Genomic DNA, 72089 nt, shown 5'->3' on the forward strand with positions numbered 1-72089 from the left:
CAACTAAAATGAATCAAAGGGAGTATCACATAAACTGAAATTGAGGATGTACCTTTTTTCCTCATTTACAACTTAACAATTACCAAAAAGATATGTCAAAGACGACTTCGTAGTCAAATTCGGATCTGGTCTTAATTCTGTTGTTCTTTCATTTGGTTTATTGCACGTCATCATCTCGACAAATTAGAACACAGTACGTAGAAAATTTAAGCGAAAACACGGAGAACTTTCGAAGTTAATTACACGGTGCATGTATGGTAATTTCATTGCGTAAGTCTGTAAATAAATAAGTTCACACGTAAACGTGGTATATAGAACCTATATATACATAATTAAGTTGCAAGTACGTCTAAATACAGGTAACAGATTCGTAATTCCATAAACGAACCTAGTACATAATCAAAGTCATGACATGACTTAAATTTATTATTTACCATGTTAAAACTAGTCCACACGTCCGTGGAAATAATAAGATATAAGTTTCCTTCTTCGTGGAATTCAGGCTGCCTTGTTGTGGAACATTCAAAGAGCTCTTTTACTTTTTGCCCGTCTCCATCTCCATGGGACCGCCTGCTTAATGCTATCGTAAATTCCTCCCTGTAATTTACAATTAAAATGCAATAATACATTATAAACAGAATATTTGCCATTTATTATAAAAAAAAGTTCAGTGTCAATCTGAAGCAATTTTTATATTCAGTGTGTTTTACTAAATTTTTTATTGTTCGATTTTAGTGTTGACTTACCAAAAAAGTATAATCGTCTTTTGTTGGACCATTGAATTTGTATCTTGTTAGAAAACATGGATCAACTATGAAAGTTATCGCTAATTTATCACTAAACCTCATATGCATAACAATTTTTTTTAATAATCCATCATTAATCCGGCCTTAAATAGGGTAGGTGACAATTTTTTGTTGTTTAACGACAAAAAACAACAAAAATATCCGTTACTAATTCTTATTTTTCTTTAGTAAAGATGAAAATGTTCTTCCATTACAACAAGAATACAATATCTTTCTTAAAACTAATACTCACATATCTTTTAGGCTAATATTAGGAAATGATATTAAAAGACACTTACCAAGAGGTTAGAATTGTTACGAGAGAAACTGAAGAAGCTCCCTTTCCTTGTAAACCTTAGGACCTTCCTTTGATGTGTATCAAAATCATAAGTACTTGAAGCAGTACTACTGAGTGGACAGGAAAAGTCAAAACTACCCTTGACAGCAACTCCTCTATTATTCTCCTTGAAGCTTTCCCATCTACATGATCTCATCAACATGTCCTTATTATTACCACTGATATCTTTCTTCTCAAGTGCTGCTTCATTAATCGAAGAAAAAGACCGGCCCACATAAGGCCCGTTCAACACCGTCGTTGGCGAGGGCGTATTAGTAATTTTCATAGCTTCACTCAACAACAACCTTGGTGGCAAGTCTAGACACCTTGCTACTTTGGACTTGGTAGGTGATTTTGGTTTTCCAGGTGCTTCTTCCCATTGAAATGGGATTGAAACTAATGGATGAAGTGGTGGAGTAGTATATGCAGCTAGATGATGATTATTATTTCTAATTGGCTTGTTTGGAAGTTTAGATAAAGAAAGCTTTGGAGTAGAATAAGAATTAGTACATGTCTCAAAATCTTCATGATTATGAGAGGCCATTTTCTCATTTTACAACTTCTTCACAATTCCAATCCCCTCACTCACTTCATATATATTTATTTGTAGAAGATATATAAATGGGATAGCATGAAAAATGAGGTGTTAAAACGCTCCTCTGGCGCTTCTTATTCACGAGTTACGTATTGGAATAACGGATGTATATGTTCGTTGAAGAGTCTTTAGGGTTAACACTACTAATAGGACAAGGGTGTGGGGGGCCTTTGATTAATTATTTTAAGTAGCGGTAGGACCCAATCTTAAGATGTTGAATTAGTCATAAGCACACATGTAAAGGATAACGACCTTCAACAGTCACTCAATGATTTAATCATCAGTGGGTTTATGGTCTAATGGAGATCAACCGTCCGGTTTTATATAATTTAAACAAGAGAAGATAAATAAAGGGTTAAGTTGTATGCACTCACGTAAAAAATATTTAGACAATTCAATCATTTATATGGTATAATCAATAATCAATTCTCTTTAATTATTAATCTGATAAAGTTATTACTCCCTCTGTTTTAATTTACTATATTTGACAAGACAAAAAATTTAATAAGAAAATGATTTTTTTTGAAATCTGTTGTCCAAATATGCCATAAAATTTGTGTGACTACTAAACTTTTGAAATTTATGATCTAGAATACATCATAATATTTATATGACTATAAAAAAGTCATTCAGAAAATATAGAAATCTGTCGACAAAGCGAGAAGGAGAGAATAATAGCTAACATGTTATCAAAAGTTATAATTCAAAACCTTTTTTTACGGTAACAACATGTATAACGTAAATCCGACAAATAATACCCCTAATAGGAGGTCATAGAAAAGGTCGTGGAGATAAGGTTAGTGTAACGGCGAAAGAAACATCCAAATGGCATTGAATTTTTAGCCGGCCAGGCCCTACAAATACGAAACTGTCAGACGAGTTAAATTTTTATCAGTTCAGAAAAGTATTTTTTACATAATTCAATACTCTGTCCATTCCAAAATAAGTGTCATTTTAGCTCATTAAAAATAATAATAAATATATGATATAGTTTACTAAGTTATCATTATGTGTTAGTAGACATTTTTTAGAATTGAGCATTATTAAAAAGAAGAAGTTCTTTAATATAAGTATAGTTGAGAACAATTACTCCTATTTTTTATTTTGAATTCTAAAGCGACACTTTAAATAATTTTTTCTCTAAAGTGACACTTATTTCGGGACGGAGGAAGTAACTATCAACGATAGGCATATATAGGTGATGAATAACATTTTTGTTTTAAAAAAAGGCAACATATAACATGGTAAAACAAAAATATGCTTTTTAGAAATATTTAGATGGGATGATCAACGCATTTTATATTCACCAAAACTAGGAATAGACCATTTGCGTTCAGTATCCTTTCTGTCCCACATTGTAATCGGTTCCCATTTGCTTTCACTCCCTTCTTGTATTCTTTTGGTAGTTTGGTTGAAAATTTTAGTATTCATAAGTTTTAACGTAGATGTGAGGTACGATTACACTATTTCTTTATATTCTTCTGTGTCTTTTACGTGTCTTAGTTTGGTTGGGGCCATAGTTTAAAAAAATATATATGAAAAAAAAAAAACTTTTTAATATTGTGATCTTAAACTAAGATGTGTATAATGTACTAAAATGTTCTTAAATCTTGTAGGCTTAAACATATCATGAGAATGTTAGAGCTAATAGTTTCTATTTATAGAAAATGACATTCTTTTTTAAACAAGTTAAAAAAGGAAATACGGCATAAATTGAAACAATAGGGAGCAATAACTACTAGCTAGTAGAGTCAGAGCTCTCTATAACGACATTTTACTATAACGACCAAGTTTTCTTTGGATTCACTTTTCATGTTACATTATATATATTACACGTTCTCTACAATAGCCTCTTGCTATAACAACCAAAAATCAGATTTAGTTGAAATGAAATCTTTATGATAAATCCATGCAATTAATTAAGAGGAATCATGAGAGATTGAGAGTACATCAATTCAAATCCTGGACTATAAACTGCACGATAAAAGAAAGATATACCAATTCTAAGGATTCATATGATTAATTGTGAATCCAAGCAACAATAGAAAGATTTCTGTCTTAGATTTGATAACACTTGTGTTAAGCAAGCGGAGTAATCAAATCAGAGAGGGGAAAAAAGTCTCCCCCGCATGATCGCACCGATATCACAATAAATTACGCAGTTATAAAGAGATAATTTGATTGTAATATACTTTTAGAAAAGATAATCACTTGACGGTGCTTAATTTAATTGGTTAGCACTTGATCGGTAATTTAATAGAATGCAGGACTCCGGATTTGCCTTTGATTGCTAGGTCAATATTTCAAGCTGACAGGAGTTTACCTCACCCACTCCGAATTCGTTCATTCTGGTAAGACTATTTTTCATTTGCCTTAATTCACCTTTTTGATGTAAGAAAAGCGCATAATTTGTTAATTATCTTCTTCCTATGGCAGATGGTTTCTATGATATTAACTTACCTAAGCTCTCCATTGGTGGAACTAGGTGTTTTCTATCCACCTATAGAGATGCTTGTTGAACACAAGGATGCCCATAATAAAATTTCTATTTTTTATAACAGTTGCTAGCTGAACTTGTTCACATCGCCGGTCTAAAATAGAGTACGAAAAAAGCATAGAATTATGGTACGTTCGTGATAAGTGGTGAAATTTTTAAATAAAAAAATATAATCAGTGAGTATTTATATAGATAACCAGCCATACTTATTTGAGATTGAGAAGTAGTTGATAAGGCTAAGTCAAAATACTAAATCAACTCCCACTAACTTTTATTTGTACTGCTGGTGCTTACGTAGTAGAGAGCTAATTCCATTTCTATGCTATTAATTTCCATCTTTCTTAGGTTTATCATGCACAAGCATGTCACGGCATTTTTATTTTCCCTATAAGAACTTTCCAATGATTTGAGAAATGAATCAAAGCTAAGAGCTAATAAAAGATGTTGCAAAAAGAGGGGACACAAGAAGATGCCTTAAGCCATTAGCCATACAGGGCATTCGTTTCCACAGGGAATGACCAGAAATCTCTTTCTTTTCCCAGCCTTAATAATACTTTATCCATCTACCTTCTACCCTCACTCACATACATCACTGATGTTGTTTGGTCACATCTTAGTTAATTTCTGCTGCCACAATGAAATCGCTGTACCATTTATTTCTCATCCAAAAATTTACAACTAATCAGAAATGAAAAACGTAAGGCTTGATTTCCAGAAAAAGAAATTACAGAGGCTCCAAGCGGGGGCGGAAGGTAGTTCTTCTGAACCCCTTAACCAAACAATCACACGGTATACACAACTCACAAGGTCAAATTTCTTTTATGTATATACCCTGGGAAAATCTTGTCCTGCCACAACAAATTAAGCAATTAAATGCATCTTACTTTTTGGCCGATCTGCATTTACTCTACTCGACCAGAAGAAGAAAATACTGGTCACAACAGGTACCTAGATGCAGGCTAGACATATGGTCCAAGGCCATTAAGTCTCCAAGACAATATGACCAAACGGAGAAAAACTCACTTGCATTTAGTGTAAAAATTTATTAATACTAGTCATTTGTCATGTATAAACTTTTGTTAGTTAACCTTGGTTAGACGATATGGTAAAATGTTTGATTTGATGTACATTTAGTGCGAATAAGTATTTTCCATGACCAAACCTTTCCCTATTGTTTTATTATGCTCATTTTTTTGTCATTTACAAAATCTACGTCTTATGAGAGTCATAGGAATCTAATTGTTCGGCTAAATAAGGAAACGTGTTAAAGACTTAACTGCACTGCTAATCAAATTCATGTAGAGTCGTAGTTAAACCTAAAATTTAGTTGCATCTTTAGGATATGAAAGACAACCAAATGAAACTAATTTGACGGCTATTAACATAAAAATCCAGCATCTATCTCATGAGCCAATAGGATTTTCCTTTTCTTTTGACTTCTTGAAGCACATTTTCGTATTTGCAGTGATAGCACATACGACGACTAACAATTTTATAGATGTAAGAGTTAAAGTGTATCATTCAATGTAATAGTCGAAAAATACTGCACAACCACTCCACAAGATTTTAGTAAGTCTCCCCCCCCCCCCCCCCCCCCCCCCCCCCCCCCCCCCAGCTTATGGCCTCTGGTACAATGTCAAATCGTCAATAATGTTTTCTTAAAATAGTTTCATATGTGAAAAAGCAATGGAGAAATGAATATTGACAAAGACCAGTAATCTTGTAGGATCAAGATCTAATGCCTCATCTAGTCGATAAATAAGGCAAAAACAGGCTCAAATTCGATCCAGATTTGAATGATTCACCTATATATGCACATTACTGATTACAGAACTAAAAAAGTATACGAATAGTTAGTTTTCGTGCAGCAATTTCGTAAGCTTTCTATTATAAGGGTCGCTTCGCCTCTAGTTGTCCTCGTTGAAATGAATGTATTAACTTGTCATTTGAAGACAGATTAATGTTTAATTCCTCATGTTATATATTATGATCTTATACAGTTGTACATAAGTAAAGCGCAAGAGATCCATGCACAAGTTGTACCCCTCTAGGCGGTATTCATTTATTTAGAAAACTATGGATAGCAAAATTAACAATAGCTGAACAGCTGATACACTGATAAAGCTACAGATGATGCAGCTAATCTATATACGAGAATTATTGGAATTTATACTTGCAGGATATTTACATGTATATCTGGGACTGGATTAATGATTTGGTTCCAAAAACTGAAGACATTCTTTGAATAAGCTGCAATAGATATTTGGCTGCACCTGGAAACTAAGGCTAAAGGGCAACAAGATTCTGCCTCTGCGAGCACTATCTCTTGAAATATGTGATGCCATCACAGGCCAAAGTTCCCTCAAGATCACCGATAATTCGAGATATACGAACTTCAAGGCCTCTCTGTACTTCCCTAAAAAGAGTTCTAATACCATCAGCAAACCGCTTGACATCAAAGCTTGCAGGTGTATCAAGTTCTTCTGCAGCTCCAACAAATCCAGAAGCAATCTTTGTTTGGACTTCCATCAATTTCTGTCCCGTTGCAACTATGTATCTTTGCAACTGAAATGTTTCTTCAAGAAACTGCTCTAGCATCTTTGTTTCCTCCTTTGTTTTTCGTATAACTGAACCTTCACAACTTACATTCAGGTCATTCTCATGCTGCATATCACACAAAAAGAGGTCATTAGCATTTATGTTTCAATCAACAAATTAGGTCATTTTTCAAGTCAAGAATTATAGGGACATACCATACGCTTGCATAGATCATCAATTTTCCCCTGAAGGGACTCGTAACGAGCAACTTGTTTATTCAGTAAAGACAACAATGCATGAAATCCTCTCGTACTAGATCGTCCATTGTCATTGTTTTCACTATTTCCAGAAAGTTCTAGCTTTCCTGTCAACCTCTCGAGCATGACGAATTGCTGGTTCAGCCTCTTGATTTTGTAAGAAACTCCAAGAGCATGTAGATCCATCTTCCACACAGATTTCTTTTTCTGAGTTTTGCTATCATGTTCTGAAGTTGATTTTTCAGCATTCTGAGCATCCTCTGTGCTGAAATATTCCGCCCTAGAAGCATTCAGATCTTTCCCCTCACCAATCTCCTTTGTAGGAGGCTGTAAAGTCAAAATTATGTCTTTATTTGTGTCATTTGTTCTGGTCTCAACTTTTCTTCCATTTTTAACCTTTTGTGAGGTTTCCTTAGGACGGTTCTTTGTTTCTTGCTCTTTCTCTCCTAGTTTTGTCTTTATAAGTGTCACCTTAGACCAAACTGTGTGATTGGCTTTGTCCTGGTCTTTTGGACAAACATTTGCATTGGATTTATGGGAATCGGGAAGGTGAAAATATTCTGCAAGTTGCTGCTTGAGGGATTGTAATTCTACTTCTCGATTCAATACCAATGCATCCAATTTCGTATTATCTTGCCTGAGCTGAGCTAGATCATGGTCCAGCACTTCAATATGTGACTGCAACCTCTTTGACTCAAGTTCCATACTGAGCAGGCGCCATCGGAAAGCTTCTAACCTCTCATCTTTGAGTCTCAGTTGTTCTGCAAAAGCATCCAGCTCCAGATGATGCCTCTGCTCAACTGCAACACTGTATTTTTCAGCTTCTGACCGAACCCACTTCTCCAAGTGCTCATCATCATCTGTGAGTACTGCAGAACTGATTGAAGTGAATAACAAAAACAACACAAAATAAACAGAATGACAACTCCATATATTGAAATATATATGCAGTATACATATCGTATATACAAATATACATTTTATATACATAATCAGTATAGTTTTCTATAATCCGGCTAGCGCCCATAATTATGTCGGCCGACGGACACAAATGAAAAAATCCCAACATATTATCGCTAATCAAGATTGATGAATAGCTATGAATAAAACATGTGTATAGTGAATATGCTCTTACTTTCTTCTTCTGCATCCTCAGTCAAGAATCTATCAGAAACATGAGAAAATAGTTCTGGCTCTTTCGTACCCTCAGGCAGCTCGTCGAGAAGATAATCAGTCTTCTGTGATCTGCTCTTTCCAGTTGGTAGCATCCCTTTCACACTTCCAAAAGCCTCCAACTTCGGATTCATACGTTTGTAAAGCATATTTCTCAATGAATGTCTCTCATACCTGGACTCCGAAACTGTCTTCCATCTCACGGTCTCTAGCTCAGCCTGCTTTCTCTTGGCTTTTGATAATTTGATCTCTTTCAAAAGCATTTGCTTCTCTGCTGTATCCAATTTGGATTTCCTCAGCATAGCTGACAAAATCTGCTCTTTCTGTTCCAAATCCTTGCGCATTTTAACTAGCTCCATCGATAGTTTTTGAGTCATCAAGATAGACTGCTCCTTTTGCTCCAGCGCCAAATTAACCTCTTGCTTCGCTGCTTCAGCTTGTCTGAGGGCCCGGCCCATTTCCGCTTCAAGCTGCCGCTGATTAGACACCAATTCAATAAATGCAGTCTTATGTTTTGAGATCTCATTAGAGTGCCTCTGAGCTTCAAATTTTGCAGCGTTTCTCAATTCTTCTGCTATAGCTTCAGCCTTTTTCAGCTTTTCTTCAAGATCATGACGCTTTTGCCCTTCATCCTCAATGATTTTATCTTTTGACAGCAACATTACTTTGCTCTCCTCCAACTTGCTATTCAAATCAGCAATAACAGTGTCCTTTTTCTTCTCAAGAACTCTCAATTCATTCATAAGACCACCAATTTGCTGCCTAAGTTTCTTCCTTTCATTGAACCAGCACTGCTCTTGTGCTGCATATATGCTAACAACTTTCTCATTAGCTTTAGCATCTTCCCTCCTTAAGCTCTTCAGTTCTTCGATTTTTTTCTCTGCATTCGCTAACTTATTATTGGCTTCTTCCCTCTGAACTCTCCAGACAAGCAACCCCAAGAGCTGAGCACTTCCTTGAAGCATCTTATTTCTCACTTCTAACAAATTCTCATCACATTTTTCGTGCTCCGGCAAGAGCCCAAGTGCAACAAATGCACAAGAAACCCCAAAGATAATTGGACATAAGCTCTCCTTTCTCCCTTCTGATATAATCAAACAGGAACTTGAGACACCCTTTTCATCCATTACTCAATTTATGTTCTCTCCCTTGAGAAAAAAAAAGTGACAGAAACAAGAAACTCATCAGGGCTGTTTTTAAGTTTGAAACTTAAGCCACTCCTTAATTATCCATTTCAAAAGTTGCTTCTCACTTGAAATTTAGGGGAATAGGGAAATTGAGCAAAAATAAAGATAAGAGAAAAAAGATCCAAAATTGCAATTTAGTTCAAGAGGTAGAAGAACATATAAGACATGATAAAGTGAAAGAGGCAAGAACTTCTAGTGGTCCAGCTAAATACTGGAAAGTTAAAAAAAAAAAAAAAAAAAAAAAAAAAAAAAGCAAAACAATAATCTTATCATCTTGTATCAAGAATCTGAAATGACATTCTTAAAAAGCTAGCACTAACAGTTATCAGTACGGAAAGTTCACCACTATAACATCAAGATTCATAAAAAACAGAAAACTTACAAAGTGGGAGCTCAAGAAGACTTCTTCAGCTGGAAAACAACAAGAACCCCACAATTCTGAGATAACATTAATGGGCTTATAGGACAAGAAACTACAGTTATTGTAACTGCAGAATTGGTACCATCTCTGTTATCCAAATATAAGTTGGACAGAAAATGCCAAAGGCATGAGCTTTAACACTTGTTATGACTGCAAAATTAGTTAAAAAGTTCTGCCAGCATAACTGAGAAAAAGGAAATAAATCAAGAATTCTGTTCCCTGGTTTTCAGTGAAAAAAATAAAAATGCTGACCCAATAAAAGCCCCACTTTTGCTACTCCTTTTGCTCACCCAACTTTATACTCCCACCAATCCGGTAAAAAATAATTGAAATTTTAGACTTGGGCACATGAATTAAGGAATTTACTTATTCTTAAAAATTAAGAGGTGTATTGACTAAAATATCTTTAATTAAGAGGGACTTTGAAACTATAACTAGCATTAAATTTATTCACTGAATTAGAATGTGTCAAGGATAAATTTAGAAAAGCAATAAAATATTCGCTTGATAAATTAAAATCTCAATTATTTTGGATCAACTTTAAAGGCTAAATCCTTAATTATTTTGGACCGCAGGGAGTACTATTTTTTTCCCCCCTTATTTTCTTCTTCCGTTATGGGTTATGAAATGGAGGAAGCAAAAGAGCTAGATTCCTGGGGAACTTGTCACCATTAATATTTAATATTACTAAGAAATTAGAATGTCAAATTAAAATGCATAAAACTACATCTCTATCTAGCTTTGCAGGCCCACGAAATATTGCACATTGCCAGGGTGTCTTGGCTGTACATACATGTATGCTCACATTTGCATTTTTTGAATCCTTTTTTATATCTATTCCTTGACCCTTTATATTTTTGAATCTCTAAAATATGTTTTAATATATATCGCTAGGATATTTCAAAAATATCACTGGATGTTATTGGATCCTTAAAAAAGTAGTGCAACTTCTAAGGATCTGACATGGGTGCAATAGCATTTATTGAGAGTCCAAATAACATAGGCATTAACACTAAAATCAGAGGTCTCGCTTGAGAATGGAAAAACTCCTTGTAGAAAATGTTTCCCTTAGAGGGCTTTATCCGTGTTGTTCAAAATGTAATATATATGTATACCAAGTAATTTTTTGTTACATACTTGCGAATAATGTTTACGTATATAAAGTGTAATTTTTCTGAGAAGAGTGTTCAACTGACAACCATTTACTGTATGTGACTACATCACTGGGCCTTACGCAACGCAAATCCAAATTAATCAGATTAATAGCTTTTGAATACCGGATGCATATATAAAGTAGTCAAAAAAATGAAAGGAAAAGGAACACTCATGAAGACATTTTCCTTGATTTCGACTAATCAAGTAGGTATGTTTGAGAGGCCTGACTTGTATATGTCACCCACTCTAATAGTATAAGTTGTCTGTTACTTCTACTAATAATTTATGCACCACATAAAGCTTAGAGAAATTAAGGTAGACCAAGGAAATCAGGGTCTTTTTCTTTCCTTTCTTCTACACTAATTAGACTGCTCATTAATTATTGTAGGCAAAAAATCCAAAGAGTGCCGACTGAGGGACCCAATCAGAAATTCTCTGTAAATGAATATTGAGTTTTGCAAAACTAAAAACAGAAAAATCAAAGCCGTTCATGATCTTCATATTGAAGAGTGACAATGATGTGTGTGGAGTAAAAGTATGCGAACATAAAATGAGAATGATGAGTTTCGTTTGTTCACTAAATGTGCATGTACTAGTGACTGTCCAATGATGTTGAATCTCTGAGGGGCAATAGAGATACCAAAATATGCAAATTAAACCTATTGTTTTCAGTCCAGCATCGAATTCATGATGAAGCCACACAAAAAGACTAGGTCCTCATGGGTCCAGCCAACTCTACAAACGTAACCAAAAAAAAAAAAAAAGAGACTTTTAGAGACAAGAAAATTCACAAAAAAACTAAAATGTCATGGTCGAGAGTCAAGCTCATGACCTAAAATCTATATTGTTCGTGTTCTTCAAAATTGTTGTTATGACCGGGTCGGATCATCAAAAAATACACTACTTTTGGAGGATTGGACGTGTCTCTGTGACATTTTTGGAGAGTTCAAGTAACATAGCCTAAACTAAATTTAATTTTTAACTCCCTTAGCCACTACACTGGATTCTTTCATTGTATTAAAGATTTTCAAAGGCCACTATATGCACATTAAGATATGTACTTATGCACAGTGTAAATCTTTTATCAAAAGGAATTCAGTTAATCACCCTTAATTTTATGTGGTGCCACATTGGGTTTAACTAGTTTATTACGGAGTGGTGGGTTTTCACTTGTGCAACTTGGCAGAGACCTGTAAAGAAGGAAATTGTTGAAGAAAAGCTGTGCAGATCTTGTTAATTATTGGGAAATGTAGAGTTGGAAGAAAGAAAAGCTAATGATCGTACATTTTTATATTTGTTTTTCTAATCTGTAATCATGCTTTTCCCCTTGGAACATGGGCTTTTTAGATACACTAATGCTGTACTTGCCATCTAACCAAGTAATGAGATTTTGAGTACAACTTTTCAAGTACTACCAATTAGTATTACATTTAGTTTTTTGGATGCAGTATAGTAACATTATAATTAAAACACATAACCAGTAAGAAGTCCTATAACATTTCCTAATATGAACTTTTCGGCAAGAATCTGAATTTAGTCGAGCCCCAATACGGATATTAAATTCTAGGTGACGGCTGGGAACCCAAAGAAAAAAATCCTACAACATTTTAGTCATTAGAAAGAAAAAAAAACTTGGGAGTTTGATTGATTAAGATTGGTATGTTGAGATGGAAGTCCGGTTAAGAAATCCGGCAGGGAGTGCTTTGCGTTTTGATGGACCTTACACAATATAAATTTGAATTATTCGAATTAATAAATACCTAATGAATCATATAATTACAGTCAGGCCTCCCTATAACGGCACACGCATATAACAATTCTCTATAACAGTCAAGTTTTTTCGAAACCGATTTTTATGTTATATTCTACTTCTCTATAACAGCATTTTCACCTATTACAGCAATATTCAACTTTATAACAGTACGCTCTTTGTAAAATTACCCCCATATAACAGCTATCTTCTTTTTTTGGTAATATAATACTTAACCATCTTTACAAAAATAGAATATATATGATTACCAATAATACATGTAGAGATTTTGACCCAATATTTGATCATTTAATATACTATTTATGACAAAAAATATCATATGAATAATATATATTATCATCATTAAACGGTTTTTCTTCGTTATACAAAGTGTGATTAAGCTTAAAATTGAGCAATTGATAAATGAAAATTAGATTTTATGCATCTTTTTTGCCTATAACAGCAAAGTATTATTTAAATATCAATGCTGTTATACATGTCATTATAGGTGTGTATGCAGTTCATTCTCTATAATAAATTTGAAAAATTTAATCCAACGATCTTTTGTTATAGAGAGGTTTGACTATATACGAAAGAAAAAAGAAGTCCGATAGATTAGAGTAACTATAGATTAGTGTAACTATTGCAACAGAATGCAACTTGCAAGGTATAACAAAACTTGTATCATCTTCGATTGGCTACACCTACTAATACGAGATTGGAATATAATAATAATAATAATAATAATAATAATAATAATAATAATAATAATAATAATAATAATAATAATAGAATGTAGAAGACACCAAATTGCCCAAAACCTCAAAACCCTGTGGTAGGAGACCGACAAGAATATGTGCAAAGGTCTAGGGGTGTTGGAGGTTGGGGAAAACAAGGGGATATGGTATATGACTTTAGACAAGGGGTAAGGGGTGAGAGTAGTTGTGAAGTATCAGTTAAATTGGAAAACAATATCTTTATTTATTTGATATTCAAAATTAAGCAGGCATAAGAAAATATCTATATTTAAAATATTTAACAAGTAAAAGTGAATGGTGGGAGTAACTGATTTTTTCCACTTTTATTTTGTTTCTTTTCTCCTAATATCTATTTTTGTTACCAAAATATTGTTTTGTTTCTTGTTATCAATCTGAACAATACCTATATGTTTGTTCGTTTCTTTTCATCCTTCTTTTAGGCCTCATTTGTTTTCATTAAGATTAAGACGTCTGAATCTGAATACACATCCGAATGATTAAGATGTTATCTCTAAGTCCTTGTTTTTCAACATCTGAATGTGCATAATTTATTCATTTAAACATAACGAATATACAATTCAAATAAAAAACAACTAAATACCAAAAAATAAATACAATAAAATAAATAATATTTGATAAAAAATGAAACATTTATGTTCACTCGTAATGGTGGAGATGATTTATAGTCGTGGTGAGTGGTGAGTGGAGGTGGAGGGAGGGGTGGGTGGTTGGGGTGAGGGGTGGGAGGTAATGGGGGTAGTGCGGAGTGGGGTTGGTGGTGGGAGGTGGGGGTAGTGGGGATTGAGAGTGGGGGTGGGTGGTGTGGGTTAGTGGGGAGCAGGGTGGGTGGTGTGGAGTGGGATTGGGGTTGGTCGGGTGGGGGTGGTGGGGAGTGGGGGGTTGGAGTGGAGGGTGGTTTGGGGTAGGGTGGAGTTAAGTTGAGGGTGGGTGTGGTTGAGGTAGAGGGGTGGGGTTAGAGTCGAGAGGTAGGGTTGAGGGTTAGGGGTGAAGGGTGGGTTGGAGTAGAGGGTGGGTGGTGGGGGTGGGGTTGAGGTGGAGGAGTGGGGTTGGGGGTGGAGCTGGTGATAAAAAAAAATCATTCAAAAATACCTCTTAATGATATTAAGACTTGATTTAAGATCTTAATGATTAAGGCCTATTCAGACCTAATACGTGCTTAGATCTTAATGTAAACAAATGCACTTAATGGCCTAAGGTCTGAACCATTCAGATTCAGACTTCCAATAAGTGCAAACAAATGAGGCCTTAGGCCAACTCATCTGACCGTAACAATTTCCAAGGGTCATTTGCCCGATTGTGCAGGAAAGGCACTGGTCTTTTAATTTTTAGCCCTCAAATTCGGTGGTCTTTAATTTTTGGCCTTCACTAAAAATTTCTTGATTTCGGGTTCAAATTCTCGCTCAGTCAAATTTTTTTTAAAAAAAAATCACAACGTAGAGTTTAAGTTCGCAAGGCCTTAAGGCAAAGTTTTGCCTTCACCTTAAGGCAGAATTTTGCTTTCAGACATTAAGGTAGAGGTTTGCCTTTAGGCAATTTTTTTTTTTTTTCCATTAGTTGGAGTTTTACAAAATTCTGCTTTAAGGCCTAAATTTTACCTAAATTTAAGCCTTAAGGAAGAGGTTTACCTTAATGCCTAATTTTGAATAAAAGTTTGCCTTAAGGCAAACCTCTAACATAAGGCTTAACTTTTGCCCGAATAAGTCTAACTTTTCCACAAATTTCTGCCTTGCGATATATTTTTTTTTTTTACTGTGTTGGGGTTCGAACCCAGAATATCAAAGTATTAGGCGAAGGAAAAAAATTACAGACCACCATTTTGAGGGACAAAAAATTAAAGACCAGCGCCTTTGAAGGACAATCCGCACAAAAAAATGAATTTCCAAGCTTACTTGCTTAGCTCAACGGAGATGGGACATGGGCGTTGGCCCGTCAATGTTAATTGGCCCACTGGGTCATCAGACACAATTTACAGGAGTCATTTGCACTTTTGCGCCTATTTTGTGCTGGTTTTCAATTTTTGCAAACAAATCATTTTTTCGACGGCTATAAATTTATATTTTCGCATCATAATATCTTACAAGTTATGTTCCGCGCTAGGCATAAGTTCGATTTTGAAGGATAAACCATGCAATTTCTTCAAGTTACAGGCTTTAATTGCCTAAATAGATATTGGAGTAAAATTTCTACAAGATACTTTCTAGGCGTTTAGCCATAAGTTTCTAGGCGTTTAGCCATAAATTTCAAATATTTTTAACTTTATTTGAAATATAAAGTTGGATTTGAAGATCGAATTGTGTTTGGTTATACTTTTCGCAAAGGAGAGAAGGAGTACTTTATTTGGGATTTATGAAGATAGAGTTGGAAAACAGGCTTGGAAAACTTTTTAAAGTGGAATAATTACTTGGCATAGCTACCTCTAAGAGGTAATTATTGATAATAACTACCTTTCAATTTATTTATATTTAGTAACTATAGTGATTTTACAAATTACCATTCAAGCTATACGAAAATACATTAGGTTTATGGCTTGTATTTCTCCCTCATTCCTCTCTTCTCCCTCACCTCTCTCTATCTCTCCGGCTAAATACCTTTCCCTCTCTCTGGTGCATTTCTCCTTTTTCTCTCTCTCTCGGCCGCCGCCGTCTCCTCCGTCTCTGCGGCCAAATACCATATCTTTGGCCAAGTTAGCTTTCTCACATATTGTTGCTTCAATGGTGACCACATCTCCCCCTTCGCCTCTTCCCCCTCCACGGCGGCACCACCAGATCTGAGAAACGCCATTGCCTCCTCCATTGTCATTACGCTTCTCAGATTTGACGGATACCGGAATTCGTGGCTTCTTTTCCTTGTTGTATCTTAGATCTGAGTGTATTTGAGATTTAGTATATGAAATTTTGTTGAAATCCAGTCAAATATAGTCGTTTGGTCTTTTGCACGATTGTATTGTTTTTTTTTTTTTTTTTGGGGGGGGGGGGGGGGGATTTGACCGTATGTGTTGGTTGAATGATCTATGTACATATGTTTGTATACAATTTTTGAGTAAATACAATGTATTTGAAATTTGCATCTAAAATTTTGTTGAAATACATTCAAATGTAATCGTTGGCTGATTGTATTTTGGGTGCAAACTAGATGTATTTGACTGTATGTGCTGTTTAAATGATCTATTTATATGTTTGTATATAATTTTTTGAGTAAATAAAACGTATTTGAAATTTTGTTGAAATACATTCAAATACAGTCGAATACATTCAACTACACCCAAAACAAAAGGATACATCAATATATAAACACACTAAAATACACAACGCCCGTCGTATATTTATATGCACTTAAATACATCATTTTGAAAACACATGTATTCAAAGAAATTAAGGTCGCATGTATCCAAATACACGTGACATCAAATAAGGTTGGATACAACTGAACAGTGTATTCAAATACACTGAAATACAGTCAAATGCAACGAAAATACCTAAATGTAGCTACGAGTTGTAAATAGCAAAAAGATATATACGTGTTGAAAGCAAGCATTAAAAGGTAGTTATTATTTATTTGCGTTTTTAAAAATTTTCATATTTGAAAAGCATCTCAAGTTGGATTTGAAAATTACAACCAAACACCAATTTCGAAATAAAGTGAAAAATTATTCCTGAAAAAAAGTGAATAATTTTCATGGCCAAACGACTCCAATTTATTGGATATTAGTATTACTTAATCAGTACTCATTTTTTTAAAAACTTTTGCACGTTTACCCAATTTAGAACAACTCAGATATGTGATGTCCCAAGTTAGGTTTAGACAAATTATTTGAAGTTTCATACATCTGAAGTTCAAGTAGTTCTGCTTAAAATTCAGGCAAAAATGGTTGAACTTCAAGCAAAATGGTTGAACTTCAAGCAAAATGCTTGAAGAGAGAAGGAAAAAAATTGTTGAACTTCATTTCCCCCAATCTATACGTGATACCTTTCATAGCTTGGCAAGTTCATACAAAAATGCTTGAACTTTAGGCAGAAATGATAAAATAACAATCAATGAAAATTTTCAACTATATGAAAGTTGTATAAATTTCAAACATTTTGCTTGAAGTTAGGCTTTTACTAAGACCAACTTCAGATATCACATGTCTAAAATTACTCCGAGTGGGTAGACGTACAAATATTCATAAACTTAAGACATAACTTAAACAACGGCACTAAAATCAGCTTATCCGTGTGCATATCGGAAGCATATTAGTTTCATTGAGCCAATACTTATGGAAGATAAAGAAGAAATTATATGTGAAATCAGAGAAAAAAAACTTACTTGCACCTATATTATTAGCAAATAAATAAATATAAGATATGTGTGTTGCATACGTATTTTTATTACTTAATTAAGATTAAGCAAATTGTATTCTCATTTTTATTTGTGACTTTTATAGTTCAAGTATTTAATTTGGTGTAAACAATGAATTACCCTAATTATTTTCTCGAAATGAGTAAGGCAGCGTATCAGATCAGCTTGTAGTACATTTTCTAACACTTCATGTCTAAATTTCCCTACAAAATTTTTGATCGGGTTATAAATCCATCACGAAGTAACCAAAAGAAAAAAAAACCATCACAAAAGTTCTACGACAAGCAATTCGTAACAGTAAAAAATCTATCTATATTATATTAAAAGCAGAAAATTCCTAATTTAAAAGTTAAATTACTAAAATACTCTTCTTATTAATCTAATACCCCATTTAATAAATAAAAACCTAAATCTATAAAAAGAACCAACGGTTTTGCGACCATTTAAATAATCAAACAACCCAAGCACAGCTTCATACATGACTATTAGCAAAATTGACGAGGCTTCTTTTTTCTTCTAAGATGAGATATGACTCAATTGAAATCAACTGGTAGTGACAACTCTCTATTTCCTAATCATTAAATACAATAGATACGCACACAAAGAAACACGGAGTAAATGCGATTATATGTGTTGAGTCATTAGCCAAGGCACCAATACTATAACACATAATATGAAGAATTCTCAAAGTATAAATTCTGTATATAAATTCTGTAAGGTGTAGGATTATGTCAATTATTTAATTTAGATACTGAATTTAAAGCCAAGGTCTGCTAAACTTGAATATTTGATAAATTTAGGATATGATAAAAATTATTTGTCTTTTCTATTAATTACTCGAATATTGAATATAAACATAGTTATAAATTATAATTCTGATAATCTTTTTATGTTGTCCTTGTTATATCCATTTATATCTACCTATTTCTCTCTCATATTTGTCATTTTGATCGTTTATTGTGAATACTTAAACATATCATCAAGGAAGGATGTCTCATCATTTCATGGATGTGCATGTGGCTGATGGTTTGGCTTTTAAAGAAACCTAAGGTAGTGCTCTTTTTTATTATCATATATCTCTTGCATTTTTAACTATTAGCCCTAATGAAATGTAATAACCCATGGTTCTCATGTTTTTTAATATATTGATATTTTAGACTCTTTATACATTTCTCTTCTTGACCAATTATGAGTTTGTTAAGTGTTTGAATGAACTTGAAGATTCCAACAAGATATAGTAGCGAGACTTGCCACATATCCAAAAATTGTTGTTCACACAAGATGGTGTGGGTTGAAAGCCATATTGTCATAATTATGATCTTCCTCAAGTTAAAAATATAGTTGCATTGATAAAGAAAAATATTAATTTTTGTAGTACAATATTCATTATTGTATGTAACATCAACAAGAATTTACCGCCAACTTCATCATTCAAGTTTTGGCCATTTTCCCTTTTTTTTTTTTTTTTTTTTTTTTTTTTAATGTCGGTGGGGTGTGAGTATATAAGAAAGTAAAAGAGCAATAGTAATAAAGTAAGTAGTATAAGAACTCCCCATATATAAAACCAAAATAAGTAAAAAATAGTTATATATATTAAAATAAATTTTGACTATTCATTTGTGTAGATTCAGACGAGTTTGACTATTCATTTGTGTAGATTCAAACGTAAAAATATTATATATATAAAATAAATTTTGACATCTTGACCTCGACAAGCAAGTCACGATGTTACGGTCCGCATTAATCATTTGCGGAAGTTTGTATTTTATGCCTTAAGGTATAGTCATTCACTCAAAAGTTTTATTTTAGCATTATTGACATTATCTTAGAACACTGTGACTCGACATACACGTGCAACGCACGTATCGGTAAAACTAGTTTATCACAAATGTGTCACCACTCACAATGCCCTTTTTTTCTTTTCTTGTGGTGTATCAACTTATTTTGTACTGTACGTTCGTTTTCACTTGAGCATCAACCAACTTCGTCACTTTCTCTCTGCCTCTCGCTCTATCAGTGATAAAGAAAATAGGCATTAATGCTTGACTAATGATACAGCAAAAGGGCTTGCTAATGCGACCAAAGATCATATTACCACACCGAACCTAAAATATCTCTAGTAGTTGTTAAGCGTCCAGCATTGGATGAGGAAATTGGTTGTTCTCGTAATATAGTTTTGGACAATCATTAATTATCCATGAGCTAGTTGTTTGGGTTAAACTAGGGTTAAGGTTTATTGTCTTAACATAATACATAGACCAATCACTATTCTTAAATTTTTAACTCAATGTCGAGTTCCATCTCAATGGCTGATGGCTACTAATCAGCTCAACATTAAAGGAACAGCAGCCTTGAATAATGGACAGTTTAGCAACAGTACAAGTGTTCTTTCAGTACTCAAAAACAGAGAATTCACAACCATAATCACCTCTAAGGTAGTTTATTAACCATCCACTACAAATAGCCACCTTATTTCTGCTAGGAATATGAAAAACCATTTAAGTTAATACACCAAACAGGGATAGAATGTGCGAGCAAGATAAGGTAGCAGAAATATATTAGCATAGTTTTGAGAAACTTGAAGTCAACAAAGCAAGCCGATAAAACCATGATGAGAACTATCATTCATTTTGCAACCTTTGCAGAATACCACTTCATAAAAATCTAACCAATGTTTCATATTACAGAAAGATAATGCAACCCTAAAATAAGTTGTACTATTTGAGACCATTTGGGAATTAATCTCTCCAGCATGGCAGTAGCTGATGCCAAAAAGCAGAGAAATCTAGCAAATAACAATCTTGAATCACATTATCCATCAGCTACTAAGAGAATCACCATATCCTGCGAACAAACTGTGACTTGCCGTACATTTTTCCAAAGCTCTTACTTATGGTTGCAGCCCCACCCAACTTGCGTAGAGAAAATAACTCACTAGGTTCTCTTAGACTTAATTCAAATAACAAAAATTGAAGTTATCCCTAATAACTCAATAAGGATCAAAAGTACAAGCCAAACATTGTATCAGATTCTAATTCCCATTGTACAATCAATATTTTTTGATAGACTACTGTTTAATGCATATTTATATTTAGTTTGCACCTTTTTATTCAATCAAAAGGACAGTACATTCAAAAAGGTGAAAGCTAAAATCTCAGAAAAAATGCACATTCCATCAACTGAACATTGAGTCTCTTTGTTCAGAGCTTCAAAAAACCTGAAGAGAGTTGTATTTAGAAGCTTGAAACACAATCACGTCCTATCGCTACAATTGAATCTGCAAACGCAAGAACCACAAGCAAAACAGAAACCAGAGCAGCCTCATAATTAGAGAAATGTCTGCTTCATGCATGCTTCTCTTATTCCAAATTCATTCACATTTTGTCTCCCTTGGATGTAACATAAAATGGAAAAGTCAACTACAAGTTACTTCCTAGGAATGCATGCTTCTCTTATTCCAAATTCATTCACATTTTGTCTCCCTTGGATGTAACATAAAATGGAAAAGTCAACTACAAGTTACTTCCTAGGAATTTTACAAGGTTAATGAAGCATAATCATTATCATTATCATCAGATAGATATTGGCTATCCCTGTGAAAAAAAAGTGCTTCATTTGACAAGAAAAACAATCACACAAATAAAAGCAACACTTCCAAGACAACAATAAGCTCGATAGTTCAAATCCTGGTTGTCATTACTTGGTACAGACGAAACTTAATAAATAGACTACATGGAAAGAATCATTCCCCTTTTTTTTACCAGCAAATATCATACAATTTATAATGGCCAGCAAATATCATACAATTTATAATGGTTATCTCCAAGATAGGAGTAACACACATATATTAAAAGAAAAGTTCGCATATGTCATAATATCCACACAATGCACAACTTAAAAACATCATACATAATAAAAAGTTGCTTAGAAACATATTAAATCGGCCCCATATACTGAGAAAAAGACTTCGTAGCTCGAGTGACATTGATGAACACATGAAGCATTTGATCTTCCAATTCAGTGGAAAACATCTATCGTTAGCGATAGACGAAAAAACACGGAACATAAGTAGTAGTATCAATCAATCAAGCATCAATGCATTTGAAGCCCCTGCAAACACACAACCAGACTATGAACAAAATGGTGCAGACGATTAAATCCAACGACAACACAACCCAAACTTGTTTCTTCCACACTTTCTTCGCCTTTTGATGATGCCCTCCTCCTCCTTCTCCATGATGAACCAATCCACCATTCTTTTGCATAACAACCGAAAACTCTCTGCTCAATCTCATCCCACCATCACCACAAACATCCACTTTCTTCTCACCACCAATATCCTCACTCCTCTTCTTAAAATGCCCGAAAAACCTCTTCTTTTTCAACTTCAAGCTATTCGCAGCATCAGCAAGCAATGGCATTGACCCGATTTTCTTCCCTTTCATCGAATCCAAACTCGCGCTTCGCCCATTATGATCCAGCTCACTCCTCGGCGAATTACCTCCCTCATCCACATCAATACTTGAATCCAACAATTGATGAAAAACAGGATTCAATTCCCCCTGAAAACAATGCGAATGGATTTTATCCAATCTCTTCTTCCCAGAAGACCTCTCAATCACTTCACCAAACGCGTCTTTAACTCTCCTTAAAAACAATAAACCATCAGATTTCTCAATCTTTTCATCGAAAATCGCGAAAAAAACAAATGGGTTTTCGATTAAGAACACGTATGTTCGATTTCGGATAGTATGGGAGAAAAAAGTATGTAAAGGTGGTGTTTTTTCAAGGCATTTTAAGGCTAAAGATCCAAGATCGGCATCTTTTGAATTGATTTCAGCTAAAATAATTGTTCCTTTAGCAACACAAGCATAATGGACTAAACTCGGATCCGTAATCATCATTTAGGTGACCCGAAATAAAAACAAACATCCAAATCCAAATCCAAATCAATCGGATTGGAAAAATTCATCAATCAATCAGATTTCTCAAGGATGAAAATGTAATTATATCTGTAAACAAAAAGAAAAAAGATTAAAAAAAAATAGGGATGTAAAATCTTAATTTAGAAAGGAGAAATATTGAGATTAGAGAGAATTAGGGTTTGGGAGGAAAGGGAAAGAAAGGATTGTTCTCTCAGCCATGGGAGAGAGAGAGAGAGAACAATCTGTAATTAGACTTTTATTCCACAAATAAGGGATTAGATTATTCTAAAAAAGGAGGAGGATGGAATTAGATTAAAACCATGTTTAAAAATATCTTTTGTCACTTTTTGGCATTTGTATTCTACTCCCAAAACAAATTGTTATTCAAGGTGTTCATGATTCGAATTTTGCTTAAAGGGAAATTAAATTAATTTTGTTGAATATTTAAGTAAAAGAAATAAGTACTTATTTTTACCGTGAGGATTCGATCAAACATCAAAATAGCTCGTGTTTAGTAAAATTTTTGTGTAATTTATTATTTTCTGTTTAATATTTGTTTCTTTAAGTGAGGCTTGGTACTCGGGTCATTCAAAAGAAAGGAAGTTTCAAGTATCTTGAGTTTATTATTCAAGGAAATTGAGAGATTGACGATGATGCCACACATTGTATTGGTGCGGGATCGATGAAATGGGAGTGTGGCTCACATAGTGATGGTTAGATCAACTATGTTGTGATATGGGTGTTCCGTCAAGAACACCACCAAAATGAAAGTTGCGGAGATACGGATGTTATGATGGCTATGTGGACATATTAGGAGAGATAAGAGAAGAAATGAAGATATCAGAGACAATGTGGGAGTGGCCTTTGTGGAGGATAAGTTGTGGAAAGTTGAGATGGTTCGGACATGTGCAGAGGAGAGACGCGGATGCCCCGCACAGGGGTGTTCAGACGGTTTTAGAAGATAGGCAGTCGAATAGGTATTGGGAGAGGTGATTAGATACGGATGTTATGATGCTTATGTGGACATATCATGAGAGATACACGAGAAGAAAGGTTGATGTCACGCCCCCAACCATGGCGTGGTAACACGGCCTTGCTCGACCGTGTGAGAGCGAACCATAAGTTTGAATCATCATGAGGCATACAAGTTGAGATGAGATATGATAGGCTTTAAGAAACACATAAGTCATAATCATTTGTAAAATACTTGTTTAATCATGAGAGCGGAAAATAACATGCATAAGCCAAAACGGCTAACCGACTCGAAAGTCTAACATAACACTTGCGTAAACCCTGAACATAAGTTTGAACATGGAACATGCTTATGGACAAGGTACTCTTTACCGCATAAAGTAATCTACCGACTAAACCACGAAGAGAATGGGGCTCGACCCAAAAGACGTACGAGGTTGTCCGACCGAGCGGATGCGTCGTCACCGCGATTCGGTACTGCATCGTAACGGTAAGGCAATAACGGGGACGTCGCATGCTTTGAATACCGGTATATAAACACGGCAGAAAGAATAAGCGGGAGATATATAGACAGAACGAATTACCGAACATGAACATGTAGTACCGTGGCGTGGAGTAATCGAATCGAGATGAAAACATGATAATAACTGTAATACTGAGCACGAACCACCGGGGAGAAACACGGAGTTCGATCTTAGCCCGATCGGCTAAGCCATCTTGTGCCTTGCCGGGGGTACAATTGAACATTCTGAATGGATCCAAAATCCCTCAATGGGGAAAACATGAAGGAATCGTCCTTTGGGCGGAGCGATTTATCCTACGTTGGCATATGTTTTCGGGTTGCACTTTGATTATACAACTCAGAACATGAAAGATAACCGAAGACATGATTTACGATTCTTAACATGAACATGGATACATGAAGACACGACACAAATACATATATCAAGTTTTTCATGGAAATAAGCATAATATCTCATATCTTGTGTTATAGAACCCATGGAATGCAAGTTATTGGTTTTTCATAGATTATAAAATCAAAATAAATTAAGACTAAACAAATGGAATTATAATCGACATATAATATATCATGGTTCGAGTGTCTAGGGTTTATCATGAATATTTCTAGAACTCTAAAACCTAGATGTAATCATGGAAACAAACATGGGGAAGAATATGTTTTTTGGATAACATACCCCGGTAATGCTCCAAAACTTGTAATGAAAATATGAACTTTGAATAAGAATCCCAAAACCTAGTCTTGAAATTGGGGTTTCTTAAAAACCCTATGTTAAGAATGATGAGTTCTTGCTTAACGATCATGAACGTATGTTGGAGTTTACTTGGAATGCATGGAATACAATGAAGGTTGGGAGAGAAGAGCTTTCTGGGGCTTGAGAGACTTCTTGGGTTCTTTACCTCGAAAAATTGGTTTAAAACGAAGTGGGAATGAATAAAACGAAATTTGGCTCTTAAAACTAAAAGCAACAAACTGGAAGACTTCGCGTGAGGTGATCTCACGAATAAGTATATGGCCTCGGTGCGCCGCACTCGATAAGGTGCTGTGAGAACTTCGCGCGAGTAAATGGGTATAACTTCTAGCACGACTCGTTTGAGCTCCATAATATATGGTTGGAAAGGTATTTCAAAGGCCTACAACTTTCATGTTTTGAGTTTTCTCAAATTCCTAACGTTACTACCGAAAATGGCCATAAGTACAATACTTAGACGAATTTAGAAGGCCTTAAGAACTTCACTTTTTGGTTTGACTTCAAAACGTAGTTTATCACCCGAATGGATTCATATAGTTAATAGATCTTTATACTAGTTTTCATACGTTCACATCTAACTCGGAACGGGATACTACCGATATGGTTTACAGCAAAACTTATGAATCAATAGTAATAATACAATTTGTAAGTGCCTTTCGATTTATTGATCAAACTTTTGATTATTGTATTAATTTGTGGTAGTTAGACCCCTTTCATGTTATGAATGTGCATTCGATGTTATGAACAACAATAAGCAACTTATAAAATCAATAAATGTCTAATCTCTTTTAACATTCTTTCAGCATGTACTTAAACAAGTCATTAGATTAAATGGAAACATACTCATATTTTTTTTTTTTTAAATCAACGGAAGTCTAATATAAATAACTAGCCATAAACAAGGAAAACGCCCCAACAAGTCATACGAGCATTACTCACAATTCTAACAACTATCTATGGAGCTTCTGAGATAAATAAATGAATAGACTAACTTCGGAATGCAGCCCGGAAACTAAAAGCAACAAACTAAGATCAAGGGGTGTCTCACGAATAAGTATATGGGCTCCCTAATAAGTAGCCCTCCCTACTCCGCACGCATATCATGAACTGCTCTTTCTTCGTTACACTAACATCCATCAAAAACAACAATGGTACCGAGTACCGGGCACTGGTGAGTATCTAAGGGGCAATAGTTAATAAAAAAACTAAGATAGTTACAAAGAAACTTATGAATCAATAGTAATAAAACAATTTGTAAGTAAAAGATAGATCAAAATCATCTTAGTAGATTGGAACAACCAAATAGACCGTAAAATACCAATTTTAACACAAACCTTTACCACATTAAGTCTTTTAATCAGAACTACGCGATCACAAGCCTTTCATAGGCAACCAAAAGATCAACACGTACCCAGGTCAATCGTTCGATCGCTATTATCCCACGGAGGCTAATTGTCCTCTGGACTGGCACAACAATAGATTCGTCGGGCTATATGCCTCGGAGGTCAATCATCTTGTGGATTGACACAGCAATATATACACCGGGCTACACGCCGCGGAGGTCAATCGTCCTCCGGACCGACATGTTAGGAGCTAATCGTCCCTCCGGACTAAGCCTTGCCCATACAAGGCCCAAACACAACCAAATACATATCATGACATATCAATCGAATCATCAATCGTGGCTTATAGCCGAATTCATTTCTCAAGTCATCTTCTCACAATAGAGGTATTTCAAGTCACTATAAATTTATAAATGTATGTCCAAATCATTTATTCAAGTTCAAGAAACCCATTCAAGAAAAACATGTTTAAGGTTCCAACCTTTAGTGAAATAAGTTTAATCATCCATATTAGGGCAAAACATGTTCATCATGATAGTATAATTCATATAAGGTTCGATGCAGGCTTCACCCTACACACGCATGACCTTGTTCAAATATCATCTTTTATTTCGAAAACAAGTCCAACAAAGAATGACCACCAAACGAGGGTTTTAACTAGTACAAACAATCAAAGTAGAATTCTCAAACATCAATCATGCTTTCACAACTTAAATGTGCTTCAAGATTTTTGAAAAATAGACATACATCCAAAACGTTTTTAAAAAATTAGACACACCTCAATTCCCGCTAAAATCTAGCAAACGGGTTTTTCCAAGGTTCAACAATCACTCTAAAATTCATTAAGATCAGAAAGATTAGAACTTTACACTTTTCTTTTGAATTCCCACCCTTTTTTGAAAACTAGGGGTTTTAAGCCAATTTCGTTTTGTTGCTTTCATGCGATTCACCCATGGATTCTAACGGTATATAGATGATATATAAAACCAAAACAATCCCCATAACTATACTTAAATTTTATAAACTTACCTCACAATGAATTTCAAACAACTTTCCTCTTCTACCGTTCTTGAATCGAATTTTCACAATCTATAGAATAGTTGAGGTTTCTAGTGTTAATCCTCGTTAGATTAAAGTAAAAAAATCATAGGAATTGATCAAGAACTTTTAGATGTGGTGGGGAAGCCTTTGGGTTGTTTGCTCTGAAAAAGTCATCCTTCAAGGGTTTTCTCTGAAGTTGGAATGTCTGATAAATAAAATGTTGACTTTAGTGTTGAATTTATAGGATGAGGCATTTTGGACCCTACACCTCACTGAGCGAGTTCTATAGCATGACCATATCTCGCTTTAAGCTTAGCTCAGCGAGCTCCTAGGTCCATTTTATACCTAGCCAATTTTTCTGAAATTTTTCATTTTGGGGACCCTACACCTCGCTAAGCGAGGTCTATAGCATGACCTATCTCGCTTTGAGCTTAGATTAGCGAGTTCCTAGGTCCATTTTCACACAGTCAAAATTTCACATTTTTCAACTTTATCGATAGCGTTTAGTAAAATGAGCATACCTCGTAGTACAGAGCTGCGTTTTAGCTCCATCTTATATGGAGCGAAAGGTATTTCAAACATCTACAATTTTCATGTTTTGAGTTTTCTCATACTCCTAGTTTAACGATCCGGAAACTGGGCATAAGTCAGTACTTTTATTTTGTAGTTATACATTCACATCCTTGAGTATATATTCAGTAGTTATGATACTTTCAATGCCAATTCAAGCTCAAAGATTTTGAAGAAGTGAAGTTCATCGAGATTGTCCCTGGATACAACTGATTGATAACATTGAAGTCTATTTCTTTTCATGCCAACGGTATATCAAGTTTCTTCTACAAATTGAATAGAGTGTTATCAATGGCTCGGTTTCTCCGTCAAGATTTTAGTTTATTGATATTTCTAGATCTGGTCGAAGTCTCTTTTTGTTCTTGCAAGCGGTATATCAAGTTTCGTCTATAGATAGAATAGCTTGTTATCAATGGCTCCATTTTTCCGTCAAGGTAAGTGATTTTAGTTACGTTTTTATTTCTAGATCTGGTAGATACTACGAACCCGTTTGGCCATAAGAATTATTCACTTTTTTTCACTCTTTTCAAAAATTAGTTTGGCCATGAAAATTCCAAATACAACTTGTATTTGGAATTTGAAAAACAAGAAAAACTTGTTTTTTAAGTTTTTCACAACCAAAACAAGTACATTTCAACGACAAAAATACAATCTCAAAAACCATGGCCAAACACAACTCCAACTCCAACTTCAACTCCAAAATTCCAAAAAAAAAGTGAAAAGTTTTGGATTTCTATGACCAAACGCCTACTACTTCTATTTATTTATGAGTTTTCTTTTCTTTCTATATCATTAAATACAAATAATGTGGTGAAGTTAGTGATATAAAATAGATACGTTTGCTCAAACTTATGAGAAGGTTAAAATTTAATTGATGAACAGACCATCCCCAGTTCATTTCGTCGCCCATTTGATAAAGACCAAAGGAATATCTAGAATTTAACTAAATTCCACCAATGATGCACGATTGAAACTCGATGAATAAGAAACTTGTATGTTTACTCTTTACAAAGAGAAAGTGATATTTAATATTTGAGACGGGATGCACATGGGAGGCGACGCACGCACGAGATGCACATTTTCATTAATAAATTTGTGACAATTAAACATAAAACTAGCTCGTTAATTGTTAATCAAACATCAAACTAGCTCATAGTGATGGCTTGTTTTAAAATGATTTACAAGCACTCAATTTGTTTCAAATTGGGACGGACGGGAGAGTTGATTTGTTTTCTTGAAACACCAACGAAAGATATAATATGATGCAAGCTAAAAACTTGCTGCAGATTTTTTCGTGTTGAGACATATAAATTCAGTCTCCTAAATTTTATTAATAAGATAGACATTGAAGTTCCCATCAGTTAAAAGGGAAAATTTAGAACTAGAGTTGTAGGGCTTTACCCCAAGGGGAAGCCCTTTCAAAAATTCTCAATGGCCAGGGCAGAACCCAGGCCAAAGAGGGGGTTTGGAAATAGTTTTCAACCAGCAATTGACGCGCCTCGGTTAGTACCTCACTAGCTACGTCATTGCCCCAAGCGCAAAGATACTTTTTTCATACGCCTGCTTCTCTTTTTATAATAAGCCTCCTCTCCGCTCTCTTTCGTGTGCTTTCGATGTGGGATGAATTACCAACTCCAAAGCAACCGACAGAACTAAACCATTCTGAATTCTTTTAACTTGCCTCCAATCCATCCCCATCTGTCCACCTACGTTTCACTAACTTTTCTTTTTTGGTATTGGGATTTGGATAGCCCTTTTACTTTAAATTATTTATTAGTAGTATTATTTTGATTTTGATTGGTTGTTCTTTATGTGATGAACCCAATGAGCTGAGTACAAAGAGAAATGGGTCGGTGGGATACATTACTTCCCATAATCATACAACTCAGCCCGCAAATCCTATTCGCTAATTAACATATGGAATAATGAGCTCGACCTGACCCTTTGAAGAGTCCATGAGTCATAAGTAGCAATAAAATAACTTCAAAGTTCAAACCAGGCCACCAAAAAATGAGTTTAAATACGTTCTATTATTGTGTATGATGAAAATTATATTTTCGAAAAGCATCCCAATCATTTCAATATCTTTTCGATATCCCTAGAGTTCGGACAATTGTTGCTACTTTATTTTTGAAGTGTCACATAAGAGTCACATTAATAGTAGGATGTATCATTTGTAATATAAAATAAAACAAGCTTCCGTATGACACATAAAGTATCGATGAGTTTGTCTGCATTCAATGTCCAAGCAAGATTTTCATATTGTGCATTCTTAACACACTCTTTACCAATCACATATATTGTTCTATCCTAAAAAGTTTATTGAATTGCTAACAATAAACTTGCAGCTCACAAGACAATTCAAAAAAGAGCGTTACAAGAATTATTTAGAAAAAATAAATTTGACATTTGACCCAAAACATGGATATAAAGGAAAAAGAATAACAAAAGAGGATTTATTCTATATCAGCATCTATTTCTCCCAAAGGTCAATTGTTGCTACTTTATTTTTGAAGGGTCACATAAGAGTCACATTAATATTAGGATGTATCATTTGTAATATAAAATAAAGCAAGCTTCCGTATGACACATAAAGTATCGACGAGTTTGTATGCATTCAATGTCCAAGCAAGATTTTCATATTGTGCATTCTTAACACACTCTTTACCAATCACATATATTGTTCTATCCTAAAAAGATTATTGAATTGCTAACGATAAACTTGCAGCTCACAAGACAATTCAAAAAGAGCGTTACAAGAATTATTTAGAAAATATAAATTTGACATTTGACCCAAATGTCACATGGATATAAAGGAAAAAGAATAACAAAAGAGGATTTATTCTATATCAGCATCTATTTCTCCCAAAGGTCAATTGTTGCTACTTTATTTTTGAAGTGTCACATTAATATTAGGATGTATCATTTGTAATATAAAATAAAGCAAGCTTCCGTATGACACATAAAGTATCGATGAGTTTGTATGCATTCAATGTCCAAGCAAGATTTTCATATTGTGCATTCTTAACACACTCTTTACCAATCACATATATTGTCTTACCCTAAAATGATTATTGAATTGCTAACAAAATAAACTTGCAGCACAAAAGACAATTCAAAAAGAGCATTACAAGAATTATTTAGAAAATATAAATTTGACATTTGACCCAAATGTCACATAGATATCAAGGAAAAAGAATAACAAAAGAGGATTTATTCTATATCAGCATCTATTTCTCCCAAAGGGTCCTGGTTTCCGTCAAGAATGTATTCCTTGTTCGCACACTTCTTTTGATTGAAACCATTTCTCATAGTTTTGTTAACTTTTCCAAACTAATCATGTTCAATTTGAATAATAACAATAATTATATGAGATGTTAAATGAGAAACAATATTTGATCAATTGGCCTCTCGTCATCCGCATAAGAGTTGTATAACTGACCTTAAAATTCAAAATTCTCTTTACATGTTCCACTCTTCTCCCAAGGAGCACTTTCTTGGTTTCTAGCTTTCCTTTTCTCTTCCTTAAGATAAGCTACATCTCTTTGGAACTAACTTCATTTCTCTAAGTCAGAAAGAATCACATTCATTCTCCATCTAACGACGTAGCTAATAGCACCAAAAGCTCAGTGTATAGTTTAACGATATATCCATTTGCCTTCTTTCTTGATAAATCACCTGACATATGGAGGATCTGTAAAGGCCCAGTCGAAAACTTGCTCGTATTGAATGGCTGCATTTTCCCAGGAATAGTCCCTTTCCATTCCTCTCTTCATTAAGCCCTCCCAAGATGACTTATGTTCTGTATAAGTCCCAATCGCCACCTTCAGTGTCTGCAAGCAGTTAAAATTACACTACGTTATGGTCCAAAAGAGAACAGATGACATCTACATCTCTATTCAACTGCCATCAATCAACAAATGCACAATATAACAAAAGTATGCTAACATTGATTTTCAAATAGGTTTCAAAACAGAATGTTACAGCCAACAACTTTTAGCCTTACTTGACCAAAGGCCACAGTGCATAAGGAATCATCTTAACTGAATTAATGTGTTAATCATATGGATTCTAACCACCTAGTGCCTTGATGCATGTATTAAACAGACCACGATGTACAGAGAGATGAAACTAAGAAGATGAAAGGACTTCAAACACCCTCCACCTAGACACACAATGAGCATCCTGTGTCTTGGTTTAGCCCCACTTAAACCAGCAAATACAAATTAACAAATTCCGACTACTTGTACGAAACATATACATATACATAATGAGAAGAACAAGGAAACGGAATAAAGGGAATGCGTTTCTATGTTAATAGAGTAAAAGAATTTATTTTTTATGCAAAAACAAGAACCACAACAGGAATGACTTAACAAACATTTAAAACTATCTATCGATCATGGGGAAACTTACATCAAGCAACTTTTGACTCGATAGAGGAGAAAATGTCCACCTGTTAAATTTCATTAATAGCAACATCAATTAGATACCATCATCGAAAAGTTAGCACAAGTGCACAAAAAATTCAGCGACAGGGGTGGAATATTCTTGTATCTCTTATTGGTAAATGGATACAATTAAGGTTTCCATTTATGTATCTAATAATAAGAATCAAACTCCAAGAAGGATCAGAGCCAGATCATTGACTAAGGTATATTTCTAACTCATAAGCAAATGAGCATTGGCCTCTTGATATGTTCATTCAGAAACCTAATTCAATTCAAGGGAGAAAAGTTGGTATAATGGATTTTGCAGCGCAAGGCAAGTACAAAGCTATTCTAGCCTTAAAATGGAGGAGCAAGAGAGGGTAGTTGAAATAGAAATTGTATTTCAAGTTTCTAAATGAACAGCATCACAGTACCTAAGAAAAATCAACAGCATTTAAAAGAAAGAGACATACCCGGTACCTTCACCTTTTCCTTCTTCAGCATATGGATTAAAATCCTTCACTGTGTCCTAAAGATAATTTTAAAAAAAAAAAAAAAGTTTAAGGCATGAGCTTTTTCATTTGAAAAGCCATTTCTATATACGGAAATCAACTCACTCTTAGGCCCCCAGTGCTATGAACAACAGGTATGGTGCCATATCTCATTGCATACAATTGGTTTAAGCCACACGGTTCGAATCTTGAAGGCATCACTATTATGTCGCACCTGCACAACACAACATGAATAAGTCAGCTTAATAAATATTCAATAAGTATTTAAATTCACCATCAGACCATCTAATTCGGAATTACCCTGCTGTTATCCTATGAGAAACTGGAACATTAAATCCAACCCAAGCGCGAAATTTGTCTTTGAAAAGATTTTCTGTATGTCTCATCCAGTCTTCGTATTGTTTCTCACCAGATCCAAGCATCACCTGAATAAAGAATAGATAATAAATTCAATTAGAAAAAAACATTTTGCAGAACACTTGTACTAGAAAAATAGTATGAATAAACACATGCTCCAGAATTATTCCTGAATACAACTACATAATTTGCAACATTAAAATGAACAAGTTTTTCATGATGTGATGAAAAAAGTTAGGGGTAATTCCTAAAAGGGTAACCTGAACTTTGAATTCCAGTTCCCTACCTAGTTGGAGTTCAATATTTTCAGTTCCCTTTTAGGAAATCTTCCGATAAACTCTGTAATGCCATAAATATAGTTTCAATTTGAACACATTCCCATGTATAAAATTCTGTATCATCAACGCATTACTAAGTATGGGGGCATGAAGGAAAAGAAGGGGAAACATAAATGTCACAAATATCTCAAGCAAAGAAATTTCGATCGAAGTCCAAAAAGGAATACAGTTAATGAACAATTGGAAAGTCAAGGATCTTCCTGAAGTTTATCAATCAGAGACTCAAACATGCGGCATTAATAATGATTTAAAGAAGGATGTGGGTGGAAGATCCTACAAACTGGACATCATCCTGCAAAAGTTCTGGAATTGCTGAGAGGATTATGTCAACACCTTTCTGGTAGTCCAGCCTTCCAATAAATCCAATCTGCATTATTAATTTTCCAAATTTTCTGGTTAGAGAGGGAGGGAATTTTTCCTCGTAATTCAAAGAAGTCAACAAAACTCTCACCAGTGGACAATCAAATCGAATTGGAAGGCCCAGTTCCTTTTGCAGAGCAGTCTTGCACTCCACCTGTATAATTAAAATGGAAGTTAGCAGAGACACTTTGTGCGAATTAGTTCCAAGAAAGCGACGGTTCACGTCAGGTACTGAAAAGCTTAATTACCTTTCCAGAGAGGTCATTGATGGAGTAATGCGAAGCAATATGCTCATCTGTTAATGGGTTCCAATCATCAATATCTATTCCATTAGTAATTCCTGCATAAATAGAGAAAGATTAACTAGTAATTCAAATGTTCATAGATAACGGAAGCCACAGCTAAGGTTATTAATTAAATTTAGCCTTGGCTCTGGTCATGACTTTTGACAAAACTTAGAATTTGACTAGGATGAAGCTAATACTGGTAAATAAGCCTCGTCAATCAACATATATCTTACCAAATTACAATTCGAATAAAAGGAAAAGAATATCAGAAAGAACTCAAAAGAAATCATCTGACACACGTACCATTAAGAACTGACTTTCTACTGGTCAACAGCTCATGTAGCCCATATCCCCCTTCAGGAGTTGTTATTTCCCATGAGTACCCCTGCCACCAAAACAAAATTAGTAAACAGAAAAGTAACCACAAGTAATAGGAAGAGAGGACGAGTGCGATATTTTTATGTACTGAATAACAATATTCAACAATTTATCATGATGTCACGTAGATTTCTCATACCGAAATAGAAATTCATGAACCATAATCAGTGATATACTTCCTAATATTCTTCGACTAGTATACAGAAGTGGAAATTTCCATATTTACCTGGCTAACTGTCAGTATCCGATCAGCAATTGCAACTGCCCCTTTCAAAATGTTCACTGTTTCACCAGTGTCAAGTGCATGCGCCCTTGCCCATGTGGGAAATATCCATTCAACTGCTCCATACCATTCGGAAGGCAATCCCAAATTTTTGTAGGTTGCTGCAGGCTCCACTCCCTATGCAAAATATCAAACAAGAGACGATCTATGACCGTATCAAACACTGATAACCTCAAGATGCAGATTATTTCAATACAAGCCGGTGCATAACTTGAGTTGCAGACAGGAACATTCAATCAAGCAATCAATAAATACTTATGAACCACAGAGGTCACTACATAAAGTCGGAATTGACCAAATACAAGGTAAATGATTAACTATCAAACTACCAACAAGCAACGAGACCAGACATATGGATTCAGGATCCACCTCTCATCATCCACTAACTTTCTACGTCTAAACCAATCAAAATAAATCCAAACTATCAAACTGATCTAACAAGATTAGCCTGCTACTCGCCTTGATGGATAAAAACTGGAGTTGGGGTCTTCATATGACATAAAACCATCCATCATGGTCATTTGGTTAGTTTATAGAGCAACTGATTCATTTGGAAAATCAGAAGTTCCTTCAGTGTAAATTCTTACCCACTGATCCTATAACTGTAAATAGGATGGAGATTTCGAGCAAACACATTTACATGCAAAGTATACATCTCGTGCAGTTAGAAACCAATATGGTCTAACTGTCAAAAGGCAGCCATAACGTCAACCATACCACCAACACTAAGGTTTTAAAAAAAGGAACTGGTAATCTAGAGCCAATTGTTTATTTTCTCTTTAACTTTCCTCCATATGGAAGGCATCTTGAAATTTTTATCAAACAGCAGCTTCGAGTTCCAAATTACATTTCGACCATAGTGAGATACATTAACATTTCTGCCTTCCTGGAGCAACCACTTCCCAGAAATTATGAATCTTAAATCAAATCACAGCTTTGTGAACCAAGAATTGAATAGCTTGAGCTTATCCCATGTTCTAGTAGATTCATTTCCAGATTCAGGAAGTGAACGAGTAGAATGATTAAAGACATCAAATTCAAGTCAACAAAACTAACATTCTGATGACTAAGAATTAAATGGCTCAGGGAGAAAACCATGACGATGTTACAGTTTGACCAGACAATAAAGCCTGTTACTCAGGGTCATTATACCTCCAAATACAGTGGTGAGCCCAGGAGACATTCATACCTCAATGTCACAGAAATGGGGACAATTAAGCTAGGAAAGTACCTGATGTGCAATGTTGTGTATTGCGACAATACTACGAGCATCCTTGTAAACACCATAAGGACGGTACTTGGCCGCTAAAAGTCTGCACCGTAGAACACTTGAAGATCAGCAAGAAGGATTCTGTCATAAACTGGTCAAAAATAGTCAAAAGCACAGACAACCAGAATAAGCTATTCCGCAGCATGGTGGGTGCTGCAGGTGAAAGGAGGGAAGCTGTTCCCAAGGCTACTTTGATATACAGATATAGTGTGACTGACCTTTTTTTTTTTTTTGAAAATCAAGTAAAGATATTTCATTCATAAACATGGCCAAACAGGTCGTCTACATGGGTTAAACCAAAAAGTAAGGTATCTACAAAAATATGATTCTCTACAAACACCGCCCAATCATCTATACAACAAGGAACTTTCTGTTTACACCAAAAGAAAATAAGGGAGCGGAGGCTACTCCTCAACTGAGAGAAACTCGATTCTACTCCTTCAAAAGCTCTCCTTTTTCTCTCTCCAGACTACCCACATTAAAGCAAGTGGGACCATGTTCCCAGCCCTTCGTCTTCTCCTACGTGACTGACATAGTTATGTGATAGTGTACAAAAAATCTCGACATCCACTACAGGACCAAATAATAACCCCTCAGTCAGTTTTAGACCTTAAAAATAAAGCATAACAATCAGATGGCAGTCAATGACAGTAACCAGCTTATCACAATATGAATGTCTAAACATGAAACCATTTTAAGGAACAGACGACTACTAATGTACTACTCCCTCCATCTCAATTTAAGTGTCTTACATTCCTTTTTGGTCTGTCCCAAAAAGAGTGTCTCTTTCTATATTTAGTAAGTTTTCCATTTCCAACATTCTATATGGCATCTTTAATTTAAGACCACAAGATTCAAAAATCTCCTTTTGTTTCTTAAACTCCATGCCCAGTCAAACTAAGACACTTAAATTGGAACGGAGGGAGTACAATTTTTTCTTTTTCTTTTGTTTTTTCAGAAGTGTATTTTGCGCTAATACATTACCTTATAGTTTATCAATAGGCTATAGTACTTCGTGATGGAAGGTAAGATGGAATTATTATTAGAATAAACAACTGCAGAAGTGCAACATAAGATTGATAATAACATCTGCAACTTACCAGTTTTCAAAAAAAATAATAACATCTGCAGTACCGACACACAAGCATTATTGTGCAATGCATTATGCATCTATTATTATCTTTTTTTACGACGTATAGCAAAACATCTTAAAATTAAGCCCTTGTAAGGAACTTTTTTAAGAAGTGCCATCGTAAGGATGTTAAAAATGTCACTAGCAAAAGTAGCATTGAGATGTTTGGCATTCATCAAACATAAATTACATAGAAAAATATAAATAAGTCAGAATATTTTGTTAACATACAAAGGAACCAGGGCAGCGTGCCAATCGTTAGCAAGAAACAAGCACTTCTCTCCATAAGTGAACCCTCCCAGTGGAAGAACCAATGGCGCTTCACATGCTGCGTGACAAAGCAAAGTGAAGCGAAACTGCTTACCAAAAAGATAGGGAAGTATTATCACTAGCCATCATATTAAACCATATAGAGATGTGATCATCGTGCATGAAAAAGAATAATATATTACCTGATTATCACTAAATGCGCCATAAATATCACCATATGGCGTTCCAGTTCTGTGATAAGAAGGGTGATCCACAAATACCTGATAGCAAGAGCAGTATATCTTTACCATTAAAATCCTAAATATGCACTTAGCAAGAAATATTATGTTAAATAAAAAAACAGACATATACAACTAATTTATCAACTAATCCAAAAGTAATACTCCCTCCGTTTCAAAAAAATAAAAGAGTTTTGAATCTTGGGTCTTAAAATAAAGATGTATGTAATGTACTAAAATGCCCTTTGAATCTTGTGGTCTTAAATATGCCATGCAGTATGTTGGGTGTAAAAAGTTATTAAATATAAAACGTGGCATTCTTTTTTAAAGAGACTACAAGGGAAAGTGAGACAAACAACTTGAAACGGAGGGAGTAATAATAAAATATAAAGTATGCAGGAAAAAATGTATGCAAAAAAGGGTATGTCAAACGCTCTTACCCAGTCAACACCGGCCCTGTATTCATGGTAGAAGCCTACTTCCTGAGCACCACCAAAGCAGTGGATCGTGGCCCGCACGTCAAGGTCAACAGCATTAACATATTTTTCATCTGAACGACCTCCATTCAAATACCTAGGTGAAACAACCATTACACGATGACCCCGAGCAGCTAGTGCCATAGGCAAAGAACCACAAACATCTCCTAAACCACCTGTCTTAGAATACGGAGCTGCTTCAGCAGTAACAAAAATGATATTAAAAGTTAATTTAGGGGTTTTCTCCATCTCTTCAGCATCCTCACTCAATTCATCTCCATCATCGGCTACAATATCATGAGATTCAACCATTGTTGCATCACCTGCAACTGAATTGAGTATGCACCATTTTCATTTTCTTTGAAGGCAAAACTAGAAAAAGAAAGAACTAGACTGTAAACACTATCATTACATATTTTTGCACAGAAATACATCAGGTGTAAAAGCAATTAGTAACGAGCCTGAATCAATTCAGTAACTGAGTTAAAACTCCCAGTGTTTCTACATATAAATTTATTTTACATATTAGAAAGAAAAAAATCAAAAAAAGACCCTATTGTCCTACTAATTGTAACCTTTTCTAGCTGCAACATGGTAAGTCTTTCACCAGCAATAGAACCAACAAGTATACACATGTTTCAAGCATGCGAGCACTAACAAACATCAGTGTCTCAGAGTGGAAGTCCATTCAAACAAGAAGCTGCTTAAGTACTTTCTTATGGATGAATAAATTAACTAATCAATAAAGTAAAGTTCTAGAACTTCACACTTAGTATCACCACAAACATCGAAACAGTTGAGCATTCTTTACAAACATCGAAACAGTTGAGCATTCTTTCTGTCATATTGAAAGAAAGACCAACTCATCTAACTCTCAGATATCAGGTTTGCACTCTAAAAATGCAATTACTATGAGAGATGCTGATACAAAAGTTAAAAATATACGTATTAATCATAACCATATAGTTGATTTCTAACATTGTCCCCAAGCTATAATTATCAAGTTAAATGTTCTCAGCCTCTGTTCGCTTTCATCAGATACAACTATGGCGTAAACAAAGTCATATTGATCACTTTATCAATTGGAGCAATGAGCATTTATCCAAACTACAAAGTACAGTGGAATTATATCCATTTAGCAAATCTTTTAATCATCCATTCACCCTCTTCTTCTTCTTTTTTATTTTTTTATTTTTTTTTATTTTCTTTTTGATGAAAGGGAAACCCGCAGCCATTACCCTTTGGGTGCGCACAGGGTAAACCCTGCTCTTGTGCAATAGCCCGCAAACCACACAGGAGAGATAACCGCACTAGGCAAGCTATGTGCGATGAGCTCGACCGAGAAGGCAAATCCCTACTTTCGTAGGTAGGGGGTTTCGAACCTGAGATCTCCATTATGAAAGCCCATGCTCAACCAACTGAGCCACCCTTGCGGGTATCACACTCTTCTTTTTAAGGTAGAAGTTGAGGTCCTTAACGAAATTGGCATTGTATAATGAAATGAGGAACTATTATGCCATCTTCAAAATAAGATTTTTACTAGATTGAGCAACTAGGAAACAACATCCGGATAAAAATACACAGAACACATAAAAAACAATGAAATTACTGAATGCTAACTTCAAGCTCAAGAAAACAAAAGACAATACCAGAATGAGGAATCAATTGAAAACCAACAACAGAACCAGAACCATCCCTCTCAGCACCTAAAAGAAGACCCTCTGACACTTTCTCATCTGGAGAACTACCACCATTACTGAATGAACTTCTAACACATAAAGACTGGATCTTTTTACTTCTTTTTCGTCCCTGCAACAACCAAGAAAACCCCACTTGCCTTACTACACTCAATCCCTGCAAACCACTCCCTGAGACACATAAGCAAGACTTGTTGCTAAGATTTGTTGATGTTTGGAGAGACCCCATTTGGGTGGTAAGATCAAGAATCATGCAGAGAGAGCGAGAGAGTACTCTTTCAATGTACTTGTAGATATATTGATAATTTAAAATGTAAGGGACAAAAAGAAAGATAGAAAATCTGAAAAAGGAAAAAAAAGTGAAGAAAGATTTTGTATTAATAGTATGAGACACTTTGTACATTTTAATTTACTAAATTATCCCGGAATTATAATCCTCCGGACTAATTTATCTCATCTCCCGAATACGATGGTATATTTCATCCTTAAAATTGTATTTTATTTTATATTCTGTTTGATAGTACAAAATTAATACTCCCTCCGAATCAAAAAAAGAGTCCACTTACCTTTTTTTTTCTTGGATAACAAAAAGTGTCCACTTATCAAAGAATTAATCCTATTTTTTCAGATTTACCTCTATTAAGTGTCATATGATCAAATTCTAATCCCTGTTTAATTAGGGGTAATTTAGTTAAATTATCTATTTATATCTAGAAGTTAGTATTTTCTCAAGAGGTGTGCAAATGACCAAGTGAACTCTTTTTTTTTGATCTAGAGGGAGTACTAAAGTTAGTACTGAGATATACCCAACTTATACTATGTACCAAACGACCCCTCAAAGGAATATTACTTCTGGTATAGGATCTGATGAAAAAGAAAAACACAAGTACCTAGAAGGTCGACATGACCTTGAAACGACATCGTTAGAGTCACGTTAAATAGACAGTTAGCGCGAAAAATCTTGTGGACCGACAAGTGGGGGATTACTCTACCCCATCACGGGGCGGTGTTTAATGATATCCAGAAAACCCCCTATAAATATCCCCGTCTAAATCTCACCTGTAACACTCATGTTGTTATATTGGCATAAGGAATCTAAAATTATATATATGCTGGTAATTTAAAAAAATTTGTAATATCCACAAAATTTAGTGGATTATATATTACTACTCTCTCAATCCAAATTTATATAACGTGTTTGACTAGGCATCAAAAAGAAAAAAATTTAAAATGAAACTTATGAATCAAGAATTGACATTTGTGTGATTATAAATCATCTCATTAAAAAACAAAATGAGAAGTTCAAAGTTAAAATAATTTTGCATAGACTAAAAAGAAAAGAGGTACTTTTTATATATATTTTTTTTAAATCGTTAATTGTCATGTTTATTAAATGCAGTATAATTAGTCAGTAACTAATGTAACAATTGTCTAAAATTATTGTGTAAAAACAAGTCGTTAAAGTCAATAGTATTGCTGCATGATTTCTTTCATCAAAACCATCATTACTCTTGCTTTTTTTTTTTTTTTCACGTAGTAGTTAAAATGACCATGCATAAGAAAGCTTATTTTGTTATGAGATGAATTTCATTTTATTTTGCATGACTGTGTTGAGATGATTTAAATGGATAGATATGGTTAGTGAGGATTTTTATAATTGATTTTAACTTGTTTGAGATTAAAGTGTAATTCCTAGTTTTGGTAGCATAAGATGAAAATAAGAAAACTTCGTCACTATGGTTAGAGTGACAAGGTCTTAAAACCGTAAGAATTTATTTGCATTCAATTCGATGTTTACATCAAACTAATAAAATGTATGAAATTGTTGATAAACTCATTTTCTTCTTTTTACCTAGGCATATGGACTTTTTTCACTCAATCATGATGAATTAATGCATATTTTTACTTTATTAAATTATTTAATCCTGATAAGTTGATATGATTAATTGTAATCACCGGGTAAGTTTTACCTATTTTCATCAAGTTTCATGCCTTCATTTCCATTTGCTTCCTCCTAAAGCCAACCAAATTTCTCTGGTCACATCTAGAAAACTTTGGAACGAAACTAACCTCCAACATTGTGTCATAAAGGCTCAAGGCAAATAGCGTCCAGTAGTGGAAGTTGATTCCTTCCTTCCTCTCCAATTCCCAAACTTGACCTTAACTTTCACCGCTAAGAAAATAAATATATAGTTTTGACATGACTGGATATAGAATTTAACATATTAATTTGACTTATGCGCTAAATTACTTTTTTAGTTTCAATTTATAGAGGTAGGTGTCTAAGTCAATCTCTCCACCACCACAAGATGTGAAAGCCTCGATGGATAGCTTATTAGAAAAAAGTTTCAATTTATAGGATAGTATTACTTTTTGATGAGTCAAACAATTTATTGTTTTTACGACAATTTTCAAATATTTTTTAATTACAAAATATTTCAACTTAAAATATCTTTCTTTTAATTCACGAATATGTAGGATTTATTTCAAAAAATTAATGTTTAGATTCTTCACTTTGTCCCCCATCACTCTTACGATAAAAGTTAAAGGACCCATGATCTAGCCTAGCAGCCTTATTTATGTAGGGCTATTGGATGCAGTGGCGGTCTGGCCAATGCAGAATTTTCATTCAGGGGTTCGAGTTTACTTAGGCAGCTGGCGGTGCAAAAGAGAGACAAAAACTTTGAAGAAAGATAGAGAGAAGAGTTTACTTTGGCACTTGTAGCAGCAGCAGTTAGCTCCGACTTATTGGTGGTGCGAATTTAGTGCTCAACTGGCAAGAAACAACACATTTTTAACTCTAATTTGGACCTTTAGGGATCAAAAATCCCTAAGTCAAATACGTATTTTCTAAAGAAAAAAAAAATGAAACGACATCATGTGGCTTTTCTAAAAATTAAATGGAAAAAACAACAAAAGTTAAACGTAAAAATTTTTGTAGTCCTTGAGGATTGGACCTTGGACGTTGGGGTGCATTTTCCCTAAACCAATGAGCTAACTTTTTGCATCTTATTTAGGGATTCAAAATTTATATATATACATACATAAACACAGAAAATCTACGGAATATATATAGTGTAATTTTTTGCAGAGGCGTTTTGGGTGAACAACCTCCCGACCCCTAGATCTGCCCCTAACTGAATGGTCTAATGGGTACACAGTTACACACACAAAGGCCCAACGCGCAATGTTTTTTACTTGTTGAGATCACTTGAGATTACTGTTTACAAAATTGTTTACCTGCGATGATTACATCCAAATATTATTATATATCTTGTTATTGTTTTCATTTTAGTTTGAGGTTTACTTTATATCATGGCGCAAGATTTGTCGCTCAATAATCTCATTAGGCGTTATGCTGATCAAACCTACTTATTGCTCTGTGCAGACTGCAGATCCTTATGCTAGTGGCATTGTTGTGTTCTCTTGATTTTGTTCGAGGCAATGTCTGGTTCAGATGAGGTAAGTCAACTATTGAGGTCGTGGTAGCGTCTGCTTTATGTCTTTTATTCTATTTTTTGTGCTAAATTCCTTTAATTTGTATTGAGAATTGTAATAGCTTCATGGCTTTATTTAGGGTACTTTTGGCTTTCCTTCACACTTGTACTTTTCCTCCTAATTTCACTACATATAATGAATTTATAGACTCATTTAATTTCTCAAGTGCTTTACTTCATTCATTTCTCAAAATAGTTTTAAAACAAGGATTGGTTCGTGGGTGGGTAATCAACTTGTTAGGTGCCAGTTGTGACTAGCCAAATGGGTTGTGGCATCAGAACCGAGAGAAGATATGACATTTACATTTACAACTTATATTGAGTAAAATAATAATAATTTAATCTTAGTGATAATTATCCATTTAATTTAAGTGATTTTTAGTTATGCTATTAAAATTTTCAGATTTTTTGATTTGTCATTATAGACTCCTGTTGCATGAAGATTTGTCATTAGTTTTGATTTATCTAACATTCTATATTTGATATATAATAGTATATCAATTATAAACAAACATTTTATATGATATATCTGGTGATAACATAACAAATGATATCACATGTTCGAAAAATTACAAGTGCACTTAAAAGTTAGTCTTCCTAATTTGGCCTACACGCCATCCATACAACAAGAAAAATAAATGGGAAATGGAAGCTAAGTAATCTTCATGGATGATTCACAAAAACATCAATGTCAGGAAGTACATAGCGGAGGCAGGTCTCTTTTTTTAAGCTTAATATCATACTTAATGTATAACTGCTATGAGTTTTGACATCAATAATACAAAAAAAAAAAAAAAAAAAAAAAAATTCAAAGTTCAAAAAAGGTAAAAGAGTCCATGTCCTCATTCAATTTTTATGAATCATGCTTCTAGACAGCCTGGAGATCTCACTTCACTCTTACTCCTAACATTCATCATGCATCATCAATTAATATCATTTCATACCTTTACACCGCAATGATACACTGTGCGGGTAAATGACAAATGTAGCTAAGATGCAATTTGCGTAAGTGCATGGCTGTAGTAATATCACCTCTTTCTTGAAATTAGGAGATGCACGGTCTGGAAGGTAATTTAGTAGGTGTTGCACATCTTTAGATTGTTATGTGCTCCAACAAACTATTGTACTTAAATTGTTAATGGCAACATTCTAAGCATTATAAAAGCATTGGACTAGTGTTACACCAGTTGTTAATACCGTTAAGGTCTTTTTTGTGACATGAAAATTGTCTATGCTAATTTGGCAAAATACATCAAAACCCCCCTGAACTATACCCGAAAAGTCGATATCACACCTAAACTATACGGGCGACCTATTACACACCTGAACATTTAAAAAGTGATATTAATACCACCCGACGGCCGATGTGGCACAAATTATAAAAATAATTGAAAAATAAGCGCGTTTTAATTAAAATTTATTTATTATTTTCTTTTTTAATTACAAAATATATATTTTTATAATCCCCACCCACCCTATCCCCACCCTTCCACCCGACCCAACCTCTTCTTCTTCATCCCCAACCTATGTCACCTCATCTTCTTCATCCCCCAACCCAACCCGCGAGCCCCCATCCATGTCATGCCCTCCCCCTTCTCTTCATCCCCTCGTTTTTTTTTTTTTATTCTCTCTCCTCCGTTCATGTCACCACGCCGCCCCATTGTGGTGTTTTTTTTTTTTAAAAAAAATTCTTTGAAAACGATTCGTGCAACCCTTCTTGATCCATTTGAAGGGCGAGTTCGTGCAATTTCTTCATTGTTGTTAAACAATGAAGAAAATTTTCCATTTGAAGGGCGGTGCGTACAATGAAAATTTCCCATTTGAAGAAGGCGATTCGTGCAATATCTTCATTGTTGTTAAAAGTTCATTTGAAGGGCAATTCGTGCAATTTCTTCATTGTAGTTACGCATTGTTTCTTAATCTTGGATAAATTTGAGTGTAAGTGGGACGAAAATACTTCGGGATTTGTTCAATTTACGGTGAAATGGAGAAAAAGAAGACGAAGGATTTTGGGAGTGGCGTTAGAGGAGAAGAAGTCGTGGTGGTGGTGGAATGGGAGTGGAGGAAATGAAGATGAAAAAGAAGGGGCGGGTGCGGGGGGGGGGGGGGGGGCTGTGCTAATGGAGATGAAGTGAAAAAGGAAAAAACTTTTTAAAAAACTTCATCTCATGGGAGATGAAGTGAAGAAACAAACAGGGGAAGGCACGAAGAAGAAGACACAATGAAAAGGGAAAAAGTTTTTTAAAACGTGGGGCCCACAAATAAATAAGTAAGAGAAAAAAGCAAATAACGTGTTGTCGACGTGTCGCGCGCGTGTGAACACCTCGCGCATACGAGGACCGGTTAAATGTGTGAAGGGGTAAATAATATCACTTTTTTATATTTCTGTGTGTAATAGGTCGTCCGTATAGTTTAGGTGTGATATCGACTTTTCGTGTATAGTTCAGGGGGGTTTTGATGTATTTTGCCATGCTAATTTTGTGTGGAGCTTTATCCTCATCAAATAGCTTGAAAAAGTATCACAATACTTGATTGCGAAAGGAGTCGGCATTCACTCAACCCTATATGAAGCGATGTATGTTTGAATTTCACACTATCTTCATCAGTAGGGCGCCACTGCTTTGGAGGGATTTTTTTTTTTTTTTTTTTAGTAAAGTTATCTATCCGTCAACCTCAAAATCTCTTTCCTAGTGAGCCTACACCATAAACCTCCTTGATTTCCATTTTCACCATCAGCAAAGCCTCAAAAATTTCAGAACTTATAGAACAAGTCATTCAGAAACCTAAGAAAAAACATCCAGTCTATTACTTAATGGACTATTTCCATCTTTCTCTTCAAGAAAGAACAAGATAACTTGGTATCACCGAACCTTGATTTTAGAATTCATCAGATTAAGTAGATCATATTGGCAAACACAAATCTTTTACCATCCAAAAGTCCATTTTCCAGAAGACTTGGCATGTACAGATGATATATTTTACATGTATTGTTGTACTTTGTTTGGTTACATTTATACGATTTACTTATCTTCATGGAGCTAAACTACATACTTGGTATCATCTAACCTTGATTTTACACTACAATCTAGAAGAAGAAAAAAAAAAGAATTTTAACTGAATTCGACGGATTTATGACAAACTCTCGGCCATCACAAAGCCGCTCCTCATACAAAAAATAGTGACGAAATAATGACTCCGTCACAAATGTTTGTGATAAGTTTTGTGACCAAATGTCTGTCTCAATTAGAGATGAATTTTGCTAATTGATCACAAAATATTTGATATAATAAAGGTTCAATCCCTTACAAATAGTGATGGACTAAAAATAAATAATTCCGTCACAAATAATTTTTTATAATTAAATAATATTTTCTAATAATTTTTATAATATGTAAATAATTTTTTAAATAATAAGCACTTATTTATTAATTATTTATTATTAAATGGAAATTAAATCATGAATAATTTAATTAATAAAAACATACCTCTAAAGGTTGCTCTCTCACTCTTTATACTAACCACTTACACGACATATTTATTTTTTTCCGATGTGACTATTTGTTTTGCCAATAATTGTGATGAAATGATACGTCACAATTTCGTCATTAATTGGTGTAACTAGATATTCGTCCAAATTGTGTTTTTTTTTTCTTTTCTAATTTGTCACTAATTTGGATATTCGTCACTAATTTGTTTTGCCAGTCACACCAATTAGTCAAAATTCGTCCGTCACATATTGTGTTTTTGCTTGTGGTGAGTCACAAGTCTGTCACAATTTGTGATGAAATTGTAATAGGTCTTTATTTTTGTCATAAATTTGTGATAGAATTGTGACAAACCATCATTTCTGTTACTAGTTTGTACCTGAATTATGACAAATCATCATGACCATTACAAATTTTATTCACACTGATGAATTATATCATAAAATCGTCAAAAATCCGTCATTAAATTATGATTAACTTGTCCGTCATAAATATTCTGTCACAATCTTGAATTTTTCTTGTAGTTGGAATTGTATAACATTAAGGGTAAGCATTGGTGGATAAGAGTTACTCGATATGTGTGCTAGTGGGATAGCAAACACTTGATGAAATAGTTGAGGTGCACACACAGTCGTCGTGCATAACCATTATCCGAAAATTAGTAGCGGTGAAAGAAACTATTAATGTAGTTAAAATTTCTACTATATAGAAGAGTGAGTTTTACTCGCTCTTCGTCGTCCGTCGTGGGCCCCTCCCCATAAATAAAAAATTTTACCCCCCCACCCCATAAATTAAAAAAAAAATTTCCCCCCCCCCCCCCAAATATTAAATAGGCCCACAAAAATAAAAATAAAAATTTCGGGTCCCCCCTAAAAAGTGAAACCCATCACATCCAAACTCACTTTAAAAAAAATTAGACTCCCATATTAACAAAATCAAGCAATATTAAAAAAAAAAAATGAATCCCGTATTAAAAAAATAAACAATGTTAAAAAAAAAAAATTGTGGGCCTCATATTAAACACCATGCGTATCGAGCAAACACTAATATAATAAAGTTTTAAATACGGAAAGACAACCTACAATGTTATATTAATCGTACAAAGGCTTTAACATAGTATTCCATATTGACAAAATCAAGCAATATATATATATATATATAAAAAAAGAGTTAATCTCATAAAAAAAAAATAAACAATGTCAAAAAAAAAAAGTTCGTACTTTGTATTCTTAGCAAATACTAATATAATAAAGTTTTAGATATGAGCACAATAAAATGAGTTAAACGAAAAATATTTACTAAAAAAAAAAAATGAATCCCGTATTAAAAAAAATAAACAATGTTAAAAAAAAATTGTGGGCCTCATATTAAACACCATGCGTATCGTTATTAGAAACACTAATATAATAAAAGTTTTTAAATACGGAGCACAAACTACAATGTTATATTAATCATGCTTTGAACATAGTATCCCATATTGACAAAATCAAGCAATATATATATATAAAAAGAGTTAATCTCATATTAAAAAAATAAACAATGTCAAAAAAAAAGTTCAGACTTTGTATTCTTAGCAAACACTAATATAATAAAGTTTTAGATACGGAGCACAATAAAATGAGTTAAACGAAAAATATTTACTAAAAATTTAAAAATAGAAGTTTCTTCATGGCCCCATATTAAACACCAACCAAAACATTAAAAAAAAAAAAAAAAAAAAAAAAAAGTGGAACCCACCACATCCAAACTTCTTCGGAAAAAAATGTGGGCCCCTATATATATTAAACAACAACTAATATTAAAAAAAAAAAATGAATCCCATATTGAAAAAACAAACAATGTTAAAAAAAAGTGCTTAGAAAATCAAACAATTAAATCAATAATGATGGATTCATCACACATACGCATATCAACCCATTAGTGGGAGACATGAAATTATTGTACAAAGAACATACTTAAAATACTTATATATTAAAATAAGATAGAATTTAATTACTTTTTCATTTTTCCTTACTCTAATAAATGTGAAAAGAGATTAATGTCATAAAAGAAAAAATAATATTAAATAGAGATCAAATAATTAATAAGGTAAATTAGTGAAATTCTAATTCTAATTTTAATTGACGTTTCCTTAAAAAACATGTAAAAAACAACATGACAAGTAAAATGAGTTAAACAAAAAATATTTACTAAAAAATAAAAAATAGAAATTCTTCATTTAAATAGAAAATCAAATTTCTACTTCGTTTCATCTTAAACATATAAAATTAATATAATAATTTGAATTAGAATTATCCAAATCAAATTTTGATAAAAAAAATTATATGTATTACTTTACTATTACTACCGTATAGAAGAGCACTTTATAGAGGCAACATCGCCATCCGTCGGTCATCGGTCCTATTTTTTTACTTAAGAGTAAAAATCCTTTATATTACCAACTCTTCTAAAAAGTAGATAGAAATGCTTTATTATATTTATTATGTTTACTAAAATAAATATACTTAAAATATATATATTTAAAAAATAACATACAATTTAATTACTTTTTTATTTTTATTCTTACTCTAATAAATGTGAAAAGAGATTAATATCAAATGAAGATCAAATAATGAATAAGATAAATTAGTCAAATTATAATTCTAATTCGCGTTTTCCTTAAAAAACCATGCAAAAGACAACGACAAGAAATGAGTTAAACCGAGAATATTTACAAAAAATTAAAAAATAGCATTTCTTCGTTTAAATAAAAAATTAATTTCTACTTTGTTTCGTTTCAAACATGTAAAATTAATTTAATAATTTGAATTAGAATTATCCAAATCAAAATTTGATAAAAATAATAAGTATTTTACACTTTTAAATTAATCGAATTAAAATTGAAAGTATCAACCGACGCTTAAATATTAACATTATTTTTATTTCAAAGAGTAAGAAAATAGTTTTCTTTTTAAACAAATCTTCTCTTTTAAAAAGTATTAATAAATTTTCGTAGCAAACACGAATAAAATAAAAGTTCAGATAAAGACAAACTACAATATTATATTAATCGTATTTCAACATGATGTATGTGTATATATATATATATATATATATATATATATATATATATATATATATACAACCACAACTACATAAATACACTATAATCCGAAATGTTGGGCCCGTGCGCAGCACGGGCATAGGCCATCTAGTGATAGAGAAAGTATCAAATGAAAGTATAAATTTCTGATTGTTAATGAATTTGAATTCCTTAATCCTTATCTTCCAAGTATATAATATGTTATAAATCAAATGGTTTAAAAGATTTTGAAACGTTTCCAGATAGAAATAGTGTCTTATAAATTGCTTTTACAAACTGATGAAGTAGTAGTATTAATTTTGTCATACACTTCCAACAACAAAAACTACACCTTACACTTATACAGATTATATTTTACAATCATTGCAAATACTCAAAGTTCGCATTTAACCATTCCAAGTCAAAATAGGATACTGAAATAAAACCAACAAGCTGTTAGCACACAGCAACAGCATTATTGAGTACTTTATTTACCACAAAAAAAAAAAAAAAAATCAACTAAAATTATATCTCCAGGCATGTACTCCTAATGGTGAAGCCCGATCATCGCCACTTGATTCTGGACTGTACGTTCCCATCCATTTATTAGCCTGTCCACTGCGATGATTCGCGGTAGTTTTTGGGCTTGGGCTTCTCGAAGCTTGATAGATTGCTGTTGTACTTGTCCCTGAAGTTGATTCAAGGCCCAATCCATAGTGTGGCCCCTTCCTGGTTGGTGCATTCCATTGGGCCGCTGGTGGGCTACGATGCTTAACAAGGCCTTGACTCCTCACCTTGGCTTTTGCAGACTTAGTTGGGGCCATGTAGCTTGGGACAGCATCAAGGTGTGTTTGACTCTGCTTCCGGGCCGAGTATGGGCTTGTTTCAGCTTGGTCGAAAGTGTGACGGGCCGAGTTGATGTTCTCCGAGTCCAATGGGCCGGTGACTAGATCCATTTCTACTGTCTTCTCGGACATGTCACTTGTTGTGGAAGGTGTCACATAGGAGCTGTCCCTTGGCACTATGTGTCTTGAGTATTGGTATGGTTGTGAAGCCATCCAACGCTCCAGCCAACTCCAACCCCATTGTGACTTATCGCGCTCATTGCCAAAAAGTTCGGCGTCCTCACCATGTGGATCAATGTGCAATAGTTGTTGTTGCTTTTGCTGTCAGCACCAGTGATAATAATACGACAACATTAAAACTTATCAATGGAAAAACTTTATAACTCATTTAGACATTTAGTAAGTTAGGTAGATAATGATGTGTGTAATGAAGGCAGTTTTTAATGGGCAAGTTACTCATTTGGCTGGTTGGGAAAAAATAATTACGTTTGCTAGCCAAATATAGAAAAAATATATACTACTATGTATAAAATATGCATATTATATATTAATATACAAAACTATACATTTGTTGGCTAAAAGGAATAGCTAACCTGATAGGCAAAAGCATAAGCAAGAGCTCTTTCCCTTTTCATTTCAGCATCAAATTTTCTCCTACTACTTTCTTGGATCTTGTCCATGCTTTGATTCCTGTTATCCCAACCTTCTGTCTCTAACTTATTGATGGGGCTAGTGTGTTTGTGTTGTCGTTCTTCATCAGCGTGCCTTCGTGCTTCTTCTAGCTTGCTCTCGAGCCTCTCCTGAACTAGTTGTAGTCTTCTTGCTCGTACTCTGGCCTGAACACGTACTAATGCTTGCATGCATCTCATGGTCATCTGTGCTTGTTTCCGCACATTATGTCCCCTCACTAGTGCTTGCAGCCTTACCAATCCTTTCAGAGCACGCAAAGCTCGTCTTGCCTACAAAATTATTAACACATAAGCCAATTAAACATTATCAAGATCTAATTGAATAACACTAGTAACAAATTAAGAAAAATATAACATGTTATTAGTGTCACATAATATGTTACCAGATATCCCCTGTAATATGATTGGATTAGTGTGGCAGCTCTTTCCTCTGTGGACTGTCGGCCATAGCCGCCAGCTAATCTGACAACTTTGGCAGCCGCTTGAGCCGCTGTAACAGCTGCCTCAGCGGCTGCAGCAGTAGCTACTGCAACAGCAATGGCATGGTTATGTTCCTCAGCCGCAGTAGACGATGAATCGACGTTGCTCCCTCCATTACTAATAAGATCCGGAGAACTCCCTGCTGGAAAATGTTCGAGTGACACAACTTCTGGAGCTTCCGGTTGTTGCCATTTGCTGGCTAATGTTTCCTTCTAAAAAAATATAATAGAACAATTAAACCACCTCATAACACCATAAATTATCGCTTAATTAACATTAAAGACACGCGATATGATTTTTTTGGTGAGATATTGTCATATAGAGTGGTGGTAGTGATTGATGATGGAGAACTAACGTAAACAGCACATGTTGTGATGAATATGGGTGGGAAAGAAATAGGTGGATTGAAAGCTAAATGTCATGAACTCGTTTGGTTGGTGCCTTTTCCATAGGGTCATGTTGTAGTGGGGACCAGTATTAGCCAAAATTGAGTAAATGACTATGTAGTTTACTTCTTGAAGAGAAAAAAGCCCATGAAGTGCAGCTTCTGATCCACGATATGGGATGGATTTGTTAGATTGACAATAAATATGCTTCGGTTTCAAACAAATTAGGATCGGCTATATATAGCTAATTCTCACTGACCATGTTAATCCATATAAATGGATGGATTTTGTCAGAACAATCATAACTATACGTCTATACCTCAATCCCAAGCAGATTGTTGTAGTCGACTATATGAATTTTCACTAACCATATTTCTCCATATAAAAAGATGGATTTTATCAGAGATCCCATAAAATGACGTACTGACAAAGTAAGAGAAAATAGTACTATAACTATGATATTGCTATCATTGGCCTTTGTCTTATTAGTAATAATGAGTACCAATTATGCTAAATTATCACATTAAGTATCCTATTTTAGGGAAATGAAGGGGAAAAGAGGAACAACAATTATCATATGGATCAACATATATAAGGCAAGAAAGCAAATATAATAGAGTAATGCTCATTAAGTAGCAAATCATTGGTAATTTAGATCATAATGTTGAAAATCAAGATGGGTCCCTGAAAGATTTATCTCTAAACATGCATAACACTAATTAAAGAATAGGTTGCTCTAAAATATACTTGCAAAATATTAGTACTACTATATCAACTTTCTGATTATCTTTTTTCTCTGTTGATCTTGAAGATCATAAGATGTCAGAAAAACTACAGAAAGAGTGAACTAACCTTCTTTTCTGGTGAATCTTTGGGAGATTGTTTGAAAACTTTCTTCACTGATGAAAACCAACCACTTCCTTTCTTGCCCATATTCAGCCAAAGGAATTGACCTTTCTGCCAAAAAAAAAAAAAAAAACATACATACATACATTCAGCAGATCATAACCATTAAGACAACAACAACAACAAAAAAAAATACAGAACTTTCCCAAGTCAAATTTCAAGGTCATCCAACAAAACCTGGGGAGAGAATTAAACTACTGTTCTTGAATCATGATGTGTTTGCTCTTCATGTGCATAAGAAAACTGAAGAAGGAAGAAAGAAAAAACAGTGAAGGAGATAGAAGGGGATATGGAGAAATAGTTTGGTAATAATAAAAGAGTAATAACTACAGACCCGATTATTTTGCCGTTAGTATTTATCATTCTCACGGGGTCAAGAGAGTACCTTTCCTAATGTTTAGTGCCTCTTTTATTTTATTTCTTTCATGACACTCTCCTCTTTTATTACTACACACTTCACATATCTACATACAGTTGGCCTCACTAACTGGCCTTCTTAATTACACATATCTTTTACACTATTCTTGCCCCCCTTCATAGGTCTTTAGCCATTCCTTGTTTCGCCCTAAATATACACTAGCACTCAATATTCACTTTAATCGTTTTTATTTTTATTTTTTATTTTTTATAATAGTGGTTGGTATCTATTGGGTATCGATTACCTCCTTACTGATGAAGCCAAAATATTTGTTAAGGATATTCAAGATGTAATATATATTTAAAATATATTGTTTGACCTATATACATAATACTATTATGTTTTATATAAAGTACAGTTTTTCGACGAAAGGTGTTTAACTGGCCACCTTTCAAACTATGTACTTTACATATGTAATAGAGAGATAGAGATGAATATATGTAATAGATAGAAAGGTGTTACACCAAAAGATTGAAGCGGACCTTTTTTTTTCTAGGGTACTTTACATACCAAAATGGGAGTCAGGTGAAGTGCCTGGAATAAGACAGCTCAATTATTTTATGGAAAACATACAAGTTGAGCGAGGAGTGCAATTGTCTAATTCGGACGTTCACGGGCGTGTGATAGTGACACAAATGATGGACTTTGTTGTTTTGTTCATTAGTACTCCTATTATTTGTTAATTGGGTCTAACCATAGATTTAGTATATGTAATGAAATAGAACAATATTGTGCAATTTTGTAGTCTGTCTGAACAAGTTTTTGAGAAGCCAAATTAAAATGTTTATTTCAGAGAATTGAGGTGCTTGACCTAACTTTTAAAACAAAATAAGTGTTTTTGAGTAGTGACAGAAGTTTATTTTTCAAAAGCTAAAAAGGTAAATTTTCCTCCTAACCACTTTTGGCAACTTGACGACCATGCATGTTGGCAAAAGTGATTTTGAAATTGATTCGTCAAACACAGATTGATACTATATCTGAAAGTATTTTTCTAAAACACACTAATGATTAAAAAAAAACATGGCAAAAGTGATTTTGAAATTGATTCGTCACAGATTGATAATATATCTGAAAGTATTTTTCTAAAACACACTTATGATTAAAAAAAAAACACTTTACAAAATAAGCAAATTTTAAAAGTTTGACCACGCATATTATTAGACAAAGTTGAAAAAAGGTTTCAACATGAGTGAGGTACACTATATTTAGGGACCTTAATTAACATTCATTGAATTGCAGGGAACTATTGGAGCTGAAATGAACTAAAATAAAAGGTGTGGTTAATATAATTAATTAGGTAAGATGAGATGAGAGTTTTTTTGCTTGCATTTAAAGTGACATTAAAGCAAGAGTGAGTTGGTTTGATAGTTGAATTAGGAGAGGAAGAGAGAAGCTTTTATGGTGCACCGTCCTTAATGTTCGAATGATGGTTTGTTCAAATTATGTATTGTGATAACCACCTCCCACCTTAATTATTCGTCTGTCTCTTAAAATCATTTATTAGGAAAAAGAAAGCCGTTTTTTTTTTTTTTTTTTTTTTACTAAGAGACATCTGATACGAATTAGAACGATTCAAAGAAAATTAATAACATGATCAAGGATGACACAAACTGAGACATCAAAATTTTACCGGATTTGAAATAAGATTCTACCAGATGAGTCCAATCCGTCTTCATGCTGTGGTTTTTAAGGCCACTCTACCCTAAACCCTAGATCATGCATATATAAAGGGACACACCTAAGAAAGGCATCTCGAAAATCCCATAAATCTCTTGAATATTCACAAAGAGATCAAGGCATCAAATATTGACCTGCCGACGTTCTTGGAGATCAAATACATCACAACAAGGTCTTCATGTGTTCGAGAAATACGCTACTAATGGTCCTGGAATTACGGAGAAATATTAGGAGAGAAAAATCAACAGATTTGTGCGCGTACTATTCATCAATAAAATATCTTTGTTTCAACATATTTTGTTTGTGATTTTCAGTTATTTTTCACATATCAAAAATTTGTTGCAAACAATTTGCACACCCAGTGGGACCAAATCTGTCCTTCATCTCTTCTCTCACAAATCGAATCTGAAAAATCTGGAATCGCAAAATCAAAGATGGAAACTCTATTTTTATGGGTAATTCAAGTCTCGTCTTTGAGTTTCGACAAGTCTACACTTCGTCAAACCTCGAAGTAGGGGGCATTTGTAGACATTGAAAATCTACCGGATTTGAAATAGGATTCTACAAAATGAGTCCAATCTGTCTTCAAACTCTAGGATTTCTTGGAGGCTACTCTATCCTAAACCCTAGCTCATGCCTATATAAAGGGACTCATATTCTCTTGAAAAGGCATGCATCTCGAAAATCCAATAAATCCCTAGGATATTCACAAAGAGATCAAGGCATCAAACATTGCCTTCATCAAACTACCCGACACTCATGGAGATCAAATACATCCCAAGGAGGTTATCCTACGTTCGAGAAAATATGCTACTAACTACCCTCGAATTACGGAGAAAATCTAGGAGGAAAGAATCAAGGGAATAAAAGATTTGTACCCGCAATGTTCATCAATAAAATATATGTTTCTTCATATTTTATTTGTGGCTGCAATTTATTTTCCACATATCATAATTTGTTGCAAACAAATTGGCACACCTAGTGGGACCAAATCTGCCCTTTATCGCTTCTCTCACAAATCAAATTTGCAAAATCTGGAATCGTAAAATCAAGGATGGAAGCTCCATTTTTATGGGTACCTCAAGTCTTATCTTTGAGTTTCGAGACGACAAGTCTACACTCCGACAAACCTCGAAGTAGGGCACTTGTAGACATCGAAATTTCACCGAATTTGAAATAGGATTCTACTAGTTGAGTTCAATCCTTCTTCAAACTCTAGAGGTTCTTAGAGGCTACTCTAACCTAAACCCTAGCTCATCCCTATATAAAGGAACGCGTATTCTCTAAGAAAGGCATCTCGAAAAATAATTCCATAAATCCCTTGGATAGTCACAAACGATCAAGCCATCAAGTATTGCTTTAATCAAACTGTCGACGGTCTTGGAGATCAAATACATCACAAGGAGGTTTTCCTACGTTCGAGAAATACACTACTAACGGCCCTTGAATTACGTAGAAATATTAGGAGAGAATCCAGGGAATAAACAAATTTGTACTCACACTATTCATCAATATATTATCTATGTTTCAACATATTTTGTTTGTGATTTTGCTGTTATTTTCGACATATCAAAAATTTGTTGCAAACAAACAAATCGAGAAATGGTCCAGAAATTTTTTTGCTCTCAACTTTGATGTTCATACAAACCCTAGATCTGTCGTAGCATTACAATATGGTGGTTAACACTGCCGGCCAGCCCTTCATGGCTGTTGTACCGGCAGGATTTCAACTCCCAAATGAGCAATTCCCATGTTTACCATCCCATGCAGTAGTTACACAGAACAATCCCCATAATAACCATACAAACCAAAACCAAAGCCACACTACGAACCCTAATCCTGTGTTAAATGCAGTTACGTATGCATCCTCGTTACAACCTGATGTTTTGAATGCAACCATGCAACAGAAACAAGTAGATCCAACCCCTGAAAATAAGATTCAATATGTTCAAGGAGTTCCAATGATAAGGTGGACAGAGGCGTGTTTGAATAGAATGAATGAAATTGAGAATTTACAATATGCTGTGATTGGTAAGTTCTCATATGGTTGGCCGGAATTGGAGGAACTACGAACGATTATACCACTTCAATGTGGCATTATAAGGTAAATGTCAAGTTGGATTTTTTAGATCTTGTCATGTGTTGATTAGACTTAATCTTCTGGAGGATTTTATCAATATGACATCTAAAGGGCCATACTATATCAGATCTAGATATGGTTTGTCATACCAAATGAGACCATTGATATATGATTCGAAGTTTAAATTTTAGGAAGAGACATCTATGGCAATGACTTGGATATCATTCCTAAATCTATTACCTACATACTTTGTGAAGGAATCTCTTTTTGCCTTGGCCTTAGCAGTAGGTAAACCTTTACATTTAGATTTGGCTACGATTAATAAAACTCGACCAAGTTGTACAAGGGTTAAAGTGTTAGTTGATTTATTATCAAACAAGCCAAAATCAGTGAATATGGGGATAGAAGATGAAACTACTGGGGCAGTAAGGACTGTTCAGGTTAAGATCCATTATGATTTCTTGCCTAAATATTGTGTAGATTATAAATTACAGGGTCATAATGTTGATGAATGTAGAAGTTTGCATCCTAAGTTAATTCCTGTAAAGGAATCTGATATGGAAGTGAATAGCAACAAAGGATGGGTAGAAAATAGAAATGTTGCTGATCTGAGGGTGGAAGGAAATGCTAAAATCCTTTCTAGTGGAAAGGTGGTGGCAAATCCTGGTAATTGGAATGTAAAGAGAGGCAAAGGTACTAAAGGAAATATAGTCTCAGCAGGAGATCAATTAAATGATAGTGCAGAAGTTCAGGTGCATAACAAATTTGATGCTCTTTCAAAGCACAATGAGAATCATGCAGATCAAGAGGAAGAGAAAGAAGAAGATGATACAGTAATGCAGATAGTCCACACCAGTCACAAGAATGATATTACAAAGTAGAACCAAGAGAGTAACAACAATTTATCAAAGAAAGGAAGAGAAATCCAGGAGATAGAGAAGGAATCAGAGAGTAAAACTACAACTACAGATACTTTGATCAAGAGAAAGAATCAAAGTAAGCAAGAGGAAACCAGGTTGGTGGACAAAGAAGTAAGAAGAGAAAGTACAAAAGGTTGGGTGGATAATTCTTTTGGCAAGGTGCTTCAATGTCAAGAGATAGGTGGTGTTACAAATGTCGTAACTGATGAGGACAAACAAATGTCACCTACAAAATGGGGTGATGGAGTGGAAAAAGTAGAAGTGGAGAGTGATTCTTGTTCCATTCAGGCTTTCAACATCTATCACAAATCACTAGATGATGGGAAATCTATAATTACAACAGAAGAGCAGGAAGAAGAGAACAAAACACAAAGACAGGATGGAAAGAGTGTAGTTCAAAATGGAAATAAAGATGCTGAATGTCCAGATATTCAGTCTACAGAGATGGAAAATGTTTCAAACTCTTGCAAGGAGAAAGAAGTGGATGTTCATACAGAGAAGGGTGAAGGGAAAATATCACCTTTGGAAGAAGTTACAAATTCTCCTGATAAGGCTCTACTTGATATAGTTGTTCACAAAGTGACTTTATCAGAACTGCAAGAAGCTTTAGAAAAGAATAAGAGTATGGAAACTGAAGGAGAAACTGGAGAAAGTAACATGAAACAAGTGATCAGAGAGGCAAATATTTCTCTAAAAGCTGTGGTCAAAGGAGGAAAGAAGGGCAAAGTTGCAGAACCAGTTCAAGTTAAGAGGACAATTCCAAAGAGAACAACAAATAAATCTAAATGACGATTACAACATTGATGTGGAATATAAGGTCAGTCAATACACAACAGGCCTTTGAAAGACTGATATTTTTAAAGAGGCAGTATAAATGTTTCATAGTTGCACTTATGGAACCTTTTCAAAACTGTAGACGCTTACAAAGGTACAAAAGGAGATTGTGTATGGAAACTGCATTGGCAAATGTGAATGGAAAGATTTGGATATTCTTAAAGGCAGCAATACAATGGGAAGTATTCATGGATACAGGTCAACAAATCACTTTTAAACTGAATCATATGGGAAAGGAGATACTTATGACTTTTGTGTATGCAAAGTGTGATGCCTTGGAAAGATTAGAACTTTGGGATAATATTTATTTCCTTGCTAGTGATATGAATTTATATTGGGTTGTTGAGGTGATTTCAATGTAATTATGAATGAAGAAGAGAAATTAGGAGGACTTCCAATTTCACTTGAGGAGTAAGAAGACTTTGCTTTTTGTCTTAACCCTTGTGAATTGTTTGATGTGGAGTTTAACGGCAGTCTTTATACATGGTGGAATGGGAGAGCTGGAGAAGACTGTATTTTTAAGAGATTAGATAGAATAGTTGTGAATATGCCTTTTCAGACATGCTTTCCACAAATAGAGGTGGAGCATCTTAGCAAAACTAGATCTGATCATGCTCTATTGATTATGTCCTGTTGTGAGGAAGCTATTCCTTGTATCAAACCTTTTAAGTTTCTTAATTTTTGGGTGCATCATGCTAGTTTCGTGATGTGGTGAGACAACATTGGAAAGCTGATTTTTCTAGTAATCCATTCTTCATGTTTAAGCAGAAAATGAAAAATATTAAGATAACTTTATCAAAGTGGAGTAAGGAAACTTATGGGGATATTTTCAAACAATTGGCTATTAGAGATTGATGGGTATAAATTATTCATGTAATTTCAATATAAAAATATAATATTTTAAAAATAAAACATGAATAATTTATATCCTATTCTCGCACTTTTCTAACAAATCTTGCAGGAAAAGAATACATGGAAAAAGAGAAGAAGGTTGAATTAAAAGCGAAGAAAGGAGGATGCATCCGTGACAACTTCACCAAAGACTACACAAAGTCAAGAGAAACAAAGTTATGACAAATTCTCGCCAAAATTTCATGATAAATTATCATGCCAAATTCTCAAGATTGCATGATAATTTGCCATACCAATTTCTCAAGATTGAATGATAATTTGCCATGCCAATTTCTCAAGATTGCATGATAATTTTCCATGCCAATTTCTCATCAAGGTAATATTATTATATTGAATTTATCTTGCAATTTCTGTCCAAGACTTCTGGGAATTTTTCTATAAATAGGCATATGTTTGTAGAAGAAAGAAAACCCATCTTTCATCCTATTTGCATCCAATAGTGAAGAAGACACAAGAACTAGTCTTGGTGTCTCTCTTGGATCTTTCTTGTAGTAAATATATTTTCTTAGTCTTTATTTCTATTTAGTTTTTCTACTCCATAATGGAGTAAGTTTTCTTGGTTGGGATACTAGATGAAGCTTGATGAAGCTATTATAATAAACATCTTTATTTTATTATCTTCTTATGTTGGGATTTTCTCTTTATCATCTTTATCCACCAAGGTATTTGATATTAATCATATCTAATATTGGATATAATTATATCTCTTTACAAAAATCTTTATCTTGTTATTTTATTTCTTATTCAGGAGAAGAGAACGATTTAAACAAGTTTATTGATTTAAATGATCTTTATCTTATTTCTTTTAGTCCTAATTCTCGTGAGGATTAACTCAAATAAGTTTATTGATTTAAATGATCTTTATCTTATTTCTTTCAGTCCTAATTCTCACGGAGGGATTGGCTCAAGTAAGTTTATTGATTTAAGGGGTCTTTGTCTTATTTCTTTCAATCCTAATTCTCACGGCGGGATTGATTCAAATAAAATTATTGATTTAGTAAAAGCTAATCGAAAGAGGCTTTTGTTCACTTGGTGCACTCATTAAGATAATTCTTATTTGAAGCCATTACTTTAATTGGTTAACTACACTAATCGAAAGAGGTGTTATTAATTAATTATTGTTTAATGTCACTAATTACTTGTCAATAAATTAATAGTATAAGCGAGAGTGGTGCTATTAACATATTGTCGTTATGTGGAGTGATTGTATTAGAAATAAGCAATCATCTTTAAAGTAAAAATAAATAATAAACTTTTGATTTTATTATAATAATTTTATCTTGCCGATTCAAAATATCCCTACCTCTATCTTTTATTAGAAAAATTCAAAAATATTTCTTATTTTGTTATCATAATTTTCAAGACTTTTGAACCACTCTCTTTTCATCAATTTGATCTCCTCAAATAGTAAAAAAAATAATACAAATTTGTAGCCTAGGTGATTCCAATCTCTGTGGGACGATATCTTAAACTTTACTATAATTTGACAAAGTATGAGCAGAAAATACCTATGCACATTGGTCTCGTCAGAGATGAAGTGGTGAAGATCAAAGAAGCATTATTTGAAGAAGAGCCCACTATTGTCAATAGAATATTGCTTCAAAAAGCATAGGCTGAACTTAAGAAGTATTTGCACTTAGAAGAGCAGTATTGTAGGCAAAAAGCAAGTATTTCTTGGTATTCTAAAGGAGATAATAATACAGGTTTCTTTCATAACTATGTCAATGGGAAAAGACAGAAATTATTTCTCAAAAGAATTCAAGATGGAGAAGGAAATTGGTTGGAAACTAGGTAACAATTGCAGGATGAAGCTGTGAACTTCTTCCACAAGCAGTTCACAAAAAATGGTGATTCTAACTTTGAGTTGCTTAAACATATACCTTGCATGGTGGATATACAACAGAATAGAGATCTTTGCAAGTATCTTACAAAAGAGGAAGTTCAGAAGGTTGTTGTTGCATTGAATGGAGATAGTTCTGGAGGTCCAGGTGGTTTTACAAGTGTTTTTTTTTTATCAGAAATGTTGGGGAATAGTAGGAGATGATGTGTATGCATTAGTCCTAGCCTTTTTTTGATGGTGCATTCTTACCTAAGTCAGTTACTCATACTAAATTAGTATTGTTACCAAAGAAGTTAGATATCAGAACTTTTTCTGACATGAGGCCAATAAGCTTATCTAATTTCATCAATAAAATGATATCAAGGGAGATACATGGTAGAATTGAAGGGTTGTTTCCTTCGCTGATATCTTCCAATCAGTCTGGATTTGTGAAAAAGAGAAGTATTTTTTAGAACGTTTTGCTAACTCAATAAATAGTAAGGGATATCAGACTGAGAGAAAAACCAGCAATGTGATCTTAAAGCTGGATATGGCAAAGACATATAATAGGGTAGATTGGAAATTCCTCATGCATGTGCTCAGAGCAATGGGATTTGCTGAACATTTTATTGGATTGATATGGAGGTTGATTTCAAATAACTGGTGCTCAGTTCTTGTTAATGGTTAGGCGATAGAGTTGTGAAACAAGGGGATCCCTTGTCCCCGACTTTGTTTTTTTTGTCTGCAGGAGTGCTGTCAAGAGGATTAAATGCATCATGGGATGATAAACAGTTTATTGGCTATGGCATGCCTAAATGATCTGCTAATTTGAATCATCTTGCATATGCAGATGATATAATCATATTTGCTTCTGTAGAAAATAACTCTTTGAAGATGATTATGAGGGTACTAAAAAGTTATGAAGCAGCATCAGGTCAATTGATTAATACAGAAAAGAGTTATTTCTATATGTACAATAAGGTGTCCAACAACTTGATGCAAGTAGTAAGTGATATTACAGGCTTTCAAAAGGGACAATTTCCTTTCATTACTTGGGGTATCCAGTATTTCATGCAAGGTAGAAGAAGTTGTAATATGCTAAGATGGCCAAAAAATTTAAGGCTAAACTGCATGCTTGGAAAGGAAAGCCATTGTCTTTTAGAGGAAAAGCAACACTAACCATGAGTGTTCTTCAAAGTTTACTAGTTTATTTGTTATCAGTCATATCCCCTCCAAAGTATATTCTGGCAGAATTACATAGAAATTTTGCAAGATTTTTTCGAAGTAACAAGGAAGAAGGTAGGAGTAGACACTGGACTTCTTGGCAACATTGTTGTTTGCCTATTCAGGAGGGAGGATTGGGATTTAGATCCCTATTTGATGTTTCTACTGCCCTGCATGCTAAGCTATGGTGGAAATTTAGAACATCAAATTCATTATGGGAAAACTACATGTGGAATAAGTATTGTAAGAAAGAGATTCCAAGTTTGGTTCAATGGAAAGCTAGTTCACAAATTTAGAAAAGGATGCTTGAAACAAGGGAGGTGGTGGAACAAGAAACCTGGTGGGAGATTAAAGCTAGTTCATTTAATGTATGGCATGAAAACTGGACTAAGCTGGGATGCTTATATCATATTGTGCTAGAGAAATTTTACATTAATAAGGAACTTGAAGAAGTGTCACAACTTGTGCAAGATGGAAAGTGGAATTTTTAGCTGTAGCATCAAAATTTTCCTGCAGATATTGTGGATCATATTGAAACTAATATTCATGTAGAGAAGCTTGAGGGGTATTGGGAAAGGCCATGGTGGATGGCTACTAAATCAGGTGATTTTTCAGTAAGCAGTGCATGGAACATTGTTAGGAACAAAGATCATCCGTAGCCTGCATACTTACATACTTGGAATAAAGGGGTGCCATTCACGATTTCATTCTTCCTATGAAGATTATGGAAGCTTAAAGCACCAACAGATGATCAATTGTGGAGGATGGGAATTTCCGTGGTATCAAGTTATTGGTGTTGCACTATACCTCAACAAGAGACAATTCAGCATTTGTTTCTTACAAGTAATTTTGCCACAACAGTTTAGAGAACGCTCATGGCTGCAGTAAGAATCAATGCTCCTATGGTGCAGGTTTAGCAGGTGGTGACAGCATGATGGGAAGCAAAGGTGTACGCCAAACTGAAGCCAATATGCCCAGTGGTGCCAGCATTCATCATCTGGGAATTATGGAAGAGGAGAAATAATCAAAATTATGGTAAGAAGGTATCTTTCAATAAGGTGATACATGAAGTTAATAATAATATATTTTATCTTGCAAGAGTGACATACCTTTGGATGAAAGATATACCATACATCTGGCTTGATATGATTCAGTTAATGGAAAGATACAGACCAAGGATGGTGACAAAGGTTGTATCTTAGCAATGTGCTTTTGCAGGGTGGTACAAATGTAACGCTGATGGTGCTTCAAAAGGAAACCTAGGACCAAGTTCTATAGGTTTTTGTGTAAGAGATGATGATGGAAATTTAGTGTATGCTAAGGCAAAGAAATTGGAGGAATCTACTAATGTGGTTGCTGAGATCAAAGCAATATTAGAAGGCTTAGCTTACTGTGTGGAAAAGGAACTTCAACCTCTTAATTGGAAATTGACTCATTGCTATTGAAGAAGGTGTTAGAAGGGATTTGGTGGTCACCTTGGGTTATTGTGGGAGAAGTGGACAGGATCAAGAGGATGATGGACAGTTTCAATGTGATAGTGCAGCACATATATAGAGAAGGAAACACAAAGGCAGATGATTTAACTAACATAGCTTTTGATTTTGCAGGTGAAGTTGAGTTCAATCATTTTTCAGAACTATCAAGTCTTTGGAAGAAGGATTATCAACATGGATAAGTCTCATATTCCCAACCTTAGAATTAGAGCTATGCAGAAAAGAGGAGCCAATAGATAAATGATAATGCAGACAAAGGAAGAGATATACTGTGTGTGTTCATGCTAAACCTGCTATTTTATGGTTTTTAATGGGTGGTATTAGCTATGCTCATTCCTATTGAAAACTTGCAATATCAGGCTAAGTTTGACACATATAGTAATACAAAACTACATAGCATTACAAATACTGAGAGGAACAAGAAGCACTTACATATTGAGCTGGTTTGATGACACTGGTTTGTGGTTTCCTGGAGAATTACTCTACATGGTCCAAGAGTCAAGTACCTGGTGAGAGCTTGAGGTACCATATTATGATATTGGCCAGAGGAAACAACAAACAAATTCACGGAAGCAAACCAAGTTCATATAGTGATAGGTGCTGGACAATGATTCATAGCATAGAATTTGTTTATTTTTGTGCTTTCATTTTGACATTGTTGCTTGTACAGTTGATTGGTTTCGTTTGATATATAATAATAAATTAGTGGTATATTTGATTTTTTTTTTAAAAAGAGAAAAATAGTCGTAATTTTTTGAACCGAAAAAAGAAATGGTATGTAAACAAATAGTAGTAACATCTCATTTTGTCGAGCATAAATAGCATAATTTCTTTAATACAATGATTAATTAAAGCCAAGGTAATTTTGAGGTTGAGCTGGCTTGCGTAAGAGAAAAGTTCTCCACGTGTACACAAAGAAAAGAATAAATGTACGGCAGTTAAGTGCAGTTAAGTGCTCAAAGCATCTTGCGACTACGTAGACTCCGGAAAGAATTCCAATCCAAGGAAATTTAATGTAAGCAGTCTCTTACCCTAAGTATTACTGGCTGATTACACAATTCGATCTCATGATAATATATGTCGTAGGGAAACAACTTTTACTGTCATTTCAAAACTTTCCTTCTCGTGTTATTACCATATAATTAGAGATTTTTAAATAACCAAATGGGCATTATTGGGTTGTTACTTGTTATACTCTTGCTGTCCTTTCCTCTGTTGTGATTCCGAAATAAGAAAAAAGAAGAATGTGTAAACTACTAGTAGTAATTCATCAATAACATGACAAACAATTGAGAAGTATCACTAGAGTCTACAGCCTATACTCCTGTTCTATAACAGGGAAATTTCTCCTTTTTGGACAATAGGGTAGGCTTCTTTAATTGGATAAAGCAGCATTTGTCCTTTACTTGCCGAATTCCCTACAAAGAATGTGTAAACTACTAGTAGTAATTCATCAATAACATGACAAACAATTGAGAAGTATCACTAGAGTCTCCAGCCTATACTCCTGTTCTATAACAGGGAAATTTCTCCTTTTTGGACAATAGGGTAGGCTTCTTTAATTGGATAAAGCAGCATTTGTCCTTTACTTGCCGAATTCCCTACAAAGATGGGTGAAAATATTTAGGGAAAAATGCACTTGTATCTATAACAATATTATACTTATATATAAGGGAGGAACATGAGTTTTGTGTTGTCAGAACTTTCGTTTTTGCCTTTGTTTTGGCCTTTGTTTACATAGCTATCATGTATGTGTTTTGATAAATTTTTGAAGTTTGATGACAATTATAAAAAGGCAACAAAGGTGGTGTCAAAGGAGCAACAAACAATTGACAAATGTCCTTGAATTCTTTCCAAAAGTTTGCATAGGGTCCCACATATTACTCTATGCACAAATTTTTTCTTTTTTCCTAGTTTCCATAAATTCTACATTTTCACGGACCGTTTGTTTTATATTTTTTAAAGTTGCAGCTATACTCTAAGAAGGATTCAAGCCTTTTCATTGTATATTTGCTAAGTTGGCCAGATGGAATGACTTTTTGTGTACCTCTCCTTAAAAAATATAGAGCAAGAGATGGGATTATATATCTAAAATTATATAAGTGTTATATTTATGTACTAATATACTCTTATATATTTGCACCCATGGTGAAATGACTAAATCTACCTCTATGACCCAAACTATTTTAATATTAAGAAATTACTCAAAATGTATTTATTTTGCATTTCTGTAGGCTACTATTTATTGGTCAACACACATGTTATATGTTTGCTCCATGTTAATCTATGTCATAATCTAATGAATTTTTTTAAATGTTACATAGAAACTTGGCCTTGTCCGGCATAAGTTTTGTAGGAATTAAGTTATCCGGCATAACTTCATTTCTACAGAACTTATGCGGATAAGGCAAAGTTTCTATAAACTTATGCCGAGCGAATTAGATACTACACAACTTATGCCGGATAACTTCATTTATGCTTGCCTTGCGATTTTTTTTTTTTTTTTACTCTGCTGGGAATCGAACTCAGAATCTCTGATTTCATAGACCAACGAATAAGAGTGCTTTGACCCAAAAATTTTCATTAAATGAGAAGCATGGACAAAATTCAAAGACCAAATTTGAGGGACAAAAATTAAAGAGGACAATTCGCGCAAAAAATTATTGTTTTTATATCTATTTTTTGCGCGGAGTGCCCTTCTTTTGGGCTGGTCTTTATATTTTGCCCCTCATTTATGCCTTCTTTGATTTTGTGCCCCTGCCGCCTGTTTAATGAAAGTTTTTTGACGAAATTACCCTTACCGCATTAAAACCCTTTCTATTTCGTTATTTGCCCTTTTTTTTTTTTAGCTTCTTAACTGTTCAAAAATTTAGGTACGAATTTGGATCTTTTGCTCGTTTTAATATTTGTTTTTATGTTAAATTGTTGTTTGTTGATTTGATATCTTTGTCTTCGTCGTTTTTTATATTTAATTGATCCTTTTTTATTTAAAATTATTTTTTAACGTGTTTTGTTAAAGTGTCTGTATGATTTTTTGAACTTTAGTTTTGTTCCCCATGTTATATTTTGGTTTTTGGAATGTCGTATTATGTTTTTGTTGATTTTGATATGCATTTTGGTTTTTTCTGTGTTGAATCTTTGAAGTTTTGCCTGTGAACAGCTGTTTTAGGTTGTTGGTGTTGTTTTTGTTTAATAATCTGGTTTTTATGAAGAATGTGTTTGTGTGAGGCGGCATATGCCTGTTCAGTAATTTTTATTTTTTGAAACTGAATTTATGCCTATTCCGGCATAATTTCGTGACTTAAGTTAGTTTGTATGTGTTTTGATTTTTTGGTGTTTTTTTTTGTTAATAATGTTGGTTTTTATGAAATTTTATATGTTTTCCTGATTGTAGGAAAAAAATTAGGCATTTTTTGAAGTTTGGTGGTAATATTTTGTATGAATGAAGTTATTTTGTATGTTTTTTGGTTTTCAATGTGTTGTATCTGTTTATTTTTGCCTGTGTACATTAGTTTAAGATTTTTGGTGCTATCTTTGTTTAGTAATCTGGTTTTTCATGAAGACTGTGTTTGTCTGAGGCAACATATGCCGGGTCCGGCAAAGTTCTTGTTTTTTGAAATTGAAGTTATGCCTGTTCCGCCATAACTTCATGAATTAAATTAATTTATGTGTGTCTTGATTTTTTGGTGTTGTTTTGTTAATAATTTTGATTTTTTATGCAATTTTATGTGTTTTGGTGTTGTTTTGTTAATAATATTGGTTTTTTATGCAATCTTATGTGTTTTGGTTCTTTCTTCTATTATGTAGGTATTTGTGTACCAGTCTAGGGGCTGATTTTGTATTATGGTGTATGTTAATTATTTTCATTCTCATTTTTGGTTTATTTTTATGTAAATTCTTGGTTTCTGTTGACATTAATTTTTCTTTTATAGGAGGAACATCCCTTGGTTAAGTTTGAACACTGGGTTGAAGGAGGTGGCATGTGAGTGGTGATTTCATTTTCAGAGTTTGATTTTGTCCTTTTTGAGTGTCTCTTAATTGGACTTATTGAAAAAGGGTGTTTTTGGACAGTTTATGGATTTGGGTGATGTCCACCTAAGTGATAGTATTTTACATTGCTTGATCTTATCACAACTTTCATCTAGTAATGATAGTGCGTTAAAGTTTAAGATATTTAATCGCGTGTGTGTATTTGATTCCGAGTCTTTCCGTCTTATTACAGGTTTGGATTCTTGTGTTGGCGATTTTAGTGTTGTGTCTAGCAGACCAAATAGATTGTTGAGACTTTATTTTTCAAATCAGGATAGAATAAGGTTGTGTGATCTCAAGAGTTTCTTACAGATTAAGTCAAGTAATCGTAGTGGTGGTTTTTGGGAAAGATCTAGTGATCCTATTAGACTTGCTGAGGTCTATATAATGGAGAGGGTTTTGTTGGGTCATAATGAGAAATGTGTTGTTAAAGGTCATCTACTGAAGATAATTTATGATAACAGTCTTCGAGTGTCCTATCCTTGGGGTTCTCTTAGTTTTAATTGGTCGGTACGGTCGATTCGTGGTTGTGTGAAGACTTTCAAGAGCATACCATCTACACGTTATATGATTAGTGGTTTCGCTTACGCTTTAAGTGTGTGGCTGTTGGAGGTTTTCCCTATCTTCCGAGGGTTTTCAAGTTTTCATGGTATGAAGTTTCCTCGTATGTTGTCTTGGGGTCCTTCAAAGCAAGTTGATTATAAAGTTATTATTGATAATTTCTTCCATGCTAAAAAAATATGTGTTTCCTTTTTATTGGTGCTTCTTTTTCTTGGTTCTTTTTCCCTGTTGTTATTTTTTGTGTTTTTGTATAATTCATGTGTTTATATTGTGTTATAGAGATTCAAGAAATTTATTGTCCACGCCGTTGTTGTTGGTATGGAACAAGAGATCTTCGGATTATCCAAATTGCACTTAAATTTCCCGATGATTCGTGCTCTTGTTGTTCCAGTGCGGTTTTGCCATCTCAACTTACTTCTCAGATAGTTGATGTAAGCTGTACTTTGTCTTTTGTGTTTTTGGTTGTTTAACTGAATTCTGAGTTAGAGGTCTTCTGGTAGACTATTTTAGAAGGAGACATTTCGTAGTCTTTTCTATTTTGGTTATGGAAATGAAATTTTATGCCCCTTGAGGCATACTTTTTGGTTTTGCAAACTTAGAATCTACCCCTTCCGGCATACATTTCTCCTTTCATATTTCGATTTCATTTCTACGGCATACTGTTCTCATTTTGAGACTTATTTTAGTAGGTAACACATTTTGCAGTCTTCTCTGTTTTGGTTATGGAAATGAAAGTTTATGCCCCTTGAGGCATACTTTTTGGTTTTGCAAACTTAAAATCTGCCCCTTCCGGCATACATTTCTCCTTTCATATTTCAATTCTGCCCCTACCGGCATACTGTTTTCATTTTCAGACTTATTTTAGTAGGTAACACATTTTGCAGTCTTCTATGTTTTGGTTATGAAAATGAAAGTTTATGCCCCTTGAGGCATACTTTTTGGTTTTGCAAACTTAAAATTTGCCCTTCCGGCATATATTTCTCCTTTCATATTTCAATTCTGCCCCTACCGGCATACTGTTTTCATTTTCAGACTTCAGTTCTGCCGGGTCCGGCATACTTGTTCAAAATTAATTTAATGACATCAAAAGTAATGTGTTGTTTTATTGATCTGTTATACAGGGGGTTTTGTCTAGTGTGAAGAAGCAACTTGATGATGAACGATCTACAATTGTCAATCAAGTAATGGTATGGCATTTTATTTTTTTATTTTTGAGTTTGTTAATATGATATGTATACTTTGCATGTTGTATTCGTTGTTTTTGTTTATTCTCATTTTCTTTTCTTCTTTGTTTAAATTTTTTTTTCCTTGTTTTGTAGTCTTTGGATAGCCGTTTCGAAGAATTAGATAAAAAATTTATTGGTGCGAGTAATGCTATAGATAGCTTAGTTCATGTACATGATGAAACAAAGTCATCTGTAGCAGCTTCTAAAAGTGCTAAAAGAACTTGTTTAGAAAGTAGACTTGACAGTTTGGAAAGTAAATTTGATTATGTGATGCATTGTATTGAAAGTTTAGTTCGACTGCATAGCGAAAACAAATCTTGTAAAGCTTGTGCATCTGGTAAAAGACAACCTGATTTGGGTTATTCAGTGAATGATGAGGTGAAGTTAGATGCACATCTTGGAAAAGATTTGCAGGAACGTATGGAGAATATGCTTTGTAAAGCAAGGTCTAAGAAAAATGAGACCTCTCCCATGCTCGATATGCTCTGTGATGCTGCTGTTTCTTCATCAAGTCAACTGTCTGATAAAACTCAAACTCTTTCTCAGTTTGAAAAGAAATTTGTGAAAGAAAATGAAGACCGCGCAAAAAAAAGAAGCACTTAAAGAAGTTACTGCAATTAATGATGCTTTTCGACCCGGAGATTATGTGTTTTCTTCTAATGAAGCATCACAAAATGTAAATTAAGTAGCAGCTACTGTTGAAGATTGTAGAAAACGTCAGAGATGCAAAGATGGAAACAAAGAAGATGATGGTTATCCTAATTGGACTTTGCTTAAACCGAGCAGTACTCCAGTTGAGAAACGGTTGAGTTCTGGGACTGATATATACTGTACTGCAGAAGAGTTAGGAAAGTGAATTGATTTTTTTTGTTGTTATTTAAGGCAAGTGTTATGTTATTATGTTTCCCCCTTTTTCGAATGATGTATATGTAAATTGGTTTTTCATTTCTGTACATATAATGAAGTTTCACTTTTTCAAACTGTACTCTATTGTAGTCTGCCTTAACCGGCATACTTTTGCCATTTGTGAACAGAAGTTCTGCCCCTTCCGGCATACTTCTAAGATGGGAGTAACTGTTTTTCCTAAAAATAAAAAAGATAATTAAAAAGTGACTCTTGTTCCAAAACATCTCAAATAAGTGCTACAGTTACTTCCAATTAATGTGTTAATTGTTTTTTTTTTTTTTAAAAAAGGAAAGAAAAACTGAAAAATTCTTTGTATTTTTGTCAATAGTTGCAACAGTTACTCCAATTCAAATTTCACTAACTGTTTTTGGTTTTAAAAAAAAAAACTGCAAAACTTTCTGTATCCTCATCCAATTGAAATCCAAAGAGCTTAATATGCAAAAGTCAAGCCAAATGAGCTTGCCGCCTCCGGCATACGTTTTCCCGTTGTGAACAGAAGTTCTGCCCCTTCCGGCATACTTCTAAATTAGTAGTAACTGTTTTTTTTTCTTCTAGAAATAAAAAAAATAATGAAAAAGTGACTCTTATTCCCAATATCTCTAATATGTAGTGTTACAGTTACTTCCAATTGAAAATGTATTAATTCCTTTGTTAAAAAAAAAAATGAAAAACTCTTTGTATTTTTGTCAATAATTGCAA

The 72089-nt window shown here is 34.1% G+C and overlaps 5 protein-coding genes and 1 non-coding gene across 10 annotated transcripts; all 6 read right to left on the reverse strand.

The window, feature by feature from the left end:
* Positions 1-253: 253 nt before the first annotated feature.
* On the reverse strand, positions 254-1797 carry LOC132056409 (uncharacterized protein At4g00950). Its single transcript, XM_059448594.1, has 2 exons — positions 1085-1797; positions 254-597 (listed from the first exon to the last, which is right to left on the reverse strand). The coding sequence occupies exons 1-2, from the start codon at positions 1664-1666 to the stop codon at positions 523-525; spliced, it is 657 nt and encodes a 218-aa protein (XP_059304577.1). The 5' UTR covers positions 1667-1797; the 3' UTR covers positions 254-522.
* A 4442-nt stretch (positions 1798-6239) lies between these two features.
* On the reverse strand, positions 6240-10065 carry LOC132056410 (uncharacterized). Of its 2 annotated transcripts, none has more exons than XM_059448595.1 (4): positions 9752-10065; positions 8145-9330; positions 6968-7878; positions 6240-6878 (listed from the first exon to the last, which is right to left on the reverse strand). In XM_059448595.1, the coding sequence occupies exons 2-4, from the start codon at positions 9307-9309 to the stop codon at positions 6534-6536; spliced, it is 2421 nt and encodes an 806-aa protein (XP_059304578.1). In that variant the 5' UTR covers positions 9310-9330; positions 9752-10065; the 3' UTR covers positions 6240-6533. The 2 variants fall into 2 exon arrangements, with proteins under 2 accessions (XP_059304578.1, XP_059304579.1); XM_059448596.1 differs by having other exon boundaries at positions 6968-7869; positions 9752-10064.
* An 11535-nt stretch (positions 10066-21600) lies between these two features.
* On the reverse strand, positions 21601-23020 carry LOC132056411 (phytolongin Phyl2.2-like). Its single transcript, XM_059448597.1, has one exon. It carries the CDS (start codon positions 22714-22716, stop codon positions 21898-21900), a length of 819 nt encoding a protein of 272 aa, XP_059304580.1. The 5' UTR covers positions 22717-23020; the 3' UTR covers positions 21601-21897.
* A 6307-nt stretch (positions 23021-29327) lies between these two features.
* On the reverse strand, positions 29328-29479 carry LOC132058621 (U4 spliceosomal RNA). The gene has a single exon (XR_009415347.1). It is a non-coding gene; the product is annotated as a U4 spliceosomal RNA (small nuclear RNA).
* A 1575-nt stretch (positions 29480-31054) lies between these two features.
* On the reverse strand, positions 31055-40277 carry LOC132056412 (soluble starch synthase 1, chloroplastic/amyloplastic). The gene is made up of 15 exons (XM_059448598.1): positions 39895-40277; positions 38210-38574; positions 37734-37811; positions 37513-37637; positions 36111-36192; positions 34823-34996; positions 34522-34603; positions 34180-34271; positions 34023-34085; positions 33849-33938; positions 33177-33301; positions 32982-33090; positions 32838-32893; positions 32351-32390; positions 31055-31767 (listed from the first exon to the last, which is right to left on the reverse strand). The coding sequence occupies exons 1-15, from the start codon at positions 40193-40195 to the stop codon at positions 31609-31611; spliced, it is 1941 nt and encodes a 646-aa protein (XP_059304581.1). The 5' UTR covers positions 40196-40277; the 3' UTR covers positions 31055-31608.
* A 9964-nt stretch (positions 40278-50241) lies between these two features.
* LOC132056413 (protein IQ-DOMAIN 21) lies at positions 50242-53716 on the reverse strand. 4 transcript variants are annotated; one of them, XM_059448600.1, is made up of 6 exons: positions 53626-53716; positions 53469-53534; positions 53238-53342; positions 51903-52211; positions 51424-51789; positions 50242-51151 (listed from the first exon to the last, which is right to left on the reverse strand). In XM_059448600.1, exons 3-6 carry the CDS (start codon positions 53316-53318, stop codon positions 50501-50503), a joined length of 1407 nt encoding a protein of 468 aa, XP_059304583.1. In that variant the 5' UTR covers positions 53319-53342; positions 53469-53534; positions 53626-53716; the 3' UTR covers positions 50242-50500. The 4 variants fall into 4 exon arrangements, with proteins under 4 accessions (XP_059304583.1, XP_059304585.1, XP_059304582.1 ...); XM_059448602.1 differs by lacking the exon at positions 53469-53534 and having other exon boundaries at positions 53626-53647; XM_059448599.1 differs by lacking the exon at positions 53626-53716 and having other exon boundaries at positions 53469-53619.
* Positions 53717-72089: the final 18373 nt, after the last annotated feature.

The sequence above is a fragment of the Lycium ferocissimum genome, chromosome 5 (assembly GCF_029784015.1).
Source record: "Lycium ferocissimum isolate CSIRO_LF1 chromosome 5, AGI_CSIRO_Lferr_CH_V1, whole genome shotgun sequence".
Taxonomy (NCBI): Eukaryota; Viridiplantae; Streptophyta; class Magnoliopsida; order Solanales; family Solanaceae; genus Lycium; species Lycium ferocissimum.

What these genes read in the sequence shown, in the direction of transcription:
- LOC132056409 (XM_059448594.1), bottom strand. Translation starts at nt 1,666, where the DNA reads ATGGCCTCTCATAATCATGAAGATTTTGAGACATGTACTAATTCTTAT. An exon ending in GTAACAATTCTAACCTCTTG is followed by an intron (nt 598 to 1,084) that starts GTAAGTGTCTTT and finishes TGTAAATTACAG; the next exon opens with GGAGGAATTTACGATAGCAT.
- LOC132056410 (XM_059448595.1), bottom strand. Translation starts at nt 9,309, where the DNA reads ATGGATGAAAAGGGTGTCTCAAGTTCCTGTTTGATTATATCAGAAGGG. An exon ending in TGAGGATGCAGAAGAAGAAA is followed by an intron (nt 7,879 to 8,144) that starts GTAAGAGCATAT and finishes TCAGTTCTGCAG; the next exon opens with TACTCACAGATGATGATGAG. An exon ending in ATGATCTATGCAAGCGTATG is followed by an intron (nt 6,879 to 6,967) that starts GTATGTCCCTAT and finishes TGTGATATGCAG; the next exon opens with CATGAGAATGACCTGAATGT.
- LOC132056411 (XM_059448597.1), bottom strand. Translation starts at nt 22,716, where the DNA reads ATGATGATTACGGATCCGAGTTTAGTCCATTATGCTTGTGTTGCTAAA.
- LOC132056412 (XM_059448598.1), bottom strand. Translation starts at nt 40,195, where the DNA reads ATGATTCTTGATCTTACCACCCAAATGGGGTCTCTCCAAACATCAACA. An exon ending in TCAATTGATTCCTCATTCTG is followed by an intron (nt 38,575 to 39,894) that starts GTATTGTCTTTT and finishes TACTCAATTCAG; the next exon opens with TTGCAGGTGATGCAACAATG. An exon ending in GGAAAAGGTGAAGGTACCGG is followed by an intron (nt 32,391 to 32,837) that starts GTATGTCTCTTT and finishes GAAATTTAACAG; the next exon opens with GTGGACATTTTCTCCTCTAT.
- LOC132056413 (XM_059448600.1), bottom strand. Translation starts at nt 53,318, where the DNA reads ATGGGCAAGAAAGGAAGTGGTTGGTTTTCATCAGTGAAGAAAGTTTTC. An exon ending in CATATTACAGGGGATATCTG is followed by an intron (nt 51,790 to 51,902) that starts GTAACATATTAT and finishes ATAATTTTGTAG; the next exon opens with GCAAGACGAGCTTTGCGTGC. An exon ending in CTTATGCTTTTGCCTATCAG is followed by an intron (nt 51,152 to 51,423) that starts GTTAGCTATTCC and finishes TGGTGCTGACAG; the next exon opens with CAAAAGCAACAACAACTATT.